The 72,089-nt window shown below is 34.7% G+C and overlaps 1 protein-coding gene and 4 long non-coding RNA genes across 5 annotated transcripts; 3 read left to right on the top strand and 2 right to left on the bottom strand.

Annotated features, from left to right (window-relative positions):
* The first annotated feature begins 22,238 nt into the window (after positions 1-22,238).
* On the top strand, positions 22,239-28,248 carry LOC113723534 (receptor-like protein 15). The gene is made up of 6 exons (XM_072070006.1): positions 22,239-22,637; positions 23,963-24,121; positions 24,602-24,676; positions 25,216-25,353; positions 25,575-26,265; positions 26,566-28,248. Exons 1-6 carry the CDS (start codon positions 22,256-22,258, stop codon positions 28,148-28,150), a joined length of 3,030 nt encoding a protein of 1,009 aa, XP_071926107.1. The 5' UTR covers positions 22,239-22,255; the 3' UTR covers positions 28,151-28,248.
* A 735-nt stretch (positions 28,249-28,983) lies between these two features.
* On the bottom strand, positions 28,984-32,057 carry LOC140016655 (uncharacterized). The gene is made up of 2 exons (XR_011822859.1): positions 31,849-32,057; positions 28,984-29,310 (listed from the first exon to the last, which is right to left on the bottom strand). It is a non-coding gene; the product is annotated as an uncharacterized lncRNA (long non-coding RNA).
* Positions 32,058-34,679: 2,622 nt separating this feature from the next.
* On the top strand, positions 34,680-37,589 carry LOC140016705 (uncharacterized). Its single transcript, XR_011822908.1, has 3 exons — positions 34,680-34,866; positions 36,569-36,658; positions 37,354-37,589. It is a non-coding gene; the product is annotated as an uncharacterized lncRNA (long non-coding RNA).
* A 1,769-nt stretch (positions 37,590-39,358) lies between these two features.
* Positions 39,359-41,904, top strand: LOC140016707 (uncharacterized). Its single transcript, XR_011822910.1, has 3 exons — positions 39,359-39,545; positions 40,884-40,973; positions 41,669-41,904. It is a non-coding gene; the product is annotated as an uncharacterized lncRNA (long non-coding RNA).
* Positions 41,905-53,044: 11,140 nt separating this feature from the next.
* LOC140016639 (uncharacterized) lies at positions 53,045-53,407 on the bottom strand. The gene is made up of 2 exons (XR_011822851.1): positions 53,298-53,407; positions 53,045-53,153 (listed from the first exon to the last, which is right to left on the bottom strand). It is a non-coding gene; the product is annotated as an uncharacterized lncRNA (long non-coding RNA).
* Positions 53,408-72,089: the final 18,682 nt, after the last annotated feature.

The raw sequence follows: 72,089 nt of genomic DNA, 5'->3' as shown, positions 1-72,089 counted from the left end.
TCGGTTTTTCCAGTTCAACAGTAATTTTTTTAAAAAAAATTCAAACTTTTTAATATTATGTTTTGACCCCCTAAATTGTTAAAACTTATTGATATACCTCAAATATTTGATACTTTATAAGTATTGTCCTAAAATTTGATGTTATTTTTCAATTTAATTCATAATTTTAATTCTAAACTTGTTAATATTTATTAAATAATATAAATTGCTACTTGATTGTTCTAATTTCTTTGTATTTTCTTGTTAAATATATTTGAAACATCAAATATATATGAATATACCTTTATTAATATCAATATATTATTAGATATTATATATATAATATTTTAATTTTTAAATAATTTTTATTTATGACGTCATCCAGTTCGACCCCTATCGACCCCCGGTCGAACCCATTGACCCCTGACCCCTGACCTCGGCCGAGTCACTATCCGGTCCGATTCTGAAAACATAGGCCTCAAGAGTCAAGAGTCAAGGCAGATGGGGAAGTGGGGCCCAGGCAAAGTTGCTACCAGCGAATGCCGCCAACCGACTACCCCCTGAAAAGGTAACGTCCTTCTCGAAAAAAACCGCGGCCATCTAATCGAATAAAACCGTTATTTGAACGCAGTTATTGAACGAAACTCATGGTCTGCCTTCTTTTTTTCCTTTTTCTGTCATAAGGGAAATTTCATTTTCCCTTATGCTTCTCCAAATCTATATAAGTGTGCAGTGTTTCCATTTGATCCAATGATGACTCAATTTCGATTGATTCCCATAGTCCAATTGGGCTACCTCCCCTTAAAATTGACTGGAGTAGAAGTTGGAGTAAAGTAAATATAGATGTTGTTGATTGACCGAAAAAAAGGATAAAATATCAAAAAACTCAATATAGTTTGTTAAATGTTTAATTTAACTCCTTCTTATTTAAAAATCTATATTATAAGTCCCTGTAGTTTCAACTAAATTAAAAATTGGACGGAAAGCATCCGATCTAATGGTTATACGTGAAATGTCAATATTGTCTCTATATAAATGAACTCCCTATGGTTTGTTGAATGTTCAATTTAATTCTCTCTCGTTTTAAAAATTACACTATGACTCCCTACGGTTTCGACTAAATTGAAAATTAAATAGAAAGCATCTCACACATAGTAGGGGCAATATTGACATTTCACACACAACCATTAGATTTGATGCTTTCTGTCCAATTTTCAATTTAGTCGAAACCATAGGGAGCTATAGTGTAGGTTTCCAAACCAAAGGGAGTTAAATTGAACATTTGTCAAATCATAGAGAGTTTTTTGGTATTTTACCCAGAAAAAAGATATAAGAGAAATTTCATTTTCATGATTGTCGGAATTTAATTCATGTAATGCACAAATAATCTCAACAGGAAGTATCAATTTATTTCTCAAAACATAAAGCCTACTTCACATGTCTCAGGAGATTGCAAAAAAAAAAAAGTAGTAAACTTAAATTGGATAAGAAACAAAAAAAGATAATTAGTATCCCTACTCTACGCTGCAGTTTATAATGTTCGTTTGAGCTCAACTAACTATATTTGGTCGAGTTTGAGTAAACTAACATAACCATATATATATATATATATATAAAATAGGAAAATGGTGGGGTTTAAGAAGCGAGGAGGGGACAAATTTATAGAAATAATTTAAGAACTTAAGAAGAACTAAAAGGAGTATTTTTAGTAAGGGTAAAAAATAAAAAAATCCCCTGTGATAAATCTAATACACAGAAAAGCCCCCCATGATTTTAAAATATACAACACGACCCCCCATACTTTGAACTAAATTGTAAAGGTGACGGAATCCGTTAAACTTAACGGAAATGAACAAAATGACCAAAATGCCCTGATATAATAAAGCAAAAGACAACTCAAAAAAATCATTTGTTTTATTCTCTAAATAGAGAGAATTGAGGGTTAAGGGGTAGAATAGGTATATTTGATAAAAATTAGGTATAAAAATTTTTTTTAGGTTCCAATAAGTCATTTCCGTTAAATTTAACAGGTTCCGTCACCTTTACAATTTAGTTTAAAGCATGAGGTGCCATGTTGTATATTTTGAAACCATAAGGGGCTTTTCTGTGTATTAGGCTTACCACAGGGGTTTTTTTGTTTTTTACCCTTTTAGTAATAAGCAAAAAGAAATTTTTTGCTTCACTTTTAGAAAATAATTAAACAAGATTAGGAAATAAGGGGGAGGGTTGGGTGGTAAGACAAATGGATTGTAAGTAGGAGGTTCTGAATTCAAACTTTTGCATTTCCAAAAGACAAAAAAAGATTTGGAAATGAAATTCTCAATTCAAGGGTGAAAGGTAATTTTCTTGGAAAACTAAATAAATAATGCTTTGTTAACAATGCCGGATGAATCTTGATTCTATACCATTATGAATAGATTTTGAGTATTTCGTATTTGAGATTAGACAAATCAATCATTCTATTTTTTTGCTTGTGCATATTCCTAAAACTAAAGTCGAAAAGCCCTAAATCGGTGGCAAACTTTCACTTAATCTATTGGGGTGTTTGTAGCTTCTTAATTAGGACGTTCGATTCCATGTTTGTTTTTTTTCCCCTAATGATCAATTCTCAAAATATTAGGAACGCATTCAACAATAGAACTTTTCGTTATATAAAAACGTAAATTAATTTACATTTGTGTCAGAAATTATAGTTGTTTAGAAATTTTCGTGTTATGTGTTCTTACCTCTCTAACTTTTGGATTTTACTTGTGTTCTTCTATTTGTTGTATTTAATTATTGTTCACTTTGTGCTTTGTTTTTTCAAGCAGGAGAGGGGCAGGACTTAAAAAAGCAAGAGGAAAAAAGAGAGAATGGAACCCCTCCCAAAATCTTTAAATCTTGAAATCTCAACCTTAACTAGTAGATCAAAATCTATAATTCATTTTGTGCTTACAGTCATAAATCACATAATTAATTTTAGAGTAAAATTTCACTTAGCCTATTGAACTATTTTTGTTCTCATTAACCCACTAGACTCTTTATGATTAATTATGAGGCTAACTCCGTCAACTTCAACTGTTAACATTATTACATAAATATGGTCACTTACCTTGATCAGATAAGGTATATATCAATTTGAGTTAGTTATTGAACTTAATATATTATTGCTTACCGGAGGCTGATTTTACAGGTTGGAACAACTTGGTCAGGATCAGCAAAGGTGTACAATAATTTAGTGGCTGATTTTGCAGCTTCCAGTTCCACAAGAGGAAGAACCAATAAAAAGACCAACAAGCTTCCAGTTCCATTAGTCAAGCATTTCCTTCTAAAGTTGGGTTGGTAGATGTTTACGCGTTCTTCACTCCTCTGAAAGACCAACAAGACTTTCGAGTCATAATTTCTTCCAGTTCCACAAGAGGAAGAACCAATAAAAAGACCAACAAGCTTCCAGTTCCATTAGTCAAGCATTTCCTTCTAAAGTTGGGTTGGTAGATGTTTACGCGTTCTTCACTCCTCTGAAAGACCAACAAGACTTTCGAGTCATAATTTCTTCCAAAATAGGGAGTGCAATACATTACTGTGCTACCAACATTCTTTTGATTCTTGGTCCCCGTAATCTGCACTCCAATTTTGAGAACTTTGCACTTCATTTCATTTTCTGCCCGCCAGATTGACGGACCGAAGTAGAAATTTCTTATCAAAAACATGAAAAACAACAACAATAAATGCGCTCAAAATAATAACTCAATTATGGGCTTGATAATATAACGAGTTGCTTAGAAGAATGTAAGAAACCTCTAATATAATGAGTTTAACTAGGCTTGATCGCATACTTGACGTTTTGCACCAGTGGTGGAGCCAGAAAAAATTTTTCAGTGGGGGCAAAAGCAACTCTAAAATTTTTTACCTACTCTTTTTTCAGTTTTTTAAGGAAAAAAATATTCATCAACAAGTACAAATGATACATATATTTCATGAAAAAATCAAAAGACAAACTCAAAATTATTAATGTAATAATAATTTTATTTCAAAACAAACTAAACCATTTATAATTGCTCATAGCGAGTTTTCATATTTTAATAACAGTTTATAACCTTTTTATTTTGAACTTCACGAAGTATATTTTTCTCAATAAAAGTAACTAATAGATACACAAAACTCCAGGGGGCACACTTGAAATTACATCAAATTTTTATAGGTATTATAGAAATTTAAAAGGGGCAGTGGGAGCCTATAAACCAATAGATACACAAAACTCTAAGAGACACAGTTGAAATTACACCAAATTATTATAAGTATCATAGAAATTTAAGGGGATGAGTGGGCCGTGCCCCCAGTGTCCCAGTGTGAATCCGCCACTGTTTTACACCTGAGTTGACTTGTCTCCGGTCTCCGGCCCTGCGTTCCAGTACATTGATAAGCGATTATAAATTATCCTGCCTTCCATTTTCATTACAACACTTTCCTTCACTAATTCTCCATACTGAAATCATGCGCGGTCATTCCATTCTGATTGCCTCATGGGCTGTCGTTGTATCAATAATACTCAATGGAGGACTACTTTGCTCAGGTTGCTTTTTAGAAGAAAAACATGCTCTCTTGGACTTCAAAGCTTCCTTAAAGGTGACTACAAATGCTCATCTTATCCTTTCTTCGTGGACTGGAAAAGAAGGTGATGGAGCAAATGCTGATTGCTGCACCTGGGAACGGGTCAAGTGTAGTAATATTACTGGGAGAATTGTTGAAGTCGACCTTAGTTATTTGCCAAAGGCGTATGATGATTGGTATGATGATGGGGTGGGAGATCAAGAGATTAAATATTACCTCTTATTAATTGTCACAATATGTGATTTTTTCAAAAAATTCATACGGGTGTGGTTTAGTCCTCCGTAGGCCAGTTGAACCTTCCTCCTTAGATTATGATGTGATTTAGTCCCCATTAATCCCTCATTAATTACCATATGGCTATTTGTACAACAATCTTCATGGCTAGTTCCAATTATTTTTGTCATTTATTGATTTTAGTCATTTTCAACACCTAAAATTTACAAGTACATAAAAAAGTATCTTCATATTACAAGAAATGGTAATACAAAAAAAAAAAGTAATCAAAATATTTAAATGGATTATAAATGAATAATTGGTTTTTATTTAATCCATTTAGATCCATCCATTTAATAAATGGATCTAAACCATCCATTAAGTCAAAATCAATTATAAATCATTTATCCATATTGTCACCTCTAGCTCAAATATTCGAAACTAATGAACGCACGGTTTGACGTATGGGGAAATGTTTTAATTGGTTATGTTTTATCTAGTTATGCTTTATCATGTCATGTTACTTCGACTACAAGTTTTTTCAAGTTCATGTTATGTGCCACTTAGCCATATACACATGTAACATGCGAGGTATGTTTGACAAGATTGATGCATGCATGTGTATATGTTTGACAAGATTGCGCAAAGAATTTTTTAAATGTATGTGTATATGTGTAATTCATAAGGTCCAAAAAAGGAAAGATGAATTGTTTGTTGAGCACGTATAGATCACTACACGGCAACTTAACATTTGTGGCAGCTATTGAAAAATATTAGCAAGTGTTTGACCTACTTATAAATGACTGAAACTACCATTCAGAGTGATGATCAAGCTTCAGGGATATTGATCAATTTATTTATAGTCTTTGTATGGACTTTTATTTGGCATTTTGTACCTCGTCGTGGGCATGAGGTAACTTTATCGTGGTATTATTGCATATTTCATTAAGTTTTTTGTTGTGTTGGGCTAAAATAATCACAAAGTAATAATAATTTCTCCAATTAATTCAACATGAAGATAACAAGAAACCTTGTTACCTCAATATTACATATATATAATGCGGTCTATTACAAATTTTCATTATATTGGCATAGAAGACAAAATCTTCAAATCTACAAAGTGTTTTTTTTTTTTTTTTGTAAGTCCGAAGTTATGAATCCATGACCTCCTATTTACAATCACTCATATTTTACTACCTAATCCAACCCTCCAATCTCGACAAATCTTCAAAGTTGACAATCGTGAAATTGGCAGCAACAAAAAAATACGGTTGGATTGAGGCGTGCAATGACATTCTTTTAAAATGATTCGTGCTCTTGCAAGATTTTTTAATTCCAATGCAGAAAGTCCCAGCGCATCATCTCCAATATATAATAGTCCAACTCAAGGTTGTTGCTTCTCTTTAATTCGCATAATCAAGAGGGATAGAACTTTCTCTCAACATTTTACATCGACCAACTGACTATTTCCTTCTAATACTGGAATTATGTAGAAGTAGAGAATATAATATAAGAATCCCATAAAAAAATGGAGTTAGAAAGATAGTTACAATATTATATACTTGAAACGTACTTTTTTCAGCCTCTATTTATGGGTAGAAGAAGATAGGAGTTATAAATCTAGAATTTATGTCTAAGTCATTAGTGAAAATAAGTTATAAATATAATGGTCAAATTAATTTTTATGGCTGTCATATTAATACAAATATATAGCCATTATGATCTTTACATGCCCAAATACACTGTAGAACGGTTCTTGCAAATTGTAACGTGTGTAATTTAGTACAATATTTATAATTATGAATTTAAATTCCATAATTGTAAAGATATATAACTCCTTCGTTAAAAGGATTAGAACTCTTAAAATGTAACTCCCATAATTTCCAAAATAAATTTTAGACAAGTTATAACCCATTCAAAATTTGGTTAATACCATTTATATTTTATTTAAATACACAAGTGTTTTGAAATTTTAATGTACAATAATTTAAGTTAGATTTTTTTAATGTAATAAGTTACCTTACGTTTTTGAATTTTATGATTTAAGGACATGGCATGTAATGTCTTTAGCCATAGCGGGTTGCAGCTCGACAAGTGACTACATCAAATGTTCTCGATAATGTTGTCTATTCTCTCAAGCAACTAAAACGTTGTCTCAGTCCACCTGTACACAAACCCAAACCATTGAGTGAAAGATGAGAATAGTAATTAGGATTTGTAATTTTACCAATTCTTGTTTTCCTTTATCTCCTCATCCAAAAATGGACTTCAGAAAGAAAGATTGGAGAAAAATTCGCAACGAAATCCCATCTTATTGAAAAGAGTAGACATCTTAAAACTTGCAACTTTTTTGACGCTTGAAAACATGATAATGCTTGTACTTGCAGGGCGAGCATGTGTGCATTTTTTTTTTTATTTTTTTATTTTTTTACTAGTCAGAGAAGGTGAGATTTAAGAATTTGGGCTGGGGGAGGCGAATTATGTGCTGTTACATTTCTACTCTAAATATATTTATATTAGCAGAGCAATTACATACACATTTGCCGCGCAAGCTTATTCAGAAAATAGATATAGGATCTTCTCTCAAAAGGGAACCAAGGATGACAATGTGAGAAGCCTTCGAACAAGACCCGAACTGAATCATCCTAGATCTTGAGAAAACTCAAGAAAACTTTGTAAAAATAAAACGGAATTTGATTAATAATGAGCATAGACTAAGATAAAAAGGAAAAAGAATACCCCTAGAATCACAAAACGAGTGAAAAAGTCAGCAATGGAACTGCCTTGGATCTGGTGTCGAATTGGAGTTCCGTCGAACCAGATGCAAAGCTGGATTGAGGGAGAGTTCCAAAAGTTTGCCACATCGATCGGGCCCTAGTCTGTGTTTTTAAATTCGGACCAGATCGATCGGCCTGATCGATTGAACCTGAAATCGGTCAAGTGTCCGATCCGAATTGTTCATCAGAACTGGGAGATCAAAAACCCGGTCAACTCTGGTAAAAAATCGGGTTTGACCGGGAAAAACCGGAAAACCGGTCCAACCAGAACCTTTTGTAAAAAAAGTTCAAACTTTTTCAATATTATGTTTTGACCCCCTAAATTGTTAAAACTTATTAATATACCTCAAATATTTCATACTTTACAAATATTGTTCTAAAATTTGATGTTATTTTTCAATTAAATCCATAATTTTAATTCTAAACTTATTAATGTTTATTAAATAATATAAATTGTTACTTGATTGTTCTAATTTCTTTGTATTTTTTTGTTAAATATATTTGAAACATCAAATATATATGAATATACCTATATTAATATCAAAATGTTATTGGATATTTTACATATAATATTTTAATTTTTAAATAATTTTTATTTATGACATCACCCGGTTCAACCCCTATCGAACTCGATTGAATCCATTGACCCCTGATCCCTGAACTCGACCGAGTCAATACTTGGTCCGGTTCGTCCGGTTCTGAAAACATAGCCCTAGTAAGCTCAGTGGCCACCAAGATGGGTCTTAAGACCCTGCTTGGACTGTAGGTAGGGGTTCAAATCCCACCGGTAACAAAAAAAATCTTAGGGTTGTGCCAAAGCACTCCCTTGGTCTAGTAAGATTTGTGTACCTACTAGTCCCTAATACAAAGTCTCTTTAGACTTCCCTCTCCAGTAGTCTAGGATAGATAAGTTATACAATTGTCGTCTCGAAAAAAAAAAAAAAAAAATCAGGCCCTAGTGGCTACGGATCAGGAGCTGGTTCATTACAGAAGAAAATTGAGCGAAAGTCCTTCATACGCCTTAGGACAAGATTGGTCCAAAAAACATTATGACATTCTTGATCTAAACGTCGTACATGTTTGAAGTATTTTAGGAAGATAACCAATAATCACATGATCGTTCTGATTGTGGAAGATCTCTCCATCTCTCTTAAACCTCAATATTCTGCTAAAGAGATACTTTCATATAAAACACTGCATAAGCTCTCTGTTTTAAAACTCGGACCGGACCGGCCGGTCGAACCGGGAACCGGCCAGGTAGCCGGTCCGAGTCATATTAAAAAACCGGAAATTTAAAACCCGGTCAAAGCCGGTCAAAAACCGGGTTTGACCGGGAAAAAATCGGTTTTTCCAGTTCAACAGTAATTTTTTTAAAAAAAATTCAAACTTTTTAATATTATGTTTTGACCCCCTAAATTGTTAAAACTTATTGATATACCTCAAATATTTGATACTTTATAAGTATTGTCCTAAAATTTGATGTTATTTTTCAATTTAATTCATAATTTTAATTCTAAACTTGTTAATATTTATTAAATAATATAAATTGCTACTTGATTGTTCTAATTTCTTTGTATTTTCTTGTTAAATATATTTGAAACATCAAATATATATGAATATACCTTTATTAATATCAATATATTATTAGATATTATATATATAATATTTTAATTTTTAAATAATTTTTATTTATGACGTCATCCAGTTCGACCCCTATCGACCCCCGGTCGAACCCATTGACCCCTGACCCCTGACCTCGGCCGAGTCACTATCCGGTCCGATTCTGAAAACATAGGCCTCAAGAGTCAAGAGTCAAGGCAGATGGGGAAGTGGGGCCCAGGCAAAGTTGCTACCAGCGAATGCCGCCAACCGACTACCCCCTGAAAAGGTAACGTCCTTCTCGAAAAAAACCGCGGCCATCTAATCGAATAAAACCGTTATTTGAACGCAGTTATTGAACGAAACTCATGGTCTGCCTTCTTTTTTTCCTTTTTCTGTCATAAGGGAAATTTCATTTTCCCTTATGCTTCTCCAAATCTATATAAGTGTGCAGTGTTTCCATTTGATCCAATGATGACTCAATTTCGATTGATTCCCATAGTCCAATTGGGCTACCTCCCCTTAAAATTGACTGGAGTAGAAGTTGGAGTAAAGTAAATATAGATGTTGTTGATTGACCGAAAAAAAGGATAAAATATCAAAAAACTCAATATAGTTTGTTAAATGTTTAATTTAACTCCTTCTTATTTAAAAATCTATATTATAAGTCCCTGTAGTTTCAACTAAATTAAAAATTGGACGGAAAGCATCCGATCTAATGGTTATACGTGAAATGTCAATATTGTCTCTATATAAATGAACTCCCTATGGTTTGTTGAATGTTCAATTTAATTCTCTCTCGTTTTAAAAATTACACTATGACTCCCTACGGTTTCGACTAAATTGAAAATTAAATAGAAAGCATCTCACACATAGTAGGGGCAATATTGACATTTCACACACAACCATTAGATTTGATGCTTTCTGTCCAATTTTCAATTTAGTCGAAACCATAGGGAGCTATAGTGTAGGTTTCCAAACCAAAGGGAGTTAAATTGAACATTTGTCAAATCATAGAGAGTTTTTTGGTATTTTACCCAGAAAAAAGATATAAGAGAAATTTCATTTTCATGATTGTCGGAATTTAATTCATGTAATGCACAAATAATCTCAACAGGAAGTATCAATTTATTTCTCAAAACATAAAGCCTACTTCACATGTCTCAGGAGATTGCAAAAAAAAAAAAGTAGTAAACTTAAATTGGATAAGAAACAAAAAAAGATAATTAGTATCCCTACTCTACGCTGCAGTTTATAATGTTCGTTTGAGCTCAACTAACTATATTTGGTCGAGTTTGAGTAAACTAACATAACCATATATATATATATATATATAAAATAGGAAAATGGTGGGGTTTAAGAAGCGAGGAGGGGACAAATTTATAGAAATAATTTAAGAACTTAAGAAGAACTAAAAGGAGTATTTTTAGTAAGGGTAAAAAATAAAAAAATCCCCTGTGATAAATCTAATACACAGAAAAGCCCCCCATGATTTTAAAATATACAACACGACCCCCCATACTTTGAACTAAATTGTAAAGGTGACGGAATCCGTTAAACTTAACGGAAATGAACAAAATGACCAAAATGCCCTGATATAATAAAGCAAAAGACAACTCAAAAAAATCATTTGTTTTATTCTCTAAATAGAGAGAATTGAGGGTTAAGGGGTAGAATAGGTATATTTGATAAAAATTAGGTATAAAAATTTTTTTTAGGTTCCAATAAGTCATTTCCGTTAAATTTAACAGGTTCCGTCACCTTTACAATTTAGTTTAAAGCATGAGGTGCCATGTTGTATATTTTGAAACCATAAGGGGCTTTTCTGTGTATTAGGCTTACCACAGGGGTTTTTTTGTTTTTTACCCTTTTAGTAATAAGCAAAAAGAAATTTTTTGCTTCACTTTTAGAAAATAATTAAACAAGATTAGGAAATAAGGGGGAGGGTTGGGTGGTAAGACAAATGGATTGTAAGTAGGAGGTTCTGAATTCAAACTTTTGCATTTCCAAAAGACAAAAAAAGATTTGGAAATGAAATTCTCAATTCAAGGGTGAAAGGTAATTTTCTTGGAAAACTAAATAAATAATGCTTTGTTAACAATGCCGGATGAATCTTGATTCTATACCATTATGAATAGATTTTGAGTATTTCGTATTTGAGATTAGACAAATCAATCATTCTATTTTTTTGCTTGTGCATATTCCTAAAACTAAAGTCGAAAAGCCCTAAATCGGTGGCAAACTTTCACTTAATCTATTGGGGTGTTTGTAGCTTCTTAATTAGGACGTTCGATTCCATGTTTGTTTTTTTTCCCCTAATGATCAATTCTCAAAATATTAGGAACGCATTCAACAATAGAACTTTTCGTTATATAAAAACGTAAATTAATTTACATTTGTGTCAGAAATTATAGTTGTTTAGAAATTTTCGTGTTATGTGTTCTTACCTCTCTAACTTTTGGATTTTACTTGTGTTCTTCTATTTGTTGTATTTAATTATTGTTCACTTTGTGCTTTGTTTTTTCAAGCAGGAGAGGGGCAGGACTTAAAAAAGCAAGAGGAAAAAAGAGAGAATGGAACCCCTCCCAAAATCTTTAAATCTTGAAATCTCAACCTTAACTAGTAGATCAAAATCTATAATTCATTTTGTGCTTACAGTCATAAATCACATAATTAATTTTAGAGTAAAATTTCACTTAGCCTATTGAACTATTTTTGTTCTCATTAACCCACTAGACTCTTTATGATTAATTATGAGGCTAACTCCGTCAACTTCAACTGTTAACATTATTACATAAATATGGTCACTTACCTTGATCAGATAAGGTATATATCAATTTGAGTTAGTTATTGAACTTAATATATTATTGCTTACCGGAGGCTGATTTTACAGGTTGGAACAACTTGGTCAGGATCAGCAAAGGTGTACAATAATTTAGTGGCTGATTTTGCAGCTTCCAGTTCCACAAGAGGAAGAACCAATAAAAAGACCAACAAGCTTCCAGTTCCATTAGTCAAGCATTTCCTTCTAAAGTTGGGTTGGTAGATGTTTACGCGTTCTTCACTCCTCTGAAAGACCAACAAGACTTTCGAGTCATAATTTCTTCCAGTTCCACAAGAGGAAGAACCAATAAAAAGACCAACAAGCTTCCAGTTCCATTAGTCAAGCATTTCCTTCTAAAGTTGGGTTGGTAGATGTTTACGCGTTCTTCACTCCTCTGAAAGACCAACAAGACTTTCGAGTCATAATTTCTTCCAAAATAGGGAGTGCAATACATTACTGTGCTACCAACATTCTTTTGATTCTTGGTCCCCGTAATCTGCACTCCAATTTTGAGAACTTTGCACTTCATTTCATTTTCTGCCCGCCAGATTGACGGACCGAAGTAGAAATTTCTTATCAAAAACATGAAAAACAACAACAATAAATGCGCTCAAAATAATAACTCAATTATGGGCTTGATAATATAACGAGTTGCTTAGAAGAATGTAAGAAACCTCTAATATAATGAGTTTAACTAGGCTTGATCGCATACTTGACGTTTTGCACCAGTGGTGGAGCCAGAAAAAATTTTTCAGTGGGGGCAAAAGCAACTCTAAAATTTTTTACCTACTCTTTTTTCAGTTTTTTAAGGAAAAAAATATTCATCAACAAGTACAAATGATACATATATTTCATGAAAAAATCAAAAGACAAACTCAAAATTATTAATGTAATAATAATTTTATTTCAAAACAAACTAAACCATTTATAATTGCTCATAGCGAGTTTTCATATTTTAATAACAGTTTATAACCTTTTTATTTTGAACTTCACGAAGTATATTTTTCTCAATAAAAGTAACTAATAGATACACAAAACTCCAGGGGGCACACTTGAAATTACATCAAATTTTTATAGGTATTATAGAAATTTAAAAGGGGCAGTGGGAGCCTATAAACCAATAGATACACAAAACTCTAAGAGACACAGTTGAAATTACACCAAATTATTATAAGTATCATAGAAATTTAAGGGGATGAGTGGGCCGTGCCCCCAGTGTCCCAGTGTGAATCCGCCACTGTTTTACACCTGAGTTGACTTGTCTCCGGTCTCCGGCCCTGCGTTCCAGTACATTGATAAGCGATTATAAATTATCCTGCCTTCCATTTTCATTACAACACTTTCCTTCACTAATTCTCCATACTGAAATCATGCGCGGTCATTCCATTCTGATTGCCTCATGGGCTGTCGTTGTATCAATAATACTCAATGGAGGACTACTTTGCTCAGGTTGCTTTTTAGAAGAAAAACATGCTCTCTTGGACTTCAAAGCTTCCTTAAAGGTGACTACAAATGCTCATCTTATCCTTTCTTCGTGGACTGGAAAAGAAGGTGATGGAGCAAATGCTGATTGCTGCACCTGGGAACGGGTCAAGTGTAGTAATATTACTGGGAGAATTGTTGAAGTCGACCTTAGTTATTTGCCAAAGGCGTATGATGATTGGTATGATGATGGGGTGGGAGATCAAGAGATTAAATATTACCTCTTATTAATTGTCACAATATGTGATTTTTTCAAAAAATTCATACGGGTGTGGTTTAGTCCTCCGTAGGCCAGTTGAACCTTCCTCCTTAGATTATGATGTGATTTAGTCCCCATTAATCCCTCATTAATTACCATATGGCTATTTGTACAACAATCTTCATGGCTAGTTCCAATTATTTTTGTCATTTATTGATTTTAGTCATTTTCAACACCTAAAATTTACAAGTACATAAAAAAGTATCTTCATATTACAAGAAATGGTAATACAAAAAAAAAAAGTAATCAAAATATTTAAATGGATTATAAATGAATAATTGGTTTTTATTTAATCCATTTAGATCCATCCATTTAATAAATGGATCTAAACCATCCATTAAGTCAAAATCAATTATAAATCATTTATCCATATTGTCACCTCTAGCTCAAATATTCGAAACTAATGAACGCACGGTTTGACGTATGGGGAAATGTTTTAATTGGTTATGTTTTATCTAGTTATGCTTTATCATGTCATGTTACTTCGACTACAAGTTTTTTCAAGTTCATGTTATGTGCCACTTAGCCATATACACATGTAACATGCGAGGTATGTTTGACAAGATTGATGCATGCATGTGTATATGTTTGACAAGATTGCGCAAAGAATTTTTTAAATGTATGTGTATATGTGTAATTCATAAGGTCCAAAAAAGGAAAGATGAATTGTTTGTTGAGCACGTATAGATCACTACACGGCAACTTAACATTTGTGGCAGCTATTGAAAAATATTAGCAAGTGTTTGACCTACTTATAAATGACTGAAACTACCATTCAGAGTGATGATCAAGCTTCAGGGATATTGATCAATTTATTTATAGTCTTTGTATGGACTTTTATTTGGCATTTTGTACCTCGTCGTGGGCATGAGGTAACTTTATCGTGGTATTATTGCATATTTCATTAAGTTTTTTGTTGTGTTGGGCTAAAATAATCACAAAGTAATAATAATTTCTCCAATTAATTCAACATGAAGATAACAAGAAACCTTGTTACCTCAATATTACATATATATAATGCGGTCTATTACAAATTTTCATTATATTGGCATAGAAGACAAAATCTTCAAATCTACAAAGTGTTTTTTTTTTTTTTTTTTGTAAGTCCGAAGTTATGAATCCATGACCTCCTATTTACAATCACTCATATTTTACTACCTAATCCAACCCTCCAATCTCGACAAATCTTCAAAGTTGACAATCGTGAAATTGGCAGCAACAAAAAAATACGGTTGGATTGAGGCGTGCAATGACATTCTTTTAAAATGATTCGTGCTCTTGCAAGATTTTTTAATTCCAATGCAGAAAGTCCCAGCGCATCATCTCCAATATATAATAGTCCAACTCAAGGTTGTTGCTTCTCTTTAATTCGCATAATCAAGAGGGATAGAACTTTCTCTCAACATTTTACATCGACCAACTGACTATTTCCTTCTAATACTGGAATTATGTAGAAGTAGAGAATATAATATAAGAATCCCATAAAAAAATGGAGTTAGAAAGATAGTTACAATATTATATACTTGAAACGTACTTTTTTCAGCCTCTATTTATGGGTAGAAGAAGATAGGAGTTATAAATCTAGAATTTATGTCTAAGTCATTAGTGAAAATAAGTTATAAATATAATGGTCAAATTAATTTTTATGGCTGTCATATTAATACAAATATATAGCCATTATGATCTTTACATGCCCAAATACACTGTAGAACGGTTCTTGCAAATTGTAACGTGTGTAATTTAGTACAATATTTATAATTATGAATTTAAATTCCATAATTGTAAAGATATATAACTCCTTCGTTAAAAGGATTAGAACTCTTAAAATGTAACTCCCATAATTTCCAAAATAAATTTTAGACAAGTTATAACCCATTCAAAATTTGGTTAATACCATTTATATTTTATTTAAATACACAAGTGTTTTGAAATTTTAATGTACAATAATTTAAGTTAGATTTTTTTAATGTAATAAGTTACCTTACGTTTTTGAATTTTATGATTTAAGGACATGGCATGTAATGTCTTTAGCCATAGCGGGTTGCAGCTCGACAAGTGACTACATCAAATGTTCTCGATAATGTTGTCTATTCTCTCAAGCAACTAAAACGTTGTCTCAGTCCACCTGTACACAAACCCAAACCATTGAGTGAAAGATGAGAATAGTAATTAGGATTTGTAATTTTACCAATTCTTGTTTTCCTTTATCTCCTCATCCAAAAATGGACTTCAGAAAGAAAGATTGGAGAAAAATTCGCAACGAAATCCCATCTTATTGAAAAGAGTAGACATCTTAAAACTTGCAACTTTTTTGACGCTTGAAAACATGATAATGCTTGTACTTGCAGGGCGAGCATGTGTGCATTTTTTTTTTTATTTTTTTATTTTTTTACTAGTCAGAGAAGGTGAGATTTAAGAATTTGGGCTGGGGGAGGCGAATTATGTGCTGTTACATTTCTACTCTAAATATATTTATATTAGCAGAGCAATTACATACACATTTGCCGCGCAAGCTTATTCAGAAAATAGATATAGGATCTTCTCTCAAAAGGGAACCAAGGATGACAATGTGAGAAGCCTTCGAACAAGACCCGAACTGAATCATCCTAGATCTTGAGAAAACTCAAGAAAACTTTGTAAAAATAAAACGGAATTTGATTAATAATGAGCATAGACTAAGATAAAAAGGAAAAAGAATACCCCTAGAATCACAAAACGAGTGAAAAAGTCAGCAATGGAACTGCCTTGGATCTGGTGTCGAATTGGAGTTCCGTCGAACCAGATGCAAAGCTGGATTGAGGGAGAGTTCCAAAAGTTTGCCACATCGATCGGGCCCTAGTCTGTGTTTTTAAATTCGGACCAGATCGATCGGCCTGATCGATTGAACCTGAAATCGGTCAAGTGTCCGATCCGAATTGTTCATCAGAACTGGGAGATCAAAAACCCGGTCAACTCTGGTAAAAAATCGGGTTTGACCGGGAAAAACCGGAAAACCGGTCCAACCAGAACCTTTTGTAAAAAAAGTTCAAACTTTTTCAATATTATGTTTTGACCCCCTAAATTGTTAAAACTTATTAATATACCTCAAATATTTCATACTTTACAAATATTGTTCTAAAATTTGATGTTATTTTTCAATTAAATCCATAATTTTAATTCTAAACTTATTAATGTTTATTAAATAATATAAATTGTTACTTGATTGTTCTAATTTCTTTGTATTTTTTTGTTAAATATATTTGAAACATCAAATATATATGAATATACCTATATTAATATCAAAATGTTATTGGATATTTTACATATAATATTTTAATTTTTAAATAATTTTTATTTATGACATCATCCGGTTCAACCCCTATCGAACTCGATTGAATCTATTGACCCCTGATCCCTGAGCTCGACCGAGTCAATACTTGGTCCGGTTCGTCCGGTTCTGAAAACATAGCCCTAGTAAGCTCAGTGGCCACCAAGATGGGTCTTAAGACCCTACTTGGACTGTAGGTAGGGGTTCAAATCCCACCGGTAACAAAAAAAATCTTAGGGTTGTGCCAAAGCACTCCCTTGGTCTAGTAAGATTTGTGTACCTACTAGTCCCTAATACAAAGTCTCTTTAGACTTCCCTCTCCAGTAGTCTAGGATAGATAAGTTATACAATTGTCGTCTCGAAAAAAAAAAAAAAAAAGATCAGGCCCTAGTGGCTACGGATCAGGAGCTGGTTCATTACAGAAGAAAATTGAGCGAAAGTCCTTCATACGCCTTAGGACAAGATTGGTCCAAAAAACATTATGACATTCTTGATCTAAACGTCGTACATGTTTGAAGTATTTTAGGAAGATAACCAATAATCACATGATCGTTCTGATTGTGGAAGATCTCTCCATCTCTCTTAAACCTCAATATTCTGCTAAAGAGATACTTTCATATAAAACACTGCATAAGCTCTCTGTTTTAAAACTCGGACCGGATCGGCCGGTCGAACCGGGAACCGGCCAGGTAGCCGGTCTGAGTCATATTAAAAAACCGGAAATTTAAAACCCGGTCAAAGCCGTTCAAAAACCGGGTTTGACCGGGAAAAAATCGATTTTTCCAGTTCAACAGTAATTTTTTTAAAAAAAATTCAAACTTTTTAATATTATGTTTTGACCCCCTAAATTGTTAAAACTTATTGATATACCTCAAATATTTGATACTTTATAAGTATTGTCCTAAAATTTGATGTTATTTTTCAATTTAATTCATAATTTTAATTCTAAACTTGTTAATATTTATTAAATAATATAAATTGCTACTTGATTGTTCTAATTTCTTTGTATTTTCTTGTTAAATATATTTGAAACATCAAATATATATGAATATACCTTTATTAATATCAATATATTATTAGATATTATATATATAATATTTTAATTTTTAAATAATTTTTATTTATGACGTCATCCAGTTCGACCCCTATCGACCCCCGGTCGAACCCATTGACCCCTGACCCCTGACCTCGGCCGAGTCACTATCCGGTCCGATTCTGAAAACATAGGCCTCAAGAGTCAAGAGTCAAGGCAGATGGGGAAGTGGGGCCCAGGCAAAGTTGCTACCAGCGAATGCCGCCAACCGACTACCCCCTGAAAAGGTAACGTCCTTCTCGAAAAAAACCGCGGCCATCTAATCGAATAAAACCGTTATTTGAACGCAGTTATTGAACGAAACTCATGGTCTGCCTTCTTTTTTTCCTTTTTCTGTCATAAGGGAAATTTCATTTTCCCTTATGCTTCTCCAAATCTATATAAGTGTGCAGTGTTTCCATTTGATCCAATGATGACTCAATTTCGATTGATTCCCATAGTCCAATTGGGCTACCTCCCCTTAAAATTGACTGGAGTAGAAGTTGGAGTAAAGTAAATATAGATGTTGTTGATTGACCGAAAAAAAGGATAAAATATCAAAAAACTCAATATAGTTTGTTAAATGTTTAATTTAACTCCTTCTTATTTAAAAATCTATATTATAAGTCCCTGTAGTTTCAACTAAATTAAAAATTGGACGGAAAGCATCCGATCTAATGGTTATACGTGAAATGTCAATATTGTCTCTATATAAATGAACTCCCTATGGTTTGTTGAATGTTCAATTTAATTCTCTCTCGTTTTAAAAATTACACTATGACTCCCTACGGTTTCGACTAAATTGAAAATTAAATAGAAAGCATCTCACACATAGTAGGGGCAATATTGACATTTCACACACAACCATTAGATTTGATGCTTTCTGTCCAATTTTCAATTTAGTCGAAACCATAGGGAGCTATAGTGTAGGTTTCCAAACCAAAGGGAGTTAAATTGAACATTTGTCAAATCATAGAGAGTTTTTTGGTATTTTACCCAGAAAAAAGATATAAGAGAAATTTCATTTTCATGATTGTCGGAATTTAATTCATGTAATGCACAAATAATCTCAACAGGAAGTATCAATTTATTTCTCAAAACATAAAGCCTACTTCACATGTCTCAGGAGATTGCAAAAAAAAAAAAGTAGTAAACTTAAATTGGATAAGAAACAAAAAAAGATAATTAGTATCCCTACTCTACGCTGCAGTTTATAATGTTCGTTTGAGCTCAACTAACTATATTTGGTCGAGTTTGAGTAAACTAACATAACCATATATATATATATATATATAAAATAGGAAAATGGTGGGGTTTAAGAAGCGAGGAGGGGACAAATTTATAGAAATAATTTAAGAACTTAAGAAGAACTAAAAGGAGTATTTTTAGTAAGGGTAAAAAATAAAAAAATCCCCTGTGATAAATCTAATACACAGAAAAGCCCCCCATGATTTTAAAATATACAACACGACCCCCCATACTTTGAACTAAATTGTAAAGGTGACGGAATCCGTTAAACTTAACGGAAATGAACAAAATGACCAAAATGCCCTGATATAATAAAGCAAAAGACAACTCAAAAAAATCATTTGTTTTATTCTCTAAATAGAGAGAATTGAGGGTTAAGGGGTAGAATAGGTATATTTGATAAAAATTAGGTATAAAAATTTTTTTTAGGTTCCAATAAGTCATTTCCGTTAAATTTAACAGGTTCCGTCACCTTTACAATTTAGTTTAAAGCATGAGGTGCCATGTTGTATATTTTGAAACCATAAGGGGCTTTTCTGTGTATTAGGCTTACCACAGGGGTTTTTTTGTTTTTTACCCTTTTAGTAATAAGCAAAAAGAAATTTTTTGCTTCACTTTTAGAAAATAATTAAACAAGATTAGGAAATAAGGGGGAGGGTTGGGTGGTAAGACAAATGGATTGTAAGTAGGAGGTTCTGAATTCAAACTTTTGCATTTCCAAAAGACAAAAAAAGATTTGGAAATGAAATTCTCAATTCAAGGGTGAAAGGTAATTTTCTTGGAAAACTAAATAAATAATGCTTTGTTAACAATGCCGGATGAATCTTGATTCTATACCATTATGAATAGATTTTGAGTATTTCGTATTTGAGATTAGACAAATCAATCATTCTATTTTTTTGCTTGTGCATATTCCTAAAACTAAAGTCGAAAAGCCCTAAATCGGTGGCAAACTTTCACTTAATCTATTGGGGTGTTTGTAGCTTCTTAATTAGGACGTTCGATTCCATGTTTGTTTTTTTTCCCCTAATGATCAATTCTCAAAATATTAGGAACGCATTCAACAATAGAACTTTTCGTTATATAAAAACGTAAATTAATTTACATTTGTGTCAGAAATTATAGTTGTTTAGAAATTTTCGTGTTATGTGTTCTTACCTCTCTAACTTTTGGATTTTACTTGTGTTCTTCTATTTGTTGTATTTAATTATTGTTCACTTTGTGCTTTGTTTTTTCAAGCAGGAGAGGGGCAGGACTTAAAAAAGCAAGAGGAAAAAAGAGAGAATGGAACCCCTCCCAAAATCTTTAAATCTTGAAATCTCAACCTTAACTAGTAGATCAAAATCTATAATTCATTTTGTGCTTACAGTCATAAATCACATAATTAATTTTAGAGTAAAATTTCACTTAGCCTATTGAACTATTTTTGTTCTCATTAACCCACTAGACTCTTTATGATTAATTATGAGGCTAACTCCGTCAACTTCAACTGTTAACATTATTACATAAATATGGTCACTTACCTTGATCAGATAAGGTATATATCAATTTGAGTTAGTTATTGAACTTAATATATTATTGCTTACCGGAGGCTGATTTTACAGGTTGGAACAACTTGGTCAGGATCAGCAAAGGTGTACAATAATTTAGTGGCTGATTTTGCAGCTTCCAGTTCCACAAGAGGAAGAACCAATAAAAAGACCAACAAGCTTCCAGTTCCATTAGTCAAGCATTTCCTTCTAAAGTTGGGTTGGTAGATGTTTACGCGTTCTTCACTCCTCTGAAAGACCAACAAGACTTTCGAGTCATAATTTCTTCCAGTTCCACAAGAGGAAGAACCAATAAAAAGACCAACAAGCTTCCAGTTCCATTAGTCAAGCATTTCCTTCTAAAGTTGGGTTGGTAGATGTTTACGCGTTCTTCACTCCTCTGAAAGACCAACAAGACTTTCGAGTCATAATTTCTTCCAAAATAGGGAGTGCAATACATTACTGTGCTACCAACATTCTTTTGATTCTTGGTCCCCGTAATCTGCACTCCAATTTTGAGAACTTTGCACTTCATTTCATTTTCTGCCCGCCAGATTGACGGACCGAAGTAGAAATTTCTTATCAAAAACATGAAAAACAACAACAATAAATGCGCTCAAAATAATAACTCAATTATGGGCTTGATAATATAACGAGTTGCTTAGAAGAATGTAAGAAACCTCTAATATAATGAGTTTAACTAGGCTTGATCGCATACTTGACGTTTTGCACCAGTGGTGGAGCCAGAAAAAATTTTTCAGTGGGGGCAAAAGCAACTCTAAAATTTTTTACCTACTCTTTTTTCAGTTTTTTAAGGAAAAAAATATTCATCAACAAGTACAAATGATACATATATTTCATGAAAAAATCAAAAGACAAACTCAAAATTATTAATGTAATAATAATTTTATTTCAAAACAAACTAAACCATTTATAATTGCTCATAGCGAGTTTTCATATTTTAATAACAGTTTATAACCTTTTTATTTTGAACTTCACGAAGTATATTTTTCTCAATAAAAGTAACTAATAGATACACAAAACTCCAGGGGGCACACTTGAAATTACATCAAATTTTTATAGGTATTATAGAAATTTAAAAGGGGCAGTGGGAGCCTATAAACCAATAGATACACAAAACTCTAAGAGACACAGTTGAAATTACACCAAATTATTATAAGTATCATAGAAATTTAAGGGGATGAGTGGGCCGTGCCCCCAGTGTCCCAGTGTGAATCCGCCACTGTTTTACACCTGAGTTGACTTGTCTCCGGTCTCCGGCCCTGCGTTCCAGTACATTGATAAGCGATTATAAATTATCCTGCCTTCCATTTTCATTACAACACTTTCCTTCACTAATTCTCCATACTGAAATCATGCGCGGTCATTCCATTCTGATTGCCTCATGGGCTCTCGTTGTATCAATAATACTCAATGGAGGACTACTTTGCTCAGGTTGCTTTTTAGAAGAAAAACATGCTCTCTTGGACTTCAAAGCTTCCTTAAATGTGACTACAAATGCTCATCTTATCCTTTCTTCGTGGACTGGAAAAGAAGGTGACGGAGCAAATGCTGATTGCTGCACCTGGGAACGGGTCAAGTGTAGTAATATTACTGGGAGAATTGTTGAAGCCGACCTTAGTTTTTTGCGAGAGAATATGGATGAGGATTGGTATGTAAACATTAGCACTTTCATACCTCTGAAGGACCTGCGAACTCTAGACCTGAGTAATAATTACTTCAATAGTGAAGTGACAGGTAACTACCCTTCCATCTTTTTCTCAAATCGTTGGTTTATATTGTATAATTTGAAGTTTCTTGTTCTTGGTTACACAGGCAAGTAATTCATCTTTCTTCATCATCTTTTCTTTTTTCGTTCTAGCCTTACTTTTGGTATTCTTGTCCGCAGCTTGAGGCAAGTTTTTCATATTTCTTCATCTTTTTTTCTCGGCCTTATTTCTTTTAATTTCTCATGTATTATAATTGTAGAAGACTCAAAATCCCATAAAAACTGACGATAGTTTAATTAAGCAGGAAACTATTTTGCATTAAATTTTAGCTGTGAGTTAGTCATTTGCACCCCTTCAAAACAACAAGAATTAATATATCATAAATTGAAAGAAGTCAAGAAAAAATAGCAATTAAAAAAATAGATCGTACAGGCATAAAACATCAACCTATCGTGATGGATTAGGAGCAATAATTAAGGAATGTATACATGAGTAAAATTGATGACTCTAAGAAAAAAAACAGGCAATTTATGTGGAAAAAAGTGAATGGATCGAGAGAGAAAAAAAAAAAAGATATTGCATTACAAAGTATACTTTTTTTTTTAATTTGAATTACTCTCGCTTCTTACCATCATTTTCTTTTAGTCAATTAGCAACCAAGTTTTACTTCCACGTTTTTTGATAGTGTGTCTTATTTATTTATCAAATAGTTTTCAATTCAATGGGTGACCGGTTACAAATTAGTTTGTGTAATGTACAACAATTTTACCACTTACATCAAGTTTTATGCATAGTCGTTAACTTTGAAAACAAAACCGAAAAGCAAACATTTATATCTTTGCCGACGTGGAAAGTATAAAAGTGTGATAAATTTTAAATCTTGCATCATTTTATTTAGAGTCAAATATCGAAAACCTCTTTTGGTAGAAGGAATAGATCAGCTCCCTTTGGATGATGCTGCCGGCAAGAACCATGGTGGACCGCTGCAAAGCTCTAATAAGTGTTTCTTTTGCCAGAAATCAGTAGGGAAGAAGAAGCTTTATTATGAAATTTAATTTTTGCGATGATGTCATTTTGGAATTATATTTGACACCAAATTTTGTCTACAATTTATATATGACTTGGTTCAAAGGTCGATTTGATTATTTCATCATTGTTTTTCTATTAAAAACTTTAATCATGCTCGATTATTAAATTTAATAAAAAAAAGCTAACAGTTTCACTTTAATCCAAAACCATGCGGGTTAAATGGTACGTTTTCAAATTATTGGGAGGAAATGTGTATATTGGATTAGCCAAAGGGGTTTCTTTGGCATTTAGTCCGTTTATTAGAATCTGACTCGTGCTTTGCAGGCTGCAGGAATTGGGCTAAGTTGCAAAATCTCAAGTCCTTATACCTCGATTGGAACAATTTCAACAACAGTAGTATAATTCCATGTATAACTGCAATTACTGAACTTAAAAGGCTGTCTCTCCGTGATTTGGATTTAAAGGGATCGTTTCCTATAGAAGGTATATTCACTTGCTATCTATAATTCTTATAGGAGACTTTCTTTAACCTTTTTACACAATTTTCTTGGACTTTACGTCTGTTCTATTTTTTGCTTTTCTACTTCGTTTGTTCAGCACATAGAAATAAATGAATATCTAAACTTAGAATGATTCAGCATTATTTATTTGTAATCTATTTCAATTAATAGCTCTTAAATGTGAAAATTACAAAGTATCTTATTTGTTTTTCCTTTTACCGTCACAAGTATGGGATTAGACGGTAACTTAATTTACATATCCAAGTATGGGTAGTTGTTTGAAAGATGCTAATTAGTTAATCTTTTTTTTTTTTTTTGTAGTTGTGAGAGATGTTGCATATGCCAAAATTATAAAGCATAGATATACAGAAAAGATAAAATTGTAGAATCCATTAGCATGAGAGTTGTTGGACCGCAATCTGCTCATTCAAGGAGTTCTAATTGGATCATCTTCTTGCTGCAGAATTCAAGCGTCTGGAAAAATTGGAGTTTCTTGACTTAAGCGGTAATCAGCTTTCTGGTTCCTTGTCCTTTAAAGGTACGCATATCCAGTTTGAGATAAAAGTGTATATAGGACAAAGCTGTTACATGATTTGGAGTATAACCATTAAGGATGGGACAGAACTATCTGTATACTTTTCCCTATTTCTATAATTTGATGTTATATTTTGTCCAAATTCCAATAAGAAAATAAATTCCTAAAAATTAACAAATTTGCCTAAATTTCTAGATTAGCTGTACATACAACTTTGTCTACCACGTGATAAACGTCCCCTTTGTCTACCATACAACTTTTTACTACCAAATGACAAAGCTTCCCCTGCAGAGTGTGCAGCTCACATGCAATGAATTTTGTCTATTTTAATCGAGCAAATGGATAGAATAGCCCAATTTGATCCTTTTTAGCTGTTCAATGGATCAATTGACGTGAAAAAAATAGTATAGTTGACCTGTGGCCTAATTTACCTTGTTTGAAATATACAAATTCTTATAGAATAGGGGATGGAGATGCAACAATAGTTATGTAATTTTGATATATCCAAAACTATAATACTAACATAAAGTTTTGAACTGCAGAATTGAAGCTGGAGAACTTGAAGGTACTCAATCTTGAATATACAAATTTTAACAAACTCTCAGACGTTGAGGCTTTAACTTCTCTCAAAGCCTTATCTTTGAACGATATTGGTATTAATGATTCCTCCGTCCTTCAAGGTAATAAGATAGGCTGTGAAAGGCTCGGTTGCTTGCATGAAGTTGCTATTTACTTTTCAAATGTTGAGCTAGACCGGATGAAATTTGAAAACCAACATTTCAATTTTTTTGCGTGTAACATATGATTTCACGGTTTCTGAATTGGCTATGTATTGACAATTCATACCTAGCATCAACTATTACTGTATGAAAACCTTACAATGAACTTGGTTTTTGGACAGGAATTTGCAGTTTGAAGAATCTCCATGAACTTGACCTGAGTCGGAATAATTTTTACGGGCCTGTTCCCATGTGCTTCAGAAACTTGACATCTCTTCGACTTCTTGATCTCTCCAACAATATTCTCAGCGGAAACATCCCTGCAGCTCTCATTACTCCTCTCGTACACCTTGAGTATCTATCTCTCTCTGGCAACCTTTTTGGAGGTTCTTTTTCTTTCAGTTCTTTGGGCAACCATTCAAAGCTTCAGGGGTTCAAACTTGGACCTTTGAACAATGATTCACATGTCGACACTGAGGATCTTGCTCTGCCCCCACCATTTCAGCTAAAGGCTCTCTATTTATCTGGCTGCAACTTGAATAATCAGACTCGAAAAATCCCAAGTTTCCTGCTCTATCAGAAAGAAATGCAAAATCTTGATCTGTCTTCCAATAAGTTAGTGGGCCAGATTCCTACTTGGCTTCTGCAAAATAATACAAACTTGGAAGTTCTTGTTCTAAAGGATAACTCTTTTACGGGTCCGTTTCTTGTAGATGATTCTCTGGGAAAATATCTAAGTCAATTAGACATCTCAAACAATGACGTCAGTGGTAAGGTTCCCCAAAATATCGGTTTATCTTTTCCATTTCTGCAGCGGTTGAATTTGTCAGGAAATTCATTTCTGCAGTGGGGAACCTTACCACTGACGTCATTGTTTGAGATGTCTAATTGACTTAGATATTTTCCCAGAGAATCATCTACAAGAAACGGACCGTAAAAGAGTTATCCTTTAGAACAAGAACTTCCAAGTTTGTATTATTTTGCAGAAGCCAAGTAGGAATCTGGCCCACTAACTTATTGGAAGACAGATCAAGATTTTGCATTTCTTTCTGATAGAGCAGGAAACTTGGGATTTTTCGAGTCTGATTATTCAAGTTGCAGCCAGATAAATAGAGAGCCTTTAGCTGAAATGGTGGGGGCAGAGGAAATTCATCTCAAACGAGAAAAATGACGTCATTTGAAGTCATTGGGAAACTTGACATGGGCAGAATCAATTGATTTGTCCCACATCATGTTTTCAGGGGAGGTGCCAGGTCAAATTGGAACTGGATGTTTAGCCCTTACTATGTTGGTATTGTCTTATAATAATTTGCATGGCAATTTTCCTTCTGGGTCCACGAACTTAACAAGCCTAGAATTCCTTCACTTGGATAATAACCATTTTATTGGGAGCATTTCACATGGATTATCTCGTTCTCCAAGTTTATCTTTGCTGGATATTTCAAACAATTCTTTTCAAGGCAAAATTCCAAGTTGGATTGGAAATTTTTCATATTTGAATGGTCTTGACATGTCAGCCAACTTGCTAGAAGGTAGCTTACCAGATGCTATATGCAAACTTTCAGATCTTGAATTTTTAGACCTCTCCAAAAATCAGTTGATCGGACCTTTACCAGCTTGCTCCGAGCTTACGTCATTGAAGTTCATCCACCTGCATCACAACATGATCTCAGGGCCCATCTCAAACATGCTGTCTGGGAGCTTCAATTTGATGACACTCGATTTGGGTTACAACAAGCTGTCTGGCGGTATACCACGCTATATTGGTAAACTTAAAGAGCTCAGGGTCCTTCTATTGGGGGGAAATGAATTGCTTGGTCATATTCCTTTGCACTTATGTCAGCTGCAGAATGTGACAATTATGGATCTTTCTCAGAATAAGTTTTCTGGGCCACTGCCTACATGCTTCAACAAAATTTCTTTTGGCAGCGGGCAGTTCTCCAACGATGCATTTTTTACCTATGACCCGTCTTTTGGTGAGAGTGAAAGCTTCCCAGGGTACCCTGGATCTCATTTTCTGGCTATGGAGATAAGGTGGAGTGAGTATTATAAAATTTTTTCCGACCAAGAAAATGTGATATTCACAACAAAAAGTAGAAGCGAACGCTATGCAGGGAATATATTAAATTTCATGTCTGGACTTGATTTGTCGTGTAACCAATTGATTGGAGCGATTCCTCCTGAATTTGGTGATCTCAGACATATCCGGGCATTAAATTTATCCCACAACTACTTGCAAGGATCCATTCCCTCAAGACTTTCCATGTTGAACCTAGTAGAGAGCTTGGATCTTTCTTACAACAATTTCAGTGGCGAAATACCTTCAGAGCTGGCATCCTTGAACTTCTTGTCCATCTTCAATGTGTCATACAATAACTTGTCTGGCAGGGTACCTGATACAGGGGAGTTTGCAACCTTTGACGACAGCAATTATAGAGGAAATCCAGGTCTCTGCGGACCATTGCTCAAGAGAAGTTGTAACCCCTTTGCTCCACACCCTGAAAATGTTGGTGATCAAGACATAGAAGTTGATGGTGCAATTGATGTGGCAACATTCTATTGGAGCTTTTTTGCTTCATATATGGTGATCGTGATTTCATTTGTGGTAATTCTTTGTGTTAGCCCTTATTATAGAAGAGCATGGTCTTTTTATATTGATTATTGGATCCTGTCGAGATTCTACGAGTATTGCGGGTCTCGTTCCTCAGAGAAAAAGCAAACATGGAAAGTGTTTAATTGGAACATGAGAAGGAGATGAATTGGTCCTAGTTACTCTATTGGGATTCTCAAAATTGGAACTATATGAGCTGAAATTCTGATGTCCAATATATTTTGCACTACAGTTTTTTTTTCTCATATTTGCGGTTTAATTTTCTTTATTTGCACAATTACCATTTCTTTTCTGAATAGCCATAATTTTTTTGCCTAATTAATGTATGAAGATGAAAGCTTTGGAAAATTTTTAATTGGTCAAAAGAAAATGTATGATCAAGTTGCGATTTTGCAATACAAATAGCCAAATTGTACAGTCGCTCAACTTTTTGTTTGTCTTTTTCTAGCAGCGTAGGGAGAGGAGAGGTCAGAGGAGGATTAAAACTCAAAATCTTTATATTTTGAGGTTTTAAACTTAGCCACTAGATGATTAACGAAAATGTGGCACAGCAAGTAAAAAAAATTTATTTCTTAATTTATTAGTTTAATTAACTTGTAAAATTTGTGTATTTTTCACTAATTATTTCTTTTACAAAAAAAAATCGTATCAATATGAAAATTACAGCAGTTCAAACTATTTCTACCTATTCCCTTGACAATGATACAATTTAGACCCACATATTCTCTTGGTCCCAAAACCCATCTCAGCTTCACGTTTGGGTTTCGAGTAGCGATGCCAACATTGGGCCGCAAAATGGCATCACAGCTCAGTTGGTGCCCAAAAGAAATAGCAGAAAATTCTTGTAACATGGCCACGAGAAATTGTACATGTGACGCCCCCACTTCTCCCTAAGGCGCACCAAAGGGTATCCGCGGAACGCCTGCCTAGCTCTCGCTAGGACTCAAGCAATAAACGTTCAACCTTAAAACGATACTAGATACCAAAATCAAATTAATACGAATACATATAGTGCGGAAACGTTCATGCTTAACAATATCCATCCATTACCCAACCTGTCAGCATATGGCTCTGATGCCAACTGTGACAGTTCTCATGGTTACATCACAAGGTACCTATCAGCTTGCCACCCGCACGTCGTGCGTTCATAATACAACTTAAATTTCAAAATATATATCACAGATATCCGAATGATACATTAAACTTCCAAAGTACAATCATAAAGGGGTCAAGCCAAAATACACCTGAAACCCTAAAACACAATATATCCAAAAGGAGATTTCTCCGCGTTAACTCCATTTCCAGTCCTGTTAAGGAAAACAAATCTACAGGGTGAGCAAAACGCTCGTGAGGCCAAGAACACACATGCAAGCACATTGTTCAAATAGCAATCCCAACTTTATTAAATAAAACCGTGATATTTCAATAAAGTACCATTTGAGCAGGAAAAATAAGCAGAAACAATTCAAGGATATAGTAGCTCTCAGGAGCTAAGTTCCACTCGCTCTGCCGATGTCATTCGTATACCTTCCCGCATTGACCCTCCTGTCAACCGGGTCGGTATTTCCATTTCCGTAGATCACCACTTACTTCCCTCCGTCCACCGTACACCCCAAGGGCCCACAAGTCTATTATAAGGCGATACTCTACAAGTATGCCAAGCAGGACCTCTTATTAGGTCGAGCTTATAATCTCATGGCTCGCCCAAGTTCCCGACCAAGCCCATTGCCGGCTCGAGTTCAAGGTCGGCCTATGAGTTTGGGCGTCCCCCATTCATTTGAAAGTCGAGGAGGTTCCCTCCAACGACATATGTAACCATTACATAGCATTGCATTTCATTCATTCATTCAATACATTTCATTCATTCATTTGAAATCAGAACGGATGCGATAAAGTACACACCCGCCCTTATTTTTAAAATCTCTAATAATTACCATAATTAAGCAAGTATCAAAGATTCACACACTTGACACTCACCGAGCTAATCAATAAAGATTATTGGCTGGAGTTCAAGTGTCCACGGTGAGATCCTCTTGAAGGTCTCCTTGTGCGCCTGGCATTTAATAGTGGATAATCACACAATTAACCCACTTATCAAGAAAGATTGTACACTAGTACAATCTAAGAATTATTTTGCAAAGAGGAACCTCAATTACACGTAAATCGAGGTTCAACTTGCCTTTTATTAGGTACAATATTATTTGAGTTTTTATCATGAAAATCGTAAGCAAAACGTTTAAGAATATCAAAAGAATAAGGAGTTCTTGAAAAACTCTATTTCTTTGAAGTTGGAAAATTTTCCAGTTTTACGATAAATCTTTGAAAAATCATAACTTGCTCGGTATAAGTCGAGAATTGGAAAACTTTATACCGTTGGAAACCTCTTAGAGAGTACTATAAGTTCCTAGAAGACACTTTTCCATGAATCAAAGTGAAAAGTGGTCAAAAATGAGCTTGAAGATGCAGGGTTGGTTCACAAGGCAGAATGAAGTTGGATTTTGGCCAACTTTGAAAATTCGGCACGATTCGTACGTTGCAAACCGGCCTCTGAATTTTGCAGCTCAATTAGTGTTGCAAGTGAAGTTTATAACAAAATAAGCGGATCAAGAATCGGAGTTTCGAGCACCGAGATACGGTAGCCCGAAGTTGAGCAAATTCAAGACTGGATGAGAATTTTCCAGATTTGAACCTCTAACTTTAGTAATTCAATTGGGTATCGAAACGAACTTGAATCGGCACCAAAATTGGCAGTATTTCAATACTATATGGAAGGTATCTCTCTATCGAATTTCAGGGAAAAATACCTTCGGCAAGGTCGTTAATTAGCCAACCAAAGTTCAAGAAAAATCCTAAGGCAATCTGCCTTTGACTTTCATTTTCCAAATTTCCAACCGTTTAACCAAGAAAGTTATCCAACCATGGTTCATTTATGAAATAAGGGTCTAAGATATACCCATGATACCTTTGGTAAGTGTTTAATATCAAGAACATCAACTAACAAGTTCACTCCAAGATTTTGTTCCAAACCAGTCCAAAGATTAGGGTTTTCCAAAACAGAGCAGTCCACTTGTTTTAGTCACAACGCAGTCATTATAGCTCGAAATCGAGCATGGCTTACGCCGTTGGAAAATACATTCATAGAGTTAAAACATCACAGAAGAAATCGTTTCCAAATTCGGCACCCATCTGGTTCAAATTCGGGCATCAAGTTGCTGCCTGAACACCTCATTCCAGATGAACAGAGTAACAGGACAGCGAACTTAAAACATTTGGTTCGGCTTGCTCACAAAGAATCAGAATGTTCATTATATACCAAATTAAAGCTAGGAATGTCTAGTTTCAAACGCCACCGACGGCACATGATTTCGACATCCGAGGACAGAGTTATAGCCAAAATACTACTGCTGGTCAGAGCATACGCGAATCAGTTTTCCAGATTTGCTGGTTTCTAAAAAAAATTCATTTGCCCATTCAAACCTCATTATTTTTCAATGAAATTTTTCACACCTCTAATACATCATATAAGCATCCAATTCAAGCCATTAGTTCATTAAAAACTGGCCTGGAAATGGCCGAACATGGCAGGGCAAAATCGGAAATTTTAGCTTCTTACACCCAATGAAGTTCCTACTAATTACCCACCACTAATGCATCATTATAACCACTAAACCAACAATATAATCACCATCAATCATCACATCAGCAACAACAACCCAAGTGTGGGAATTCCAAGAGCCCACAATCACATTTTTACACCATACAAAAGCTAACCAAATGCATGCATGAACTTAACAAGGCAAGATAGCTTCCAATCTTCAAGTTTTCAAGGGTAGATCATCACTTACTTTGGGGTTGATGTTCAAGCAGAATTTCGGTCCTTTTTGCCCCAGAAAAACCGTGAGTTTTAGCTCTCTTTTGCAGCTCAAAATGCTCCTCAAGTGTCAAGCTAGGTGTGGTGCAAGTTTGGTTAAATTTGGAGGTGATTTGGGGTGGTTTTGGGTGAGATTAGTGTGCAGAAATTTTAGAACAAGGAGTTAGAGAGAGGGAGTGCTTTGGCCGGCCATGAGGAGAGAGAAGAGAGAGTGTGTTTGATCTAAGTTAGCTTCCAAGAGAAGGTGCAATGTGTGGTGCAAAATCACCCAAAAGTCAACTCTCATTAGGGGCCGTTTGGTGCGATTACGGCTCGATTTTTCGCGCGTTTGGTTCACTAGTGCACTAAACCTCCAAGGCATATATATTCATGTAAATATTATTCACTCTTAATTGTCCCGGAATAAGGGTCTAAAGTCCCTCAAATGAAGTCGCGCGTGTGAAAACGCGTATCGTCAAATTTAACGCTATAACGCGAAACTTTCAAAAAAATTCTTATAACGATTGCACTAACAACTATCACTTGAATATTTATTCATAAGATTACCTATTTTAGGACCATAGTACAAATCTCCAATATTCCAAGCTTATTGTGCTACTACGCGAATAAAATCTCCAAGTACTATTCACTATTTTTACTAAACGCGCTCTAGGAAATTAATTTTCGAAACGAATCATTTTAAAAATATAACGAAGTTATATTACCATGCATTTAGGTCTAATAAGACTAGAAAATATTCCTCGTGGCAAAAATCCAATTAAATAATTTATTAAACCATAAATTAGGTTTAAATAAAATAATAGTTTTTACGAGTCCTCACATGAGTCGAGTATTAACTCCTCAAATCTCCAATAAATTTGTATCCATGCGTCTTTTGGGAAACTATCCACGCGTGAGTAGTATATGCTCACTTAGAACTTATTCACCTTTAATTCTCGATTAACTTTTCTTAATCTGCTATTGTCCGTTCTTAATTTCCCCAGGATAATCATGCTCTCGAATATAATATCACCTCGAAACACTCGTGCTCACTATCTCGCACTTAAACAATCCTTCCGAAAAATGGAAGTTGTTAACGGGACATTTTAAAAACACAATGAAGACATTATTCCATACGAATGGATTGAAAATGGTCGTAATAAATTATTTGGGGAAAACAGGTGGATAAATACTTAATGAAACCATTAATATTCGAAAAAAAAATAAGAAATTTTTCGGGTCTTCACAGTACAAGCAAAACTCTAAATGAAAATCAGAAAGAAGCAAAATCACACTGGGTCAGGTGATAGATGAAAATAATCAATCAAAATACTGCTTAGGAGCTACTAGGGGTGGGCAAAATTATCCGCTAATCCGAAAATCCGTCATATCCGATCCGATCTGATCCAAAAATTAGGATATCCGATTTTTATTATTTGATCGGGTCAAAAGAGGGTTGGGTACCCGCTAAGATGCGGGGCGGATTAGGGTCACATAATTGAAAATCCGCGGGTACCCGATCCGCCCCGCATATATATATATATTTTTATTTTATTTTTATACACACACTATAAAATAATAAGTTAGAACTAAATAAGTAATTTTATTGAACAAATTGCATTACAAATATGAGAGACTATAGTTTATTTACAAGATTCATTTGTAGAGGCCATGATCTTATATTTTATAAAAAAAAGTTTAATTAATGTGGAACATATATATTAAAAATTGTGCTCCTTATTTCAAAATTTTATTGATTTTGAATTCTTTTAATTTTTTTTTCTTTATCTTATATTCCCTTCACATGCTTGTTTCTTGGTGGGAAGCCCTTTTTTAGAAAAAAAAATTATTAAATCTTAGATGAATGTGTAAAATATAAAATTAAATTGGTATAAATCATTTTTTTAAAAAAATTAATGATAAATGAGGCGGGGCGAGTACCCGCTGACCCGACCCTATCTCAGCGGGTACCCGATAATCGGGTACCCGCTGATATGCGGGGCGGGTAAGGGTCAGAAAATGGTTAACCTGCAAGGTGCGGGTTGGGTCAGTCAAATGGTGAATGGGGCGGGTACTCAACCCGCGCCCACCCCTAGGAGCTACCCTGTGACATCCCGAATATTAGGAGTTTATTTGTAAAGAAAATACTAAAGTGCATTTCTTTGGGTTTGATTTACAACCTTATTTTGTTCCAAAGGACTGGAAACCCTAAACTTTAATCGAAAACCCTAATCTCGGCTAAGATTGAAAACCCTAACTTTGCTTATGATAAAACCCTAGTTTATGCGGTATTCTAGTGTGTGTTTTGGCACAAGAAAAAAATAGGATTCGTTATAGTTTACAGAGGTTTAACAAGTTTGAAAATGGTTAGTAAACTCTAGATTAGCAAACCTCTAGTGTTACAATATTAGAAAGCTTAAGTGGAGTTTTATTTATCGCCCGTCTTTTCCACATTTTCTTTATTATAAAATTCCCCAGATAATTTTATTGAGTGAATATAGGTTTTAGATGATTTTTCTAGTATCGGTTAGTTTTTGAGACATAAATAACGTATGTCGGACGTGGGACCCACTAGTGCGAAAAGTTCGGAAAAATTCGGCCAACTAGGTTAAGTTTTGAATACCGGGTTTAAATTATCGGGTGTGATGAGATATTTATAGGTATCAAGTGGATTAGTGTGAGAGAGACAAAAAAGTTAGGCATGAAATAATTATAGTGACAAGTGTCACTTTGTGATTGGGTTGGACTTTGACCTTTGGACCAACTTTACCAATAAATCAAAAATTGACCAAAAATTCATTCATTTTCTTGTCTTCCTTGGCTGAATTAGAGAGAGAGAAAAGAGAGAAAATCCCTTCATCTTCCACTTCAATTTCTTGTCCAAATTTTGAGTTTTAACCGATTAATTTGCAAACTACTCCATAAAACTTGCTTTCCAAGTAGTTTCCAAGATGTTTATGGAAGGATTTTTGGAGGACAAAGCCTAAGCTACCATTTTTCTTGAGTTTTCAAGGTATTTTACCAAGAACCTCTTCTTTACTTCAATTAATTGGTAATTAGTGGTTGAAAGTTGTAGTTTTGGTAGTTTATGAGTATATTTCATAGTTGGAAGTAGTATTATGGAAATTCCAGTTTAAGGTTTCATTTTTCCCCTTTCTGTCCGTTTCTGTTCGACCAGGTTAGAGGCCGAATTGGCCTTAGCACAAAACATGAAAGTTGTAGAGAATGATGTTTTGTAGTTGCCTCTAAAATTTCAGCCCAATCGGAGCAACGTAGCCTGTGAAAAGACCGAAATACCCCTGCTGCCCTGTTTCTATCCGAGAATGATAATCAGCTTCTGTAATTGGTTGTTTTGACCAGGAATACTACTGATTTGGTTGTTGACGTCTTCTTAACATTTATAGCCTTGTATCTTAGCTTTCCAATGGCTTTGGAATCCCTTCAATTGGAGTTGTAGGTGCTGAGATATGACTGCATAAGTCAGGACTGTTGCAGTACACTTTGAACTGGAAAATCTGGGGTTGTTTTGGTAAATTTGACCTAGTTAGGATGAGAACTGGAATGTATTGTCTTCATGAACGTTGTAGATATTGATGTGTTTGAGGTGCCTGTAAAATTTCGCGTCATTTGGAGTAGTGTAGAGTGAGAAATGTCGATTTTACTGTGGCTGTTCTGGGTTGATCAGGATGGCAGAACTGCGTTTGTATTTGGCTATTTTGACTGGAATTACTTTGGATTTGGATGTTGGTGTCTTCTGATGAAATATAGAGGAATGTCTTATCTACCATATGCCTTTGGAATCAATGCATTTAGACTTGTATAGACTGAGTTGGACTCATTACAGTATTATGTGATTTGCAAACCTGTTTTGGTAATTCTGGTTTCGTATTTTGTATATTTGACCTAGTTGTGCTAGGATTTGGACTGAGTGGCCTTCTACATTGTTGTAGCCCCTTAAGTCCTGGATATTCCTGTAAATTTTCAGGTTAAACGGACTAGTATATCCTGAGTTATGGACAAAACCATCAGACCTGTTTTAGACGTTCGTTTGTGTACGTTTTGAATTTCAGTTTCTGACCGTGGGTTTTTCCGCATTGATCCCAGTCGCTCTGGGTGTCGACTCCTTCATAAGAAATTTAGATCTTGATCTCAGCTTCGAAACGGTATAAAGTACGTCGAAATCCGAGTTCCGTAGCCCCTGTTATAATCAAAACAATATCGCTCGTCAGAACTGCCTTGTATCTGGACAGTTCTGACGGGTACTTTGGCACTCGATTTTCGTTCTGTTCTGAATGGATTCAGGTCTTGGCCAAAACATCAAATTTATAGCCTTATGTCTTAGCTTTCTAACGCCTCTGTAATTTCTTGATTTCGATTTCGGAGCCGTGAGTTACGGCCTTGTAAACAGGGCCTGTTTGGTAAACCGCAATGACACAGCTGGAACTATTTCGTGTATTTTTGACTTATATCTATTGAGATCTGGGTTGAGATGTCTAAAGGGAAGTTGTAGCCCTTCCTCTTAGCTTCGCAACGGTACCTCATGTACCTTGATTCGACACTCCTAGCCTAACTTTTGACCAAAACGGTTTGAGATGGCAGATTTGGCCGTCCCGTTTGCCGTTTCCGCACTTGCGCGTGCCAATTTTGCCGTTTTGCTTGTTTTAAGTATGTTAGTAGCCGTTTGTGATATATTGTGACACAATCTTCGATTTCAGACGATGGTGAACTAGGCGGAGCCGGTGGGGCCCACTACTAGCAAACACGCGCGAAGCGATTTTGCTTTTGTACTACTTTTGGTATTTTGAGTAAGTATTCAGGCCGCTTTTGTGTGTTCGTTGCTTATGTGTTTCGATATGTATAAAAAGGGTACCTAGGCGAGGGTGTACTTTATCGCACTCGACCTAAACCCTAGTTTGTGCACATATTTGTACATGACATATGTATATGAATCATTTTGGAACTAAACCCCTTGAGCTTGTGGCTCGGGGTGACTTTTGAATAAATTTTGTGAAGTTTGTGAGTTTGAGGTTGAACTTATGACCTAGATGGACTATTCGAGCCGGTTAGGGCTTGGTCGAAGTTAGTCCAACTTAGTCTGAGGTCACCAAGTTTGTAGGTTCATGTTATGAACCAATTTTGTGAATCCGGTTCACCGAGAAGGTGACCAAGTTTGTGACCGAGCTTGTGACTCAAGCTCAAGTTTGTGATTTCGTTCGCCCGGGCAAGTTTGTGAGGTGACTGGCCAGTGAGGGTGATAAGGTGTCGGTGGGTGTACAAGTGAAGTTCTACGGACCATTAAGTACGGTCGACGGAGTGTCGGCAGGAGATCACGCATGGCATAGGAATTGGCTTTGGAGCCACCTGTATCCTTATTATGTGATGTTACTTTTCTGCTTTTGCTTTACTCTTACTATGTCATTGTTGTTACGTGAAATTTACGTTTTTGCCCCTGTTTACTTACTAAGCATATAGCTTACCCCATTCCTTTTGTTTTCCTTAGCAGGGGCCGATGCGGGGACTTTTGGCGCGTACACTAGTCTAGTTAGGTTTGATTGTAATAGTTGGACTTATAGTATGTTTGTTTTTGTTTTAGTTTTGGTGGTTTGTATAAGGCCCCTCCTTAGGGTCTACATTTTGGTTTCGGTGGTAATTATAAGGATGTAATGGTGTGAGCAGGTACTTTTGGAGAATGTAATTATAACTCTTTTGGGATTGTATCTAAAACTCTTTTGAATTTTCTGGCTTTTATTGTTTTAAGTTTTGAGTTCTGGCGTGAGCTAGGCAGGCGGCCCGCCGATACCCTTGGGTTCGCCCTTGGGAGAAGTGGGGTCGTCACAGTTGGTATCAGAGCTTAGGTTTCAGATCTCTGTAGTGTATCCTAGGCTTGAAGTTTAGGATGCCGGACTGTGGGATACTTGGCTATTAAGGTAAATATTGAATGCTAAGATTTTGATATTTGACTTTTGTAATTCTTTTCCATAAGGCAAAGTGGGGATTGAGTTGATTGCACTTGGAGATGGCCAGTCCCAGTGTGAATCGACTTGGTTCTTACTTAATGTTGAAGTTAGCTATTTGGACCTATTCTCTAGGTTTGCACCCTAGGGCCGCCGGGGCGGTACTGGTGGATTAGGTAGGTTCCGTAGAGGAGGCGCGTAGGGCCGTTGATGGGATTTCCTTTTGACTATCTGATATGTTTATTTTGTTATATCTGACATGTTTATTTTGTTATAACCAGTATGCCTGGTTTCTTTTGTTACCCGGTGATTGACTACATTTTTGGAGCCGTAGTGCTCATGTAAATAATGGATTTTGCACCGACCGTATATCGGATAACTTGTATATTTTTAGTGTGATTTTGTAAAGATATGTATATTTGAGTATAATCTTTTGAGCTTATTTATTTGAACCCGGCTTTTGAACTTATTCGTACTTGTGTGGTTGTAGATCGGCTACCACTCGTGTGGTTGAACTTTTGAGGCATTGCCTGTTGTGTTTTCAAGCACCGCTAGGGGTAATATTTCCAACCTGAGAAATTTTGACTTGAACCTAAGCCATGTTCTGAACTTTTCGAATATCTGAGATTTTTTTTCCAGCTCGAAGCTAGTTGGTTGAACCGAGCCCTTTTGCATGTTCTATTTGGTTACTTGTTTAGCTACCTGTTGGCTCGTTGTTAAGTGATAAATAAGATTGGAGCTTCTTAGTACTTGATTGCTTTCGAAGATTATTTGATCTGATTAGTGCAAGTTGGAATTTCGAGGACGAAATTCTTTTAAGGAGGGGAGATTGTGACATCCCGAATATTAGGAGTTTATTTGTAAAGAAAATACTAAAGTGCATTTCTTTGGGTTTGATTTACAACCTTATTTTGTTCCAAAAGACTGGAAACCCTAAACTTTAATCGAAAACCCTAATCTCGGCTAAGATTGAAAACCCTAACTTTGCTTATGATAAAACCCTAGTTTATGCGGTATTCTAGTGTGTGTTTTGGCACAAGAAAAAAATAGGATTCGTTATAGTTTACAGAGGTTTAACAAGTTTGAAAATGGTTAGTAAACTCTGGATTAGCAAACCTCTAGTGTTACAATATTAGAAAGCTTAAGTGGAGTTTTATTTATCGCCCGTCTTTTCCACATTTTCTTTATTATAAAATTCCCCAGATAATTTTATTGAGTGAATATAGGTTTTAGATGATTTTTCTAGTATCGGTTAGTTTTTGAGACATAAATAACGTATGTCGGACGTGGGACCCACTAGTGCGAAAAGTTCGGAAAAATTCGGCCAACTAGGTTAAGTTTTGAATACCGGGTTTAAATTATCGGGTGTGATGAGATATTTATAGGTATCAAGTGGATTAGTGTGAGAGAGACAAAAAAGTTAGGCATGAAATAATTATAGTGACAAGTGTCACTTTGTGATTGGGTTGGACTTTGACCTTTGGACCAACTTTACCAATAAATCAAAAATTGACCAAAAATTCATTCATTTTCTTGTCTTCCTTGGCTGAATTAGAGAGAGAGAAAAGAGAGAAAATCCCTTCATCTTCCACTTCAATTTCTTGTCCAAATTTTGAGTTTTAACCGATTAATTTGCAAACTACTCCATAAAACTTGCTTTCCAAGTAGTTTCCAAGATGTTTATGGAAGGATTTTTGGAGGACAAAGCCTAAGCTACCATTTTTCTTGAGTTTTCAAGGTATTTTACCAAGAACCTCTTCTTTACTTCAATTAATTGGTAATTAGTGGTTGAAAGTTGTAGTTTTGGTAGTTTATGAGTATATTTCATAGTTGGAAGTAGTATTATGGAAATTCCAGTTTAAGGTTTCATTTTTCCCCTTTCTGTCCGTTTCTGTTCGACCAGGTTATAGGCCGAATTGGCCTTAGCACAAAACATGAAAGTTGTAGAGAATGATGTTTTGTAGTTGCCTCTAAAATTTCAGCCCAATCGGAGCAACGTAGCCTGTGAAAAGACCGAAATACCCCTGCTGCCCTGTTTCTATCCGAGAATGATAATCAGCTTCTGTAATTGGTTGTTTTGACCAGGAATACTACTGATTTGGTTGTTGACGTCTTCTTAACATTTATAGCCTTGTATCTTAGCTTTCCAATGGCTTTGGAATCAATGCATTTAGACTTGTATAGACTGAGTTGGACTCATTACAGTATTATGTGATTTGCAAACCTGTTTTGGTAATTCTGGTTTCGTATTTTGTATATTTGACCTAGTTGTGCTAGGATTTGGACTGAGTGGCCTTCTACATTGTTGTAGCCCCTTAAGTCCTGGATATTCCTGTAAATTTTCAGGTTAAACGGACTAGTATATCCTGAGTTATGGACAAAACCATCAGACCTGTTTTAGACGTTCGTTTGTGTACGTTTTGAATTTCAGTTTCTGACCGTGGGTTTTTCCGCATTGATCCCAGTCGATCTGGGTGTCGACTCCTTCATAAGAAATTTAGATCTTGATCTCAGCTTCGAAACGGTATAAAGTACGTCGAAATCCGAGTTCCGTAGCCCCTGTTATAATCAAAACAATATCGCTCGTCAGAACTGCCTTGTATCTGGACAGTTCTGACGGGTACTTTGGCACTCGATTTTCGTTCTGTTCTGAATGGATTCAGGTCTTGGCCAAAACATCAAATTTATAGCCTTATGTCTTAGCTTTCTAACGCCTCTGTAATTTCTTGATTTCGATTTCGGAGCCGTGAGTTACGGCCTTGTAAACAGGGCCTGTTTGGTAAACCGCAATGACACAGCTGGAACTATTTCGTGTATTTTTGACTTATATCTATTGAGATCTGGGTTGAGATGTCTAAAGGGAAGTTGTAGCCCTTCCTCTTAGCTTCGCAACGGTACCTCATGTACCTTGATTCGACACTCCTAGCCTAACTTTTGACCAAAACGGTTTGAGATGGCAGATTTGGCCGTCCCGTTTGCCGTTTCCGCACTTGCGCGTGCCAATTTTGCCGTTTTGCTTGTTTTAAGTATGTTAGTAGCCGTTTGTGATATATTGTGACACAATCTTCGATTTCAGACGATGGTGAACTAGGCGGAGCCGGTGGGGCCCACTACTAGCAAACACGCGCGAAGCGATTTTGCTTTTGTACTACTTTTGGTATTTTGAGTAAGTATTCAGGCCGCTTTTGTGTGTTCGTTGCTTATGTGTTTCGATATGTATAAAAAGGGTACCTAGGCGAGGGTGTACTTTATCGCACTCGACCTAAACCCTAGTTTGTGCACATATTTGTACATGACATATGTATATGAATCATTTCGGAACTAAACCCCTTGAGCTTGTGGCTCGGGGTGACTTTTGAATAAATTTTGTGAAGTTTGTGAGTTTGAGGTTGAACTTATGACCTAGATGGACTATTCGAGCCGGTTAGGGCTTGGTCGAAGTTAGTCCAACTTAGTCTGAGGTCACCAAGTTTGTAGGTTCATGTTATGAACCAATTTTGTGAATCCGGTTCACCGAGAAGGTGACCAAGTTTGTGACCGAGCTTGTGACTCAAGCTCAAGTTTGTGATTTCGTTCGCCCGGGCAAGTTTGTGAGGTGACTGGCCAGTGAGGGTGATAAGGTGTCGGTGGGTGTACAAGTGAAGTTCTACGGACCATTAAGTACGGTCGACGGAGTGTCGGCAGGAGATCACGCATGGCATAGGAATTGGCTTTGGAGCCACCTGTATCCTTATTATGTGATGTTACTTTTCTGCTTTTGCTTTACTCTTACTATGTCATTGTTGTTACGTGAAATTTACGTTTTTGCCCCTGTTTACTTACTAAGCATATAGCTTACCCCATTCCTTTTGTTTTCCTTAGCAGGGGCCGATGCGGGGACTTTTGGCGCGTACACTAGTCTAGTTAGGTTTGATTGTAATAGTTGGACTTATAGTATGTTTGTTTTTGTTTTAGTTTTGGTGGTTTGTATAAGGCCCCTCCTTAGGGTCTACATTTTGGTTTCGGTGGTAATTATAAGGATGTAATGGTGTGAGCAGGTACTTTTGGAGAATGTAATTATAACTCTTTTGGGATTGTATCTAAAACTCTTTTGAATTTTCTGGCTTTTATTGTTTTAAGTTTTGAGTCCTGGCGTGAGCTAGGCAGGCGGCCCGCCGATACCCTTGGGTTCGCCCTTGGGAGAAGTGGGGTCGTCACATACCCCAAGAAGCAAGTTTACTCGGCAATAACCACCTCATTCGGCACCGAAGTTGCCTGGCCAGAACATCCGCCTCGGTTAAACAGTCAATCTTTCTTTGCTGCCTGTTGACCATACTTTTTTGTTTTTCCTTGAATTATACTGAAGTTCAATCCATAATATACCCTGACGAAAATGAACCACCCAAATCTTGAAATAATTTGTTTAAATTTGACTCACAAATATGCTTGCCATAAATTGCCCTGAAGAAAATGATTATTCTAGTCTTGAAACTTTGTTTTTGGTGGGTTTGGTTTCTGTCATCTTCACGATTTAAAATATGCCTTCGGAATCATGACAGTGGAATTTGAACACACGATTTTTTGTAAAAAAGTAACACGTTTTTGTCAACTGAGCCAACTTATTATTCTTGAAACTAACATGTTGAGTTTGAGCTTTTAAATTAGACTCGTTGATGTATCAAGAGATGGTTTTGAATAAACAGGGGTAGAAATTTTGTTTGAAACGGTTGTGCACTTTCCACTTTTTGATGAGAAATTTTCTTCCCAACTAAAATGATCCTTATAAAGGTAGTGGCTTAACTCAACTCGAGTATGAGTAACTTGATTAAAGGCTCTAACAGAGCTCGGGCCAAAGTTATTTGTGAATATAGTTTTGTACCTTCGTTAGTCATTATCCCCAAGTGCAATTAAATTCATTTTCAAAAAAGATCATAGTTATATAGACAAGGTCAATTAGAGAACATGAGATGTACGATAGGTGCTCAATTGATTTTCAATTTAACTTCGAGCCAAAAATATAAGTCTAGCTTCACTTGATCAAGTCTAAGCTCGACTCGCGGATTTGCAACCTTACATTTGAGTTGACTTGTACAGTAGTCTTCACTACATCATTTGGTACGCAACTGGGATCGGGTTTGTCCTAATACTTGCCTTCCAAAGGGGAAGGCAACATCTTTGTCCAGTTCGTTTGTCTTTGCACCCCAATTTGGACAGTTTGGCACTAAATTAAGGAGTCATTTTCCGTAGGCCAGATTTACTCAGCAAGAAATTTCTTGTCAAAGACACGTAAACGGCAACAATAATGAATAAACTATTCCAATGTAAAGTAGAGGGGAAGGCAACATCTTTGTCCAGTTCATTTGTTCCCTCGTACTTTGCACTCCAATTTGGGCAATATAGCACTAAATTAAGGAGTCATTTAAAACAAAAAAAAGGATTCATTTTTAGTAGACCAGATTGACTCAACAAGAAATTTCTCATCAACGACACGGAAACAGCAACAATAATAAATACACTCGAAATTATTGATGCAATATAAGGACTTTGATAAGTATAATCATGTAAAAACCTCAATAGCTGCTTCTCAATGCACCAAAAATTGTACCAAAAAAATAAAAGAAATTAGCCGTGCAACAAAAAAAGTAGGAGAAGACGAGCATTTTCCATGTACATGTGGAATAATCCACATTTTGGCGCATGGAAAATGCAATGACTGAACAAAATATAACACCGTTTTAACCACAATGTAATTTACAACAAAAGACGTATATAATTTTGTAAAAAGATGTTGTACATGTGGGTTCATACATATTTATTGTGTCAGTAACCTTTTTTTAGCCTCTACATTTTGAATTTGTATTTTGTTGGCATATTTTGGACCGCAAATAGGTGGATATCATAATTCAAGTTGTAAGACTTGTGGAGGAGTGGTTGCAGAGTGTAGCCCCACTAGTAATAACCCCAACTTGAAGAAAAGTAATATAGGATGAATTAGTCAAATGAGACTTATTCAACTAGCTAGTAAATAATGGCTCCGTTTGGATTGTAAGTTATTTGAGATATTTTTTAAGTTACTTTTTAAGATTGCGTAAATATGAAATAAGCGTTTGGATAGTAAGTAAATCGTGTAAATTAGCGTTTGGACAGGTGCTCATTATTGAATTTAAGCAGGTGACTTTGACTTTGAAAATTTTGACTTTGACTTCGAAAATTTTGACTTTATACTACGTTTACGCTAAACCAATTGCATACTTAATACACAAACGGTACAGATTAATTTAGAAGTTGGAAATCGAGGGCATTTGTAGTACACTCTACACATGGGAAAATAAATTGCCTGGACAATTACAATCCTTTGTAATGCGATGAACACCTAACGGCGGCGTCGCCCCCGTGCTGCGTACATTTGAGTCGCTATGTAGTCTCGTTTAGCTTTCCATTCCGCCAGCTCTGCAGGAGATGCGTTTAATGCGAACGGCTGAGGTACTAGCCCGCCTATTTCTGGCTCTTCATTTAAGTGCACGTCTTCTGATTCAAACCGTTGACAATGGGCATCTTCTGGTTGGTGCATCCTTAAAAAGTTGTGCAACGCACAACAAGCAATGACAACAAGCATCCCATTAAACAACTTATACTACGTTAAAATATGAGTTTATTATTCAATAATAAACATGATCAATGCCAAGGACAAGTAACTTGCTGCTAACTTCAAAGTATTAATCCCGGGACTCGTTGGCTCATTATCAGTAATATTTTGCATATTACTGCCTTGGGCATCCAGACGCTTAAACATTTAACTTTAAATACTTTAATGTAATATTTCTAATCAGATATAGTATTAAATTGTTACATCCATGATTGTGTCACATTTTATCACAGAGGATGGAAAATTCTTTGTCTCCGGCCAATATCTCTTCTAAGTTTGGTCCATGAGGATAATGGATTATTCTCAGTCATTTACTTATTTTAGGTTCCGTTTAATAAAACTGAATCTGAATTCTGAAGTCTAAATTCTAAATTCTGAATACTGAAACAATTAATTTGCTGAAATTTAAGCACTGAAAAAAATATGAATATCTGAATTTAAATGCTAAACCTATTTATACGGTTTGATATATATTTATAGCTGAATGCTTAATAAGTTTAATTTGATAATTTTGCCCTTATATCCTTTCATTCAAAAAAGAAATAGAATCTATAATTTAATTAGTTTAAAGTTGTAAGGTATGAAAATGACAATATTTATTTTTAAATCAAATTAATATAAAAGATGAAATATATTATATGAGTATGGAGAAGATGTGAAAGTCATTAAAAAGGAAGAAAAGAGAAACTAAAAATCATTAGATAGAGAATATTAGGTTATTTAATTAAATAAGAATTTTGAACATAATTAACAAACAATGGTAGATATAGATATGATAAGGTAGTTGAAGTAATTCTATTGATTCTTATCAGAATTAAGCATTCAGTTAGGATTCTTATATTGAAAAAAAATACACACAAGTTTAGCAAATAGATTTTCATTTATCAAACACTCAAAACATCTGAATATTTGAAAAAAATTCAGATTCAACACTTTTTTATGTTATCAAACAAACCTTAATATTTTAATTGTAAAAAAATTATAAGGTAAATTCTCATGAGTCTTTATTTATCTCTTACTCTCGTAACGATACAATTTAGTCTCTTACATTTAAAATGAACTTACTTTTATCTCAAAATGTATGTCACATCAACTTTTGGCATCTTGTGCTCGTGATACTAATTTCGAGGGACAGAAAAGGTATCACATCTCATTCTTGCTGATTTGACTCATTAAACTTACAGAATTTGGTATTTGAAAATTAATTTTTTTTTCTTAGCATGTATTGGCCTGATGAAAATCAGTAGATCTCTAGCCTCGAAACGTACTTATGTTTGAGATCGTAAAGCTACCGATTTTTGTACCCCAAAAAAAAAAGGCTACCGATTTGCCCTATAAATCAGAATCACTAATCTATGAACAGATGCTTGAGGATTTGAAGAAAAGTTTTGTTTGAATCACTAATCCATTTTAGAATGAGGATTTCTCTTCCCAACTTAATATTGAGCCTATTTTTAGTAGTGACTTAGCACGACCAAGCTCAAGCAACTTGAAAACACTCCAACCAAGCATGTTCCAAGAAATTCGATCCTGGGCTCGTCTAAGATAATAATATATACACATTCATTTTGTTTACCATATTCACAATGGGGAAATGACAATTAAATTCATTTTTCTAAAACTTTATAGGAGTAGATATTATCTCTCTTTATTTGAGCACGATTGCGCTCCTACTCTTATTTTTTCTTTATTTTTAGTTAGGATTGAAAGATTAACCAAATTACTTGATATTCGAATCGAGTTCGATTTGGTAAAAATTTGTTCAAGTTTGGTTTGCCAACTAATCAAACTAAACTTGGACAGTATTTTATATTCGATAGCTTTCAAACTCGATAAAATACTTGTTTAAACTCAATTTGATGAATAAACAAACCAAACTTGAATAAAATTTCAAACTTATTAAAATAATCAAACAAGTTTGAACAATATAGTGTTCAACTTGATTAATTTCGTTTACACCTCTATTGGTGATATGCTAGGTGGGGTTTGAACTCCACGGACCTAGTATTGGACCAAGTCCCAACGATTGGATAGGCTTCTACTATTTTTTTTTTCTACCGCAATGATAATATTCCTACATCCTAATCTATTATATTTTACAGGGAGGAAAAGGCTAAAGAGATGATATAAGGGGCTAGGATGCGTACAAATTTGACTAGACTAGATGAATGTTCTGTGACCTTATTTGAATTTGTGTCGCTACAGGTCGAGTTAGGCTTCTGTTCAAGCCTCAAGTTCTAAGAAAAGCTATAAGGTAGGGGGCACGAAACCTATGTTTTCAGAATCGGACCGGATAGTGACTCGGCCGAGGTCAGGGGTCAGGGGTCAATGGGTTCGACCGGGGGTCGATAGGGGTCGAACTGGATGACGTCATAAATAAAAATTATTTAAAAATTAAAATATTATATATATAATATCTAATAATATATTGATATTAATAAAGGTATATTCATATATATTTGATGTTTCAAATATATTTAACAAAAAAATACAAAGAAATTAGAACAATCAAGTAGCAATTTATATTATTTAATAAATATTAACAAGTTTAGAATTAAAATTATGAATTAAATTGAAAAATAACATCAAATTTTAGGACAATACTTATAAAGTATCAAATATTTGAGGTATATCAATAAGTTTTAACAATTTAGGGGGTCAAAATATAATATTAAAAAGTTTGAATTTTTTTTAAAAAAATTACTGTTGAACTGGAAAAACCGATTTTTTCCCGGTCAAACCCGGTTTTTGACCGGTTTTAACCGGGTTTTAAATTTCCGGTTTTTTAATATGACTCGAACCGGCTACCTGGCCGGTTCCCGGTTCGACCGCCGGTCCGGTCCGAGTTTTAAACAGAGCATAAGCTGCTCTCAAATCTCATCCAGGTTATACATTTTCCCCTCCCAAATGAAACTGTGCCTTGTCAACCAGATGAGAGCAGGCTAAATCCTAGCAGCAGCAGTGTTGTTTTTCCCCTCCCAGGCTAAATCCTTTTCAAGTTTCAACATACACATTATAAAGATCTTTAAAGAAAAAGTCCTAGCAGGCTAAATCCAACCTTCTCAAACAGCACTTATTATTATTATTATTTTGTCAAAATCAAACAGCACTCATTTAACAGCAGCAGCAGCATAACTTCAAAGGTTACGTTCATTATGCTCTTACTGTCACATATTCACATCTCACAAATCCCATCAAAATATGACGGAAACCCCCAGGGGGCGGGGTTGCTAAAACGGAACAAGAAAGCATAACAAAGATCCACCTGATCATCATTAACAATAAAACCTGAAATTCAAATGGGGCAACGGCAAATGAGTATGGAATGAGTCATAAAACAATCTTACAGCCATTTAACCTCAAAATTCTTGAACATCAGAAAATGCCAAACCAGTGAGTGACAATAGCATTCCTGGGCATCTAAAGGTAAAGCAAATAAAAGTAGGTAGCCATGTAAACATGTCAAAGTAGTTAAGATGAATGTGCATAAAAGAGATAAACGTACCAGCTAAAAGTCTAATTCCTGAAGAATATGGGGCATCTTTTACAAGTGTCCTTTTCTTAATTATGAGCTAAGGATAAGGATAGAGATTACGAAGAGAAAAAGGGTGGAGGTATTATTGTGTTAAATGATGCAAACTGGGGATGCATTAGAGATTAAGAAGAGAAAGGGTGGAGGTATTATTGTTTAGAGAAAGAGTGGAGGTATTATTGTGCTAAACGAAGCAATCATACAGCTGAGATGCGATAGTACTGAAGATTTATTACTTTTAATAACAAACACTCAGACACATTACCTGACCTCTCTTGCGGAATCTGACGTCCATCTACATCACCATTTCTCGTTAACTTTTTATTTGGCTGTAGAAGTTAACCTAGAATAGTTTTTCACTATCTTAGAATGCTATCTTATCTTTTTCCCTTGTGCTCCAAGTCATACTGATGGAAAGGTTTTGTTTGAAAGTAGCCTACATTCTTATCACAAGCTACCTCCTACCAAAAGTAACAAAATATTGCCGCTGAGTTGATTTTTCAGTTTCGATGTCTTCCATTTCATTTTGTTCCATCCATCGTTCTAGGTCAAAGCAGTGGTTTTCCTCTGAACCACTTTGGATGCCTTTTTTCCGAACTGCATTCTTGCTTCTCTCTTTACTCGATAGAATATTTTTTCCTCCTTGAATGTTTCCCAGGGTTTCTTCCGCATCTTTTGTTTATTAAGATCCTATTATTAAGCAACGATCAGAAACCTGGCTTTTCCATTTTGAGATGATCATCCAGTAAAACTCCTCTTTCGTCTAACATATTAAGGTTAATATCCTGACTAACCATGCTCTGTACTTTTTTGGACTACACGTCTCTGAAGACTTTTACATCCATCACTTCATATCTAGAAATTGGAGGACATGTTCTAGCAAAATGTGACGTTCTTGGTAAAAGAACTTGACTCATGCTTCTGTTCTGGTTCTGGCTGCAAAGTTGACCTCTCTGGAGATGAATTATTGGCATGCTTACTGACTTTTCAATGATTACTCCTCTTATGAGGTATTCCAAGAGAATTTCCATCTTTATTCATCTCAGCGTGTTCACAACTGTCCTTCAGTTTTATCAGATAATTTGGTTTTCTTACCCTTCTACTTGGTACTGCTCCTACAAGGCTACAATTGCTTTTGCACGCAATTCTCCTCTACTTTGTAAAGCTTCAGGCGCAACAGATATTTTAGCCATGCTCTTCAGCTGCTCAATTTGGTCATGGCTCTGTTATATCTTTGACTTGCAACGCTGAGCCTAAGCTTCCACAGGATGCAATTGCAAGGCATTTATTTCTTCCTTTACCATCACCTCATCAATTCAAGATATAAACTACATCCAATCTTGTCTATGTATTGCAAATTTCAGAGGTCAATAAGAATAACGAGAAAGAACAAGACAGAGATTTTGTACCACCTTAAATTAGCAAGTCCAACAGGATAATATCGACCATTGATTTGCCTGATCTGCTAGTTTTTCTTCATCAAACCAGTTTATAGAAGTCCAAATAATACCAACCAACCTTATGCGTCAGAAGCAACAGACTTATCAACACATTATTTAGCATGATTTTCAAGAAAACAACTGGTAATTGTGGCAATGATTCTTTTTAATGTAGCCTTGATGATTTCTACCTTAATAACTTGATTATCGCTGAGTTACAGGAAAATGAGGTTCCTAACATGTTATAGAGAAAGTGGAGGGGTAAAACAAATAGTTTTAAGGAAGTCCAAACATATATCCATCGTACTTACATACAATGAGCAAGTTGAGATTACGATAGGAGTTAACTATGAATATTTGGAGACAGCACGTAAACTTATCTGCCTTCTGCAAAATAACAAGCCAATTGAAGGAAAGAAAAATGTCGCATCCGGTGTCTCCAGCTGGCATATCCCCTGAAGCAACTATATCAGCATAATCCTTCGAATTTAACCTCATCCACTTCACTGCTTTCATGACATTAGGCTTGATTTTATCTGAGCAGTTCTTTAGTATTTTTTTTTAATCAAGAGGAAACCGATTAAGTAATCTGAGGCAAACAATAAGGTAATAAGAATAAATGAAAGAGAATCTCTTAAGGAAGAGTACCAAATTTTCCTTTTTCATAACAGCTAGAAGGGGCTTCGGAAGGGCTGAAAAGATATCATCACATTCATCAATGAGCCAAGTCACAAGTTCTTCCTTGTTGGAGAAAATGGCAGGTTGAACCTAATTCAAACATATTGAAACGCAGAACAACTGGCATCGCATGATAATTTATTCCCTTGATCTACATGACATTGGTGCAAGACTAGCAAATCAACACCTTTAATTTGATTACTTTGGCATAACTTTCTATCTTAAACTGTTTGCGAACTTGCATTGAAGGCCATGATTTGATCACCAAACAAGACATCAAAAAGGTTTGCCACTAAATGAGGAGTCTATGAAGTGCAAATAAATCATATTTGCAAGAAAGAGGGTTGCACATGCAGTAACAATTTTTCAGTTTCAAATTCCAGACCATCTCAACAACCAATTGTCGAGTTTCTTTGCAGAAGCTGATGGATAGCAATTACTAAAGGATGCAAGAAGGAAAAGCAAGTAATCAGAAGGTCTTATCAATCAAAGGACATCCTAACAATCAGGCAATTGGGTTTGAGACGTACTTTATCATACTTAGAAGGAATTCAAAGATTTCAGTGACTGATGGATCGCAAACAAGGCACAGCAGGATCACACAGCATCCGATCACTTACAAGAATGTTCAACGTCGTCTCCAAATGCAGCTAAAAGTAGCGTAAGAACTTCCTTCACACAAAATGAACAGGCTGACACCTAGGCTCTAAATTAGCATACAACAGAAAGCGGTCAAGCAAAACAGAAAAGAGTCATTATAAGGTGCAAGACATAATCGAAATCCTGGCACTGCATATTAGGATGCCTGGCCAACCTATTAGAGATCAGAGCCTTCATTCAAGGCAAGAGTCCATCTTGTGTTGTAGTGGAAGGATCTAGACCTATGATGAACAAACTTTAACTGCACAAAGATGTCTCTTTTGGTATAAGACAGATTCCCAAAGTCACCCAACTCATCCGAGGAGGGAAAATACACTCCAAAAACACATCGCAAATAAATTGCAACCTTACCAGAACAGAAGCTTCAAGATATCATAGTTAAATCTTTCATAAAGTAGAAATTTAATAAAAAAAACTCGGAGAAAGTCTTCAGAAACTTCTACAGATACTTTAGGAGTGTTCAGATGCCTTCACAGAGATTAGCCAAAATCTTAATCCATAAAAATGGAGACATCATCAAACAGATAATCCAACTCAACAAAATGTACAAGTCTCAACCTTGCCAACATGATTCATTTATCAAACGTGATTGTAGTTTTGGTAATCATACTGATCACATGAGTTGACATCGATGAGATCATCCATCACCATTGCAGGATTCTGGAAATTTCTCAATGGGTAGTGATGGTGAATCCCATGGACCACACACTTATCAAAGTGATAAATATCCAAAATGGCCTTCGCCTATGGGAAAAAAAAAAAAAAAAAAAAAAAAACTATGGTTGCAGATGGACAGGCAAGCACACAATTTTAAATTGTAACATTCGTTAGTTCTCCTTTTTCATGAAAAAAATAATTTCCTTTATGAGTAATGATGTTCCAGATCATGCAGCATTACAATCACATGAGGAGTCAATACTTCAATCCATTTTGACATTTCAAGGTTTTAAATGGCAAGATAAGAGGCAAGTCTAGTAAGTTTACTCTCCGATAAAACAAAAATATTTCAGACACCTCAAAACTCAATTTCCAAACATTCAAAACACGTCAATTGTTACCATACAATTACAAGAGGAACAACGAACATTCTAAAAGAAAACACCCTGAAGTAACTGTCTGCCATCATTGTGCTGTGACTGTGTTGCTAAACTAAACTATTTTACATTTTTTTCACTGACTGCCTCTGGAGTTATAAAACGCCTTTTTGGAACACCGTTGTTCATTACAACAACCGAGAATGTTTCACGATCCATATTATGTTCCATGATATCAGTGATCTGCAGCCCAAATCAATAACCAAAAGAAAACTCGATCAATACTTCAAGCAGAAAATGAATACACACAAAATAAGTAAATGACTATAGCTGCAGAAAGCTGGCAAGGAGCAGTTACCTCTTTAATACTTCCAACAGTCTCGTAGTTGAATTTAATCACAATTCCAGCCTTACTCGCAGGAAAACCTCTAGGTGCCTGGCTATTGGAATGCAAAGCGTATGCTGATATCTTGCTGAAAAGTTATATTTACATTGACTAGTCAAAAAAATAGAATAGCCTTCTTGCCAAGAAATTTGTACTTCTCCAATCTCTTTAGTTGTGCAATCCTCTCCGTAGTGAGATCACGTGTTTGCAAACCAAGCAAACGTCGCCTAATTCCCCTGTATATCCGAGCAAGGAAAAGTAGGCGATCTGTTTAAATCACATCATGACATGTACAATAAAAAAAAAAAAAAAAGCATGGAATTCATGTGTATGGGGACAATAACATACCCTTCTCGGCTGACGGTGTCCAACATTTTGCAAACATATTCTTGCCAAACCCCTTTCATAAAACCTTCTAATCCCTCGACTATTAACACCAACTACCTCCCCGTCCAAATTGATAAGGGGTCCTCCAGAGTTTCCCTACACCAGCATAGCCTATATCTATGAAACTACACCAGCATAGTTTTTTTAAAAATGCTCTCAGCAATGTAATTAAGGGAAAGAAAATGCATATTACATTGCTGAGGACTATGTCCATGACGATGACCTCCTTCAGATATCCCTGAAAATCCACATGTTGCAGCTCAAAGCTTTTACGCCCAACAGAACTGCAAAAAGGGTGAAGGATTAAGACAACATAAAAATTCATCAAAACTGCAGCCCATAAAATAACTGATTTAGTCTGTCATGCATGCTTTAACAAACCCATCCTACATTCCTCCCTACTCCAGCTGTGAAGGTATTTGGTAATCCCAGAGGACGTCCCAAAGCACCTACCATAGTACCGGGCAACAACTTACTTGAATTACCCAATGTTGCTACTTCTAGTGGAACTTCAGATACTATCCTCACTGTTGATATGTCAGACTGCTTGTCCATAAATAGCACTCCAACTTTGTATTTCCCACCATCAAATGATCGAGCATAAATCTATACAATGCATACATCATCGAGGCATATAACAGACATAAGAAAGTACTAAGAACACAATAGTCATAAAAGTATATGATGCATATAAAAATTTGAGGGGAGAAAGCCATTGCACAATATCATTTTCAGCATTGACCGACTAACCTTCTCAATAGGATTAAAAATATGCTCGCAAGACAATACAGTGTAGTGATTCCCCTCGCATCTTATTATTGTTCCGCATCCTGTACTTGTATGCTTGCCATTGGTTTCTAGAAAAGTCAACATCTCAGAATCCTTATCGAATAATTTTAGGAAATACAACGGCCACTTCAGTTTACTAGTTGTAAGCACCCATAAATTATCCAATGGCCACAATACAGGTTATGACAAGAATAAGAAACTAAATACCAGTAAAGCAAATAGGAACAAATGCCAAACTTTTGTTTAATTTGCTCAACAAAATTTGTTGATAATTTTAGCCATGAGCAAGCTAATCATATAAGACAGTGCATACCATGACACTAAAGAGAATGCACCTTCAAAAAAGACAATAAGACTTTCTTGAACCAAAATGTGCACTAATATGCCAAAGGTTTATGTTAAAAAGTTTAACAACTAATATTTAATTGACCAAGTTGGAGGCTAGCATAAACCCTAAAAGATAACCAGCCCAGGATACTTATTGTCTAATTTTACAACAAAATATAAAGTGGAATCCAATTTACAATATGTAACTTATTTAACTGAGACAATATGAATTTTATATGCATAAGCTTGCTATATTCAATACCATTGTCCATACTATCCCAAGTCTCAGTTAAATAGAAGAAACTGGAAAGAACTTTTTTACGTTCATTTCCTTTTTTCTTTCAATCATGCCAAGTATTCGCTTCGAAGACCTTTCATCCCCTCCAAAAATGGTAAACTGAAGGGACATGACCACAAGAAGAAACAAACAATATAAAACATTTCTGGTTTAGCACATGAAAGTAACATTTGATTCCTTTTCTCATCAAATCAATACAACAAAATCACAACCTCCCAATGCCATGTAGAGCTTGTAAATTGTTGATATGTTCACCAGGTTGTTTACTACAATAAACTCCACCTTCTTTAATTACCAAGAAAATGTATCAAAAAATATGCGAAAGTCCAAATCAGAATGGCAATAAAAGGTCTAAAACATATGTAGGATACGATGCAGTTTCCATTTCTTTATTCTGAGCCCAATATCTGTTTTGTTACAAAACTTTGTGAACTGTGATTAACTCCATAAAACTCATGCTACTTTACAATGTTAAGCCGTTACTTTAACAGTCATAAAAGAAAAAACACAATTACATACATAATAATTTCCAATACTGATTGGATAACGTGGGTGTGACCAGTCCAGCTAACCCAAGTTAGTTAGCACACAATCCAGCTCAACATTCAGTTCATTAGAGTTTGTTACCACAATTGAAGTTGGTTAGTACATAGCAGTTGCAATGATAGGTACTAATATGATGCTGGGACTATAGTTTAATGATTCTAAATTGTTCATCTATCATTTATGTCGTATGTATAGAAAGAAGATAGACCACTGATTTTCCAATCAATCCCATCCTCACTAATCCAATTACCAGAGTTGTGCTTCCCTTTCAACTCGCTAGTTGGTTAATTTCGTTCTTTCCTGTTTTTCCTAGGATTAAGTGACTTGACATTAACCACTTGCAGATTTGTTTCAACTTCACAAGCGAAAAAATTTTAATAAAAATAAATTAAAGCATTTTTGTTAGATTTCGAAAAGCACCTCTAACGAGTGTAACAAAGGCAGGTCTAACTTTAGCAACAGCATCTACCCACCTGCGTCTTTCCAAGCACTTGCAACCATCCATCGCTAACAAGGAAGCATGATACATTGCAATATACTAAAAATTAATATTAAAATTGTTAATTAGCTAGAATTCTCATTCCAATTCCGTGATCATCAAAAACACTTATACTGAAACCAAAAATATTGTTCTCATATGAAAAAGTAGACTTGTCACTTTTGCTTTGCATTGGATTGTGCTAAAAATATGATTAAAAGAAAAGGAAAATGGAAAAAAACCCAACTATCTCTATCTATGAAATTTCAATTGTCAGAATTACAAGTCAAAAAAAAAATTATGTGGTTGATCATTTATATTCCATTATTGACAAAAATAGCAATAAAAAGAATACAAAGAATACAAATTACATGTATGTTTATTTTTTTTTAGCTTAATTATATTCTTCGTTTATAAAAAATTGTAACGATTGTGGTTTATATGTAATAAAATCATGAATATACAACAATTTTGGTAAAACATGATATTATCAATAATTGATATATTAGAGTTCAAGCTATAAATCAAAAAATATTTGGTTCATGATTCCAAATTTAATCCTCAGGGACATGTTAACTACATTGGAATTCTTTTTGTCTCCTCCTATTTAATAAAATTTTTAAAAGTAGCTGGCTAAAGAAAATAAATTACATAAAAATACTATATTATGATGTTAATGATCAAAATTTCACAAAAATTTTTTAGTATCTAAAGAATGATATAGTTTATGATATTATAATCACGTTCAAAGCACGTAAACTATTACTAATGTATAAAAGTACACCATAAATACATATAGCACCACAATTGGAAGCAGTTTTACAACATACACAGTGAGCTAGTGATTGCTATACATGTAAATTACTCTTGTATGTAAACCCTTAACTGAAATTACACCAAAGCTATGATAGTATGATCAGTTCACTTAGCTTGATAGCAAAAATGAAGGACTCTAAGAATCGTGATTCATCCACCAAACATGTTACACAAGCCTTTGCTGAGGTTGAGTCTCTTTTATCCAACCTTTCTCTTTTCCCAATATGTACAGACAAGAACAAGAAGTATTAACTAAAAAAGATTTTGTTAGACTTTCAAAAAATTCATCATAAAGTAGTCAGTTTACATCTCATAACTATAGACCGATTAACCAAATTAATTCATTGGCTCTTTTATTTTTTATTTCAAGAAATTCAAATCATATAAAATAACAGCTAAAGGGTACGAAAAGATTAACTGAGAGGAGCAAAACATACAGACTAACAGGAACTTCATCAACTGATAATAATAATAGTTGATATAATTATTGAGCAGAAGAGCAAGAAGCATATAGTTCTAAACTAAAGAGAAACGAAATTGACAGCAAAATGCTCCCGACTCCCAAGCATGCGCTCAAAGTAACACATGCATTAGTTAAAACGTTTTCCAGTTCTACTTTTACTATCAAGTATGAATTCCTGAAAATATATAATTATAATTATCAACTATGGTAAGGGCCCACCAAATGAAAGAAAAAGCATATACTTTAACACTTTGAAACAAAACATAGTTTAATACTTTGAAAGAAAAAAATGCATGCAAAGAAAATACCATAGTAGCGAGTTACTTATCTACAATCAGCACTCATCATGATCACTCCGTTGAGAATGTCGTCCTTGCGGTTCTTAGCTCTAATACTCTTCTAGAGGCATACTTCAGTGAATTATTCTCGACACTTTGCTAATAATTACACTGACATGGTAGCTGACTGCATTTGGTTTTGTCTTTACAACTATGGCTGGTAAGGAAATTTTACACTTTCAATGGACTGCGAAGAGACTTAAAATCTATATTTAAGAAAGGGGAAAATCATTCAAAACGTCTCTCACATTTTGTAAAATAATTTTTTTCGTCCCTTATTTTTAAAAATATAGTTTACGTCCCTTACAAATTCATGTTGGTCAAATTTTGTCCCTATATAGATTTCCGACTAGTTTTTAGCCGGAATTCATCACATGACTTGCATGTTGTGACGGCCCCACCTCACCCTAAGGCGAACCAAAGGGTTCGGCGGACCGCCTGCCCAACTCTCGCTGGGGCTCAGTCGTACCTCAATCAAAATCGAAATAAAACCACAAGAATAAGTATAGCAACAATCCAAAACTTAAAGCGAAACTTATATACATTTCTATCTCGAAAGGGATTACAAACTCAAATATACAAAGGTTCTCAATTCTTCATACAACTAACCCGCCAAACACTAGGGCTAGAACCATTACAAAAATTCAAAGAGCTAGACTAGGCTAGCCTATACAGAGCTCTCGTCCTTGCTCGCCTTTCCCTGTTAACGAAAACAAAACTAAAGGAATGAACTAAAAACTCAGTGAGGTTCTGAACATATAATCAAACAATCAATTCAATACATTAAACATAGAGTATCAACAGTTACAATATAAAGCGATAGTAACACATTCATTAAAAGGATACGTGGTCACAGGGAGCCATTCATTCATTCGTTTAATCATTCTCCTTCCATTTCCTTATTCCTCCAATCATTTGAAAATGCATTTTTGTAAGTAAAACCCCTCATTTGCATTGACATTCGTTCATTCATTTCATTCACCCTCTCCTGGATGTTGGCCAGCCTCCACCAGACTTCAAGGTAATACTCGAGTATACCAAACATTCACCCAAGGTCACCGAATCGCCCGACCGAATCCACTTCTGGCTCGAGTCGATCAGTAACGAAAGGTAGGGCCCAATTCAGCCAAAAGTCTTACATTCATGCACAAGTAACGTTTCAATCATTAAATCATTAAAAATTTCACATTCATTTAGGTTGAGTGCGATAAAGTACACGCTCGCCCAGAAAACTCGTTTTGGAAATCATTGAGAGCACTTAACACATTATCAAGTAATAACAACAAGCCATGAAGTCAAGGAAAATACAATAACCAAGGAACACTCACCTATTTAAGCAAAATAACTTCCAAAGTATCCTTCCGGATAATACCCTCATTCACCAAGGAATCCTAATAACAGCCAAGGGAAAATATTATGGTTAAACCATCCAAAATTTAGGTGAACCAAAGAACATGAGTAAAATATTTGTAAAACTTATCTCGCTTGTAAAACTTTGTAATCTCCATTTGAGTCGAAGTGACAAAGAAAATGTATTTTTATTAGTCGTAAATTTCATTTTTCCAAGGGTACAAGTTTCAGCCGAATTCTAGGTATATAAGAAGACGCAAATATCCTAGATGGTTCAAGTGGTATTCGTCCTCAAACCTTACCTAGTCCTCGAGTGTAAATTTGGGCAGCATGCACTTTGTGTAGAGGTGCAAACGAATCGAGCCGCTTGCGATTCAAGCTCGACTCGAGCTCGATCAATATCGAGTTCGAGCTTGAGCTCAAAATATTAAGTTTGTTAGCTCGCGAGCCGGCTCGCGAGTTCGAGTATATATATAATTTTTTATTTTTTATTTTTATTTTAATAGTAAAATTACATAAATATCCTTAATATTTTATTATTTATTAAGAAAAAATATTATTTTATTTATTTTTTAAAAAATAAAATAATTATTTTTATCTTTTTCGAGCTCAAACTCGAGCTCGGCTCGAATCGAGTCGAGCTCGAGCTCAAGTTTCAAAATTGCCAGCTCGTAGAAGTCGAGCTCGAGTTCGAGTTTGATGAAATTAAGTCAAGGCTCGGCTCGATAAGGCCAAAGCTCGACTCGGCTCAGCTCGTTTGCAGCCCTACCTTTGTGTTTACCTATTTTCCAGCCATTTATGGCTTCATTCATTTCCTCAATCAGTCCCAAAGTTACACACAAAATAATCTCATTTCAATAGCTGTTCATTAGGCTCAAGGTCATACAAGTACCAAACCAAACTAGGAACATGTGCGGAAATGAAATTTGAGTCAAGAAACAAAGGACAGATTTGACGTTGTTTTGCGTAACGGACATAACTGAGGCTACGCTTATCGAATTGGTGTGCAATTGGTACCGTTTCGAAGCTAAACAAAGGCCTACAACTTTGATGAAGACTACTTAGTCTAGTTTCTAGTGTATCCAAGTCATATTCCCAATTTACAGAACCAGATTCCTACCAACAGGCTATTTACCTGCACTACATTCAAATGCCCATAACTCAAGCTACCAAAGTCTGATTAAGGCGTTCTTAGGGGGCGTTGGACAACTAAAACATAGGGCTAAAATTTTTATGTTTCGGCCAAAGACTTGTTTGATACGGATCAAGGTGAAAAAATGCAGCCAACGTGAGGCAATGTCAAAACTGTCTGCTGGACACTACCTAGGGCAGTCTCAGGGGTAGTTTTGTCTTTTCATGAGATACAGTGTTCCGATTGAGCTGAAATTTTGTAGGTAACTATAAAACATTATTCTCTACAACTTTCATGTTTTAGGCTAAGCCAAATTCAGCCTCTAACATAGTGAACTAGAACCAGGAAGAACAGGGTATACCTTAACTTCAATTCTGGAAATTTGCTACAATCAAGGTATAAATCTCATTTTTAGCTTGAAACCATCATTACCACCTCTTATACCAACTTATATACATCATATACCACCCATACAACAAGTATGATAAGTGAATCATTCAAACCCTAACTCAAATTCATCACCCCAACCATCCAAAATCACTTAATATAAGCATTACAACCACAAATACAAGTTACTAAGCAACTCCAACATGATTAAGGAAAAAGAAAAGAGTGGTCAGCCATATTACCTCAAAAACAAAGCTTGCTAGAGTTATCCTCCACTTCCCCTTGAAATTTTTGGTTCCTTAAACTTCCCAAGCTCCCAAACTAGTGTTTAATCGGTTTAGTTTTTCTTGTTTTCACTCAAATGGTGCAAATCAAGATGAAGTGAAGTTGTTTTTCTCTTGCTCTCTCTCTCTCTCTTATTCACGGCTAGGAGGAAGAATATGACGGCAATTTGTGTGTTTTTTGATGATAAATATAGAGAAAAATTGGTTGGTCAACACTTAAGGGATGGTTGCCACTTGTCGCAACCAAAATCCATCTCAAATTTTTTTCTTTTCCTTGCATTTTTTTGGTCAAATATTTCGACTAAGAGGGCTGAGGATGAGGGAGATATTTTGCACCAATATCAATGATATTTTATGGTGAGGAAGTGGTAGTCAAGTGGTGTGGTCAATCGATAGTGAGCGGTACCCGTCGGTTCGAGCCGATTTTCTTTAAATCGCGTATACTGGAGTTTTAACTTATAATTCAATAACTTATTATTATCACATCTAATTAAAATTATCTAAAACTCACTTTTAATCACCGAATTTGATCCACACTTCATACCGGATAGTCGCACTACGGATAGGCGTAAAACCCTAATTTACGATAACTTGAAAACGAAAGGAAAAACCCGTGATTCTATGTTTATTTGCACTTATTGTGGGATAAATGAGTAGTGAGACTATTCTAAAGTAATAAATTCCAAATGAAAGGGGATTTTAAGAAAAATATAAGGAAATGTTTTTCCAGTCGTCCCACATGTGATCATTTTTTAGGGGCAAAATTGTCAAATCAAAATTTACATAATCTATCTATAGTCCCTTACATTTCACAAAATGAATTGTTTCGTCCCTTACATTTCACAAAATAAATTTTTTCATCCCTCAGATTTTTCAAAATAAATTTTTTTTTATCTCTCATTGACCACGTGTACGAATAGTTTTTATTTTTTTAAATTCATGAATATATCTATTTGATTTTATCTAAATAGTATAAATAATATATAATATATCTCTATTTGATTTCACCTAAACAGATCGATATATACTTGGGTTTAAATCTAATAATTTTGTTTTAAACCTATATGTGTGTGTGTGTGTGTGTGTGTGATTTCACCATGTGAATCTATTCAATATTTGTAATCTTTTCTATTTTAGCAATAATTCATTTATTGAGTTGTTTAATAAGAGTATCTAATTAATAGGTGTTAATTCAAATTCTATAGTCATGCTAATAAATTACAATTTAAATCTGAAATTTTTACTCGCTACCTTTAAGACTAACAATTGAATTTCTTACCTTATGATTATTTTAAAATTTGAAAGTGTCAATTACTTACTTCTTTTCGTGATATTTTTCCTTTGTTTATTTTTCTATCTAAATTTAATTTGACATAAACACTTGATAATGTTTAGAATTAAATGTCTTCTTTGTTTTCAATTTTCGAGTAAAAGGAATGAACATGAGTAAAAACTAACAATTTTTTTAAACACCTATATATATATCTATTTTAATTTCACAAAAACAATATGTTTAAACGAAAATTAAATAGAGATATATTACATGCTATTTGTATTGTCCATGTGAGATCAAATAGATATATAAATTAGCTTTAAAAAAAGTTATTCATACACATGAACAATGAGAAATGAAAAAATTTATTTTGTAAAATATGAGGGATGAAAAAATTCATTTTATGAAATGTGAGGGATGAAAAAATTCATTTTATGAAATGTGAGGGACGAAACAATTCATTTTGTGAAATGTGAGGGACAAAAAAATTTATTTTGTGAAATGTGAGAGACTATGGATTGAATTATGTAAATTTTGATTTGACAATTTTGCCCTTAAAAAATGATCACGTGCAAGGCACGTGGTGAATTCCGACAAAAAACAAGTCAGAAACCTAGATAGGGACCAAATTTAATTAATATGAATTTGTAAGTGACGTAAAAGTACACTTTTAAAAGTAAGGGACGAAAAAAGTCATTTTATAAAATGTGAGGGACTTTTTGAACGATTTTCCCTTAAGAAAGAATACACACTTAAAATTTCGAGCTCGAATTTGGACACACTTAGTCGAGACTCGGCTCGATTAGCTCAAAACTCGACTCGGCTCGGCTCATTTGCAGCCCTAGCCGGGAACAACGCCTTGCCAAGGATGGCTAGCCTGAATACAGTGATGGTAATATGGGGTGCTTTGTTAGTAATCAAGCGACAAACTACCACTCATGGAATATTCCATATACTACCACACATGGAACATTCCAAATGTTGCTCTCAAGTGTTACTTTAGAAGCAGCTTATAAGGTCTTAGCAATAATACATATGATATTTGAATAAACTGTTAAGTTCAAATCCCTATACATCGCTGCAAATACAAAATCACGAATTTAATAATCTAAATCTGGCAAAATTTGAAAGACTAAGGCCTGTATAATGTTTATTGTGAAGTTAAAAAATGTACAACTATGTCCTCTTGTAACTTCTGAAATATCAAAGAGTCACACAAGAATCTCATTTCTCCTATAAGGCTTGCAACTTTTACCTTCATGATTCCTCTGGTTGCTAGCTGTTCAGAAAAGATTTGAAGCAATTGTGCAAGTCTATTGCCTGTGAATTAGCGTACGCTATTGGATTCTAGAGAAAGAACTCATAGGTACACAACCTTTAAATCTTTAAAAGTCACTTCTGCAATCAAAATGAGATGGAAGAGCTACGGTACAATCACTCAATCAGATTATCATAAGATGTTACTTGACCTCTAGAGCTTATCACATCAAAGTATGAAAAGACATATTTGACAGGTACCACAAGAGGGATACGGGGCAGAATGACCGTCCCTGAATGGTCCCCTCACAAACTCAACCGTGAGGACTAGAAATAACCACGTCGGCTAGTTTTGGGAAGGTAAAAAAATGACGTCACATAAATTAGTAATGGAAAAAAACTTTGACGCTTCTGACGGACCTCGTCATGAAGCATTAGCTCCGTTCCACAAAATCCCGCTCAAATGAATCATCAAACAAAAAGTTCATTTGCTTTCCCTCCACAATAATTGCCAATTTTCATTCATCCATAACATCAGAAAATGGAAGCAAACAGAGAATACAAGAAAGTGACTGGAGGCAAAATAAGAAAGTGGTTGAAGGCAAACTAGGTATAAAGGAAAGCAGGGAAAATACAATTACACTAAGGTATATTACAGCGAGAAAAAGGAAGAAGTAGCGACAGAAGAGTAGAGTTCGCATCCGGAGAAGAGATAAAGCAGGAAATATCCAGGTAACAAAACAATAATGGTATCACATAACTTTCGAAATTTGACAAGGTCATGGAGTGATGTGAGTAGTTGTCATTGTTGGACAATGTTGTGAATGAATAGGTCAATTGATTTTTAATGGTTTTGATGGAACAGACTGTTCACTAGTCTCCCAGTCTGGAGTAGAAGAACGTAGGTATTTTGGTGGCCAACATAGGGGAGGATAGGTGAGGAAAATTTAGTGCGCCAAGTGTTTGTAAAATCGTGTGAATGGGATGGAAAATTGCTTGGGTAATAATATAACAAGGGTACTGATTGTTTTTATGAATTTCTTATAGATTTTGTTGATTAGTAGTGCCTGCGTGCAGATTATACTTTATGTAGTTTGTACCTACTATTCATGGCAACATACAAAGCGAAAGAAAAAGCATTACAAAGATAATTTCCTTAAAAATGCCTCTTACAGCATGTTATATAAGAGACATTTCACATGATTAAATAATGACACGGAATAAAATTATTATGCGGAATAAAATAACATGACACTCAGATTGGTAGACGCATTGCAGAGAAAAAAGTTATAAGTTTTTTTAGCTAGTGGGGTTGGACACCATGTTGAATAACTGTTACATGCAGTTAGTCAACAGTTACAGTAGAAGAACTGATATGTAATATTGCGTAAGCATACTGTAAAATTGCTACCTATTATTTGTTAGTTAACTCGTATTTGCATAATCACAGGACAAATAGAAGAAGAGGTTAATTGTTTGAAACTTGATAGTTAGGACAGCAGACGACAATCTGAACAGGGTAGGCAAAATGAATAACATAGTTTTTAACTTGGCACACTCAATGTGGGAAAAGGTTACAAGTTTTACTTTGCTAGTGTGCGTGGACATGAAGTTGAATAATTGTAACATACACTGAGTTAGGAATTACAATATAAGAACTGCTTTGTAAAATTTCGTGAATATAACTATGAAATTGGTACCTCCTGATTGTTACATTAACTCATATTTATAGAGTAGGACAAGAAATAGAAGAAGAAGTTAATCCCATCAAACTTGATAAATGAGTGAGAGTAGATTGTAAGTGGAATTGGTGAAACAGAATAATTAACCTACTGTTAATTTTGACAAACAGAGTGTGAAAAATAAGTTACAAGTTTTCATAACTATTGTTACTAAGATTTGAAAGTGATATATTATTTATTTATTACTTTGTAATGCATTAAGAATAAATGGGGAAAGCATAATGGAACTGAAGTGCAATTGTCTGTGTAAAACTCCAGTTTAAATGGACAGATGCTCTGATTTCTGAAAGGGATGCATTGGAGATTAAGAATCTTGGGGCTTATGGAAAAGGAAAGTTGGTAACATGTTATTTATTGTTTACCTCATTTCATATAAAAAGTATTAGTGTATGTATTATGTGGCTTTGCTATTGAAATGGTTGGTTTAATTTGATGTTAAAGGTTGGACGACATGATCCGGACGAGAATAATATGGTGCGTGGCGTACTGAACTACCCCCTGATTTGGTAGGGATGATGATGAACAGCGGGCATGCCGATATCGGTGTAAATGGGCCTGTTCCATGGTTAATGAAATTTATTGTTTGGTTTGACGTAATTACTGAATATTATTGTCAACATTATGGGTCACTGATAGGTTTATCAACTTGTAACTACATACAGTTACAGTTAATGCATGAAATCAATCCCAATATTATATTGAATAAATAAGTTATCTTGAATTAAATCACATGCATGTAAATACATAAATGTAGTGATCTTTTGGATAATCATATTATAAATAAATGAAAATTCAAATTTTGCGGTGACCATTTTATTTATTGCCATAGAACTTACAATTATAGAACCTATGCCAACAGTACAAATGTTCAATTTGTAACTTTCACTTAGATGTATTATTGTATATGCGTGTATTATATTCCATTCTGGAGAGCATGTGGCTCATTTATGGATTGGTAATGTCGTCATGTAACTACAGGCTGAACTAAATGACTCGTATAACATTGTTGTTAGTAGGCATACTGCCATAATACACCAATGTCAGCTGCATATGAAGCGGACCTGACAAACTGAATTGAGTATAATAATTAAGTGTGACTTTATTCAAGTTACATCCAGATAAGCCTAATGTCATGTTAAGCCAATTAGAAAGTTACAGTGTGTTTGAAAAATTGTTAGTTACATTGTATTTAAAAACTATTACAAAATAGTTATTGAAAAGTTACAGTGTGTTTGAAAATTGTCACCAAAAAAATTATTTGGGAAGTTACAGATTAAAAATTTAATACAAAACTCCGTATTTGACTATTTGTTGATAGTGTGTTTGTAGGTTGTTATAAAATAGTTATTAGAAAGTTACAGTGTGTTCGAAAACTATTACAAAATAGTTATCTGGGATGTTACAGTTTGAAAATTAATACAAAACTCCATATTTGAAAACTGTTAGTTACGAAGTGTTTGTAAGTTGTTACAAAATAGTTATTAAAAAGTTGAATGTTATTGAAAACTGTTACAAAATACTTAATTGGGAAGTTAGAGATTGAAAATTAATACAAAACTCCATATTTGATGATTGCATGTTACAGTGTGTTTGTAGGTTGTTACAAAATAGTTATTAAAAAGTCACAGTATGTTTGAAAACGGTTACAAAATAGTTATTTTAGCAGTTACAGTGTGATCCATACAACAGAACACAAGCAGACCACATATAAATTTGGACCCAGTATGGGGTTCATACATTTCACGTTTGGACCCAAGAATAGCTTTCGTAGTTCAAAATTTGTTACACAGAGCACATATAAAGTCAATACACGTGCATTGTTATACAACATCGATCCGAACATGTCGACTAATAAACATAGCTCTATAAAATTTGTTTGTATTATTATCATAGTAGAGATCAAAACATATGTGGCCTTAGTTACGCTGGCATTTCTGTATCTTTAACAATAAAATCGACTGAAATTTTATACGTACTCATTTTTATAGCCAATATTAGTTGCTAGTTTACATCTTCTAACGCCGCATATTATCACTCGAGAAAATAGAGTGGCCATGAATGAATGGCCATGATTTGTTATAAAAAAGTCCATGACTACTTTTTAATGCAAATTGAGTAATTATAGTTGTTATTTGTTTCTAAATTGACCTTTTACCATGGCCATTACCCCAAACGTTGAAGCCAATTAAGTTGAATGTTTGGTGAATATTTACAATTACGTGGTAACTCCGTTCAAAATTTAAGTTTAGATTTTAGGACACCTACTCTTTTAATACAACACCCTTCTTTACATAATATTTGTTTCTAAATATTACTTTTATTACGAATGTATACCCTTTTTTTGTTGAAGCAAGCGGGACCATTTTGTGGTATATCACGAGCGCATATATCACGACATATCACGAAGGCATATATCACGACAGTCATTTGTTGTGGTATTCTATGAAAAAATACCATAATCATAAAGAAGCACGTTCAATGGTATTGTAAAAATGTTAATTTTCAGTCAACTTTATAATTTCTTAACAACTTTATACAACCCATTACAGAACAATTGATGACTACTAATACTGGATATGATTACAATTGTAACCCACTTGTCTAAGTTTGAATAGAGTGAAATATTGAAGGTGCCTATCCAGGCACATGAATAACTTGTAATATCTTTTTAACTGCTTATAACGTGGATATGCAGCATTCCCAATCAGGCCGACATGGAGGTCCAATAACAAATGCTCTCCGAAAAACACCGCAAATCTCGTTCAAGATAACTAATGTATGAAAATTTAAAAAAATCTAGTCAGTTACAGTCAACATGCACTAATTCATTTCAACATTGTAGATTAAAAGAAACTGATAATAGGGAAACGATTGAAACTGAACAATGTCTTCAACAGAGAAGTACTAACATCAATAAATGAGGTCAACTTGGTGAATGGATAATCAAAATTAAATACACGTAATGAAACATACGGTTAATAATATACGATGTCCAAGACATCCAATTAACAATACTACATAAATATGTGATATAACGATAAAAGTTTGTCACCCGCGGTGATGGTGAAAATATATTATATGCATTAATATCATAGCGTGTTGAAATTGTCGCACGCTCCTCCTATATTATATAATATAACTATTCAACTGTCAATAAATCATTACTAGTGCCTATATTGCTCACTTCAAAAGCTAAATTAGACTAGACATTATAAAAAAAATTATATATCAAACCATTAAGATATCTCTGATGGAGTTATGTTTGAAAAAAATAAAAAATTTGGGTGCATCTATTCTGTAGGGACTGTCGCAGGAGGCTCCTGATTAACCAAACGGTGGACCTTCGGATAATATAAAATAATATGTCATAGAAGCGAGTATACGTTAACTACATAATATACATGCGTTGAAGCGTTCAGGTGTCCACCATTATAATAATCAGAAAAGTAGTTTTACAATACGAACAATATCTTTATTTTTTCAACTAAATGTATGCATACCATTTCACTTTTTTTGATTTCTGGAGCAACGGCGTTTGGATGATCATTCACTGATTGGCTCCTTGAATGCGTCTACGAGTTTTGAATGGCTCCTACATTGTATAAGACAGACCAAATAGGTATGTCAGGTGTAACAAAATTATCACATAATGTAACATCCATGTAACTAATTATACCGTTAGAAACATTTAAATAAAAGTTAAAGCCATGGCCATCACCTCTTAACATATTCAGAAGGAATTGTCTTTATACCCACGGTATCAAACACCTTCAAAGCGTGCCTATACAAAATTCATTCATTCTCATATTTTTTGCAACTACAGCGTACATTTAGATCATTCCGATTGAATACCATTCTTTCAGATCCTCCATCATACCTCATGATCGCAAACTCTACAAACATTCCTGCATCTTGTTGTCTTAATATAATCATTGTTGTTGACTCGTCGTATTCATTTTGAAATGCATCAAAAACTGTTAATGAATACGTCTCTGCTGCATGCACAAGTATATGTGTTTGCCTCAACCCAATCATGAACAGTTTTTGCCTTATTTCATATTTTACGATGAGTTCATTATGTCTCTTATCATCAACCACTCGATTGAAATGTTTAAACAACTACACAAGGTCGTGATCCAGTTTCAATGTGCAACTCATGGTTATGCTCTAAGACAAGGTCATGCATATGGTACTTCATTGTCCCTTTAAACAATACGATAACCATTTTAGCTCCACACCCTGTTTTCGTCGGCGCTCGTGCCCTCTTTGGCATCACATCACCTTCGTACTTGCACTTCACACCTTTCTTGCAGCAACTATATCTCCTAGATGTGGTCACTCCGTTTTTGTCTTTATTTAAATAGTCTTTGCGTACACTAAAATCCATTTTAGAGGCATATTTGTTGTAAAACTTGTACACATCCTCTTCACTGTTGAACTCTATTCCCAACTCAAGGGTCCTATCTTCTGCCAATTTGCTGCAATCCATTATTTTTGCTCCTACTAATTATGCATCAAATACCCTAATTTGCAATACTTCATGAATAGTATGTACATAAACAACAGTATAAATGTATATTACCATTCATAATGTGTTATAAATCACACATTACTCGTATACCAAATCCTATTATTATGCTTATGAATATGATTAATGATTCACATCACTTTACTTTGACTCTAAGACAACGGTATTATTTATGTACAAATACAACTCCATGTACACTAAGTTATACGGACTGTAATATGTTGGTCACACGATGTAAGTCTTTTTTAACTGTATGTATATCCACTCTGGTGATTATATTTAGATTCTAGGTTCCTTAACTCACTGAACCTTATGTCATTCGTTAATTATATAAGTCTAAGCCAATTTCGCATTTTATACTATTTCTACATTTTGAGGGCCAAACAAGTATTTTCTACTCACTGTAATATATTTCTTACATCATGTAATTTATTTACAACACTAGGTACACCCATTTGTTATTCACATCTATTTGCCTCTTTTTCTCTGTTTCACCTCATTAAACTCTATACCTCTATTTTATATACACTGCATGGTCCGAAGAAGGGTAAACTAAGATTGTATAATGAGCATGGACCAACTATTAGATGCACAATGATTCATACCAATTGTAATATGGTGGCTATAACCTGTAACTTATTTACAACAAGATGTACATTCATTCACTTGTTACATGTGACTTTGTTTCTCTCATCTTTCCCCAATTTCACTCGATGTTTTACTTCAATACATACCCCTGAATTTTCGGATAACTACTATCTTATTATAGTCCATCACTGAAAAGTTGAATGCTCATATGCACACACATATGGTACAAATTCACTATTCTTCACAACCAATATTATGTCTTTAGTGACTCTAATTTCATCCTTAAACCCTAAACCGATGTGCATTAGGTGACAAATAATTGGCCACAGTTGAAGACGATGGTTCAGTCACTTACCTTGGTATGCTAATACGCTTTATGTTTCACCGAACTCGGAGAGCGCAGTTACTTCTGCTATTAAGTTGCATGACTGAACCAAGTTCGTGAGATGATGAATTTCCTCTGTTTGCTTCTACCATCACTTTGCTTCCTGTTTGCTTCTAATAGTTTGTTTCAGTTTGCTTCATAATACTTTGCTTCACGACCTTCAGATTACTTCATAATAGTTTGCTTCACGACCTTCACTTTCAACAAGTTTGCTTCAGTTTCCTCTCTCTTTGCTTCCTCTGTTAGCAAACAGTTCAGTCGGGCAACTACTCTCCAGTCGTTTGCTTCCTTGGTTCAGTCGTTTGCTTCTGCTATTAGGGACTCGGAGAGCATCCTTTTCGGTCGATTTTGTTTTGTGCGGCTATTTCAAAATTTCAACTTTCAAAATTTCAACTCTTCCGTTTGCTCCGTCTGTTACCGTTTGGGCTAGTGCAATTTGTTTTTTGAAGCACCCATCATTTTCTAGCCTTTCTGACGTGGTTATTTGTAGTCCTCAAGGTTGTGTTTGTGAGGGGACCGTTCAGGGACGGTCATCAGAGGGTTTAGAATCATATAACTGCCCCGTATCCCCACAAGAGGGTTTAGAATCATATAACTGCTTTTGTCAAAAACACAAACACTTTGCCAATTTTATCTATCTCTTGGAGAGTGCTACGACAACTTTGTACCCACCTCACCCTATTTCATTAATTAGGTGAACAATCAATTTAATGTCCCAAAAGTTAAAACTTCTAATTGAGTTTAAGAAAGCATGTCACTGTGGTATTTTTGGCTGCTAATCAACTCAATGCCTGTACCACAACTTTTGGCCACAAAACAGAGTAGGCCCGATTTTATTGCAGTTACAGCAGATTTACAGAGCTTGAGGTGGCTCCTGCCTTCCATTGTCATCTTACTTAGTTCATCTAATTCTCATGTAAATTTGCATGCACCATCAACAATTACGTGCAGAAATAAGATTTTCTTTTCTTTTCTTTTCATGAAGCTATAACAAACAATTCAAGATTAAACTTTGGCAAGGCACATTTCATCCTCAAAATTTTGACTTTGTTGACACATTTTGGGTTTCAATAAATCTTAAAGGACACCTCAGAAGATTTTGTAGCACAAATAAAGTCAATTATCCACTTAGACATCAAAAGTGTGGAGTAATAGTGCATTTCAATTTTTAAAACCACAAAATAAGATAAAAAAGAACTCAACTAATTAAACTTAAGGAAACCAATGATAGATTATTTTTCTCACTCAAAGAATCATACTACAATATGTAGTTAATTAGTAGAAATAAAAATTTCAATTCCTACACCTCTTATACAAAGATTATCTTCCAGTTATTTGGCATCAGAGGAAACAAATCCAGCCAATCTACAACTTGAGGCAACTGCTTCCCAGATAGATAACTTGCCTTTATAATTAATCAAATACAAATTATATTAGTCTTTAAGGTTAAGTATGCCAGTTTTCCATGGTCTGATGGCCCAAAAGTTGGCTATAAGCAATCGAAACTGCTAACAGCACCTTTTCAACACTAGATGCAGAGTGGGCACCCAGGTTCAATACTACTCTGTGCTTCGTCATCCAGTGTCTTTGTCTAAAAGCTTTTTGTAAAAAGAAATAAAAGTAAAATTAAAAAACCATCTACTCTCCACCTGAGAGAAACTACCTAAACAATGTCCTTTATATATATATATAAAAGAAGCACTTGGCGTTTCTACTGTTACTGGAATTTCGAGTGCATCCGGCTGCTTCTGGCTGTTGTACATTCGAGTGCATTGATCTGGCTTTGTGCGTTGTACATTGTACATGAGAAGATTTTGCTTGTGGCCCACTTTTCCTTTGTAGGGAGGACTCCTGCTCAATGGGTTGTGGACTGTGGACTCCAGTTTGATTATTTTTATGTATATAAAACTACAGGCATTATGGAAGAGTAATGAATCTATTGGCTCCTTTGAGTTAGCAAATTGACATATGAAATTAAATTCTCACACTGGCCTCATGAAAAATTTCCTTGGCTACGAAATTGAAGTTTTGGAATTAACGCTTTTATTTCGTAAATGATATCATTCTGCAAGTAATTGAAATTACTCAATTATGGTATATGTGCATTGCGAATTTTCTCTCTTCTAAATTTTTAAATTTTTTAAAATTGACAATCGTTTGGGTTTCATGTTTCGCAATTCCACGAAAAATCAAGAACTGTATTTTGGGTTTCATGTTTCATGTTTTGATGATTTTTGCATGACTAGACTGTATTATGTAGACCTAAGAATCATGAAAGAATCCAGAATTGTGAAAAAAATAACAAGAAAAAAACACATTCTGAAAATTTGAATTTGGGAATCATTTTTGAAATTAACGCTTTTATTTATCCTTATACAAAAGAAGCATTTTCCGTTTCTCTACTGCAGCGATTTTCAAGTGCAAAGCTGTCCTTTAGACCATTGTACTTTCAAGTGCATCAGTCTGCTTCTATGGATTGTACTTTGTTCTTGGTCACTATATCAGGTGTTAAGTCCAATTTTGGGCGTCCATCAAGTGCCATATAAATCTGAAACAAAATT

The sequence above is a fragment of the Coffea arabica genome, chromosome 11c (genome assembly GCF_036785885.1).
Source record: "Coffea arabica cultivar ET-39 chromosome 11c, Coffea Arabica ET-39 HiFi, whole genome shotgun sequence".
Taxonomy (NCBI): Eukaryota; Viridiplantae; Streptophyta; class Magnoliopsida; order Gentianales; family Rubiaceae; genus Coffea; species Coffea arabica.
Note: the sequence above shows the minus strand (reverse complement) of the source record. Positions and strands in the feature narration are given on the sequence as shown.

What these genes read in the sequence shown, in the direction of transcription:
- LOC113723534 (XM_072070006.1), top strand. Translation starts at nt 22,256, where the DNA reads ATGCGCGGTCATTCCATTCTGATTGCCTCATGGGCTCTCGTTGTATCA. An exon ending in TGATTCCTCCGTCCTTCAAG is followed by an intron (nt 25,354 to 25,574) that starts GTAATAAGATAG and finishes GTTTTTGGACAG; the next exon opens with GAATTTGCAGTTTGAAGAAT. An exon ending in ACCTTACCACTGACGTCATT is followed by an intron (nt 26,266 to 26,565) that starts GTTTGAGATGTC and finishes AGAAAAATGACG; the next exon opens with TCATTTGAAGTCATTGGGAA.